Genomic DNA, 72,089 nt, shown 5'->3' on the forward strand with positions numbered 1-72,089 from the left:
TGGCACACCAGAAGAACACATACCACAATCAGATTCATGTCTAACGGCCACCTGCCGTGAAGACACTCATTCTCTCCTGAGCCTATGCAACATGGATCCTCTTGCTCTATACTTGCCTTGACTATCACATGAATCCTGTCTCATATATTGGGACTGCAGATCCCATAACCCAAACCTCTGTACCACATCATATTGAGGATCCTCCCCGTAGAATACCCAGTTCTCCCCACTTAGGGTTCGAACCATCGTCCCTTGACATACCAAACAAACCATACTACAGACTGACTCACAAGATGTACCATTCCTGACTCATGGAATGTACCACGCAGCACTCGATGATATTCCAGATAATGACCATATAACTCCAAGTATCCCGTATCTCAGATGAAAGCCTTAAAATCCCCCCAATATGACTTTCTCTAGTCACCCAAAATCTCATACCGACACGTCACCGAACATCTCGACCGTCCCGAATTAGTTATGACTCTCAACCTGAGAGTAATGAAATATCACACACACACCTCATCTCTGTTTCCTCAACCACCATGCCATCGTGTGAATTATCATAGAAGCAAAAGACCTCACTGTCACAATCGATATACAACGTAAACAACGAGGGTCGTCGCCCCGATATACTCCTCTTGATTACCTGGAACTGTTGCAAAAATGTGCCTTACTATACTCATCTAAGGCATATCCTTGTCCTCATCCATCTCAGTCCCCTCTGGTGACTCTCTCACGATATATGCATACCTCACAATAGACATACCATACATATTCTGGTGAAGATATCTCAACTAAATGCTACCCCACATGGTTTACCTCCAAATTTTGAAACCGAAAACTTGTTATCTCCTTCACTCCACACTGGAAACAGAAATAGTGTAATTCTCGTCACAGAAAGTGACGTCTCAACTATCGGCCGATCACTCAACCCTGACCGCAATCCTCCACAGCATAACATCTCCACTTTTCCTCAAGTCCTGCGACTCCAACTGGCAGCTCACCAGTCAAACTCCTCGGGATCTAAACTCAATTTTCCTTACAAGGTACACTCTATCGAAGCTCAACCGACTTGGCCCTCTGGCCCCACAGTTTACCATATCCATTCTCAGTCTGAACATCCATCTTCGGATAATTTGTAAAGATGGAAACACACTCTGCTACGAATCATGGTACTCGAACCATGTTATCTCCTCTCATCCAGCTATTTAGAACCTATGGAATTCTCCCTGTTTCGAGTATAAGTCCTCTGCTTTCAGTAGTACATGCCCATACTACCTGCCACATCTACACATACTTTCCACATAGATTTTCCCAAACTTCCTAAGTAGCTACTCAACTTCCTCGATCACCAATCCCATTACACATGATCACTCTCTAGCGAATACTCACCTCTAAACAACATACTCATCGCACTAGAATTTCTCCCTAGGCTCTCCTAGGTTCTCACACTCTTCTGTCTTCTGCTGTTGAAGAACTCCTCATGATGTCGGCCATCTACCTCCTGAATATCATCATTTTCACTTAGCAGCTGAATCCAATCATCAAGAGTTCGACAAATCACAAAGCAAGCAGCATTCAAGCATCGAATAACCTCTACCAGCACATAAAGCCACTCTAGCATACAACTCCACTCGCTCTATCCATAACTCAAAAGGCATCACCGAACTCAGGCAACCCTACCTCTCATGGTATCTAACCACTATCTCAATAGGTTCCTCAAACGCATATCTAGGTATCTTTCCTAGATTACTCCTCTACTTCAAGCTCTCTATGAAAGATTCCTACTAGGCACTCCTACCCACCACATACATAGAGCAATAGCAGATAATATCAATCAATAGCATCCCCTAGGCTAAGGCATCATGAATCAGGGAACTTTAGCCCTAATTTCTGAAATACCTAGCATATCCTCTAGCATGCAGCTATAATATCTCATAATGTAAACAAGTAATGGTACTTTGGGAAATCACCGCTCGGGCTCTGGCTGATTGTACACACTGCTCTGTCTCGTTTTCTCTTTAAACTCTTACTCATTTTAGAAAAATAATTTCTTTTTAGAAAATTTTCACAAATCCTCATTTTAAGTCTAAACATACCCAAAAGTACATTCGAATCCCTCAAACCAAGGCTCTGATACCAACTTGTAACACTACAAATTTTCAAATAAAATTTTCATTTTTAAAATCACATAAACTCAATATCATATTTCCCAAAAACCACAAAATGTATAAGTTGTCAAAACACAAGTCAACAATGTTTGATAAAATCCCAAAATCCTCAAAACATGATCTCTAACTGGTGTGTACAATCAAGCTGACGCCTTCCCACGATCCTGAAAATACCTGAAACACATATCACACAACACGGTAAGCACAAAACTTAGTAAGTTCCCCAAAATACCACACACATCTCATTAGCCTCTCATGGCTAAATCTCAATAAAGACCCTCCGGTCAATGTGTCTCAGTGGAGACCCTCCGGCCCCATAACTCGGGTTGGACCTTGCGGTCCTAAATCAATAAATCTCAGAATAATACACAACATAAATCACAAAGACATAATGCATGATATCACAATACTCAATAATAGCATACAAGACCCTCCAGTCACATAAAGTTACCACTTATGGTAAGTATAGTGAGAAGACTCACCTCGCAGAGTAAAGCAACATATCCCACACTCGAACTGCTAGTCTAGACTCCTGTGACATCCCCAAAATCTCGGCCAGAAAAGACCGATTTTCATTTATGCTTTTAAATATTTTCAGAGTAAATCCTTTTGATTTGAAAGAGTTGCGGAATTTGTTCCCAAAAACAAAACATGATAAAACATTGTTTACCGAAGCATTTCATAAAGGAAATGTATTTTCATTATAATCAAAACTCGGGGTGTCATGTTCCGATACAGACCAATAAGCATAAACGAATACATTACAAGTCATATAACAAATATGAACATATGCAGACTTGTAAACAAAACAACTTGATGGTTCATCCATCTCATGCCCTTCCGCCACTACCTGTAATACAATTTAAAACTGAGTGGGTCAGGCTTGGGAGCCTGGTGAGCATATAGGGTTTTCAACCCACAATAAATATCATATTTAATTTTCACCAACCAACAATAACCCAATTACCCATTCCCGTTATTCTCACTTTAATGTCCCTAAAACAACTAACATAAGGGACCTAGTCTAAGAATATTTCATCGGGGCGACAACACATGCTTCGGGGGTACCTCAGCAATATAAGTCAAATAAGGCAACCATGAGGGGGATGGAGTACAGCGAATGAACACCCAAGTTCATTAACACCTACAGGTGGCGAACCTGCTAATGTTTCCACAAGACTGTCTAGAATAGCCAGTGGTCGTCATCTAAACTCCGCTAGATGACTCAATCAAACAACAACGAGGCCTCTCATCTGTTTATTACACACCAACTGTCTACCCATGTTCTACCCAACATATTAGTAGATAAAAATATACATTTGTATACATAGTTTAAAGAAAACCTGTATAGCATGCTTTAATCAACACATATATCACATAACAGATGAGGCACACACACACATAACACGTATCTCATAAAGAAATAAGCAGATCTATAAGGTAGAAGAGAGTGAATACTCATTCACACATAACACAACCAAATATATACACATAGCACGTATTTTTATATAAAATACTTCGTATTATTGTATTAGAAGAAATAACTACACACTCACACTTATAAACAACAATATAATTAATACACTCGAACCAAACTCGTATTATTATTGTGTTTAAGAAAGTTAGTATACACTCACTTGATCAGAAGATGATCGGACAGCACTACGGCTTATAGGAGTAGTAATCCACAGCAGATCTGGAAGATCTTCACAAAAATCGACTTTTCGCGGGCAGAGCTTCGACTCGGAAACCGCACTTCTCGGGATCTTCGGGATCTCGGGACTTGCCTCGGGGCTAGAGTATAATACCGGGGCTTCGGGATAGCTTCGGCACGAAAAACGATGCAAAAGACTAGAGAAAGAGAAGAAAATGAACAAAAACCAAGGCTGTCTTCGGATCCTTTTATAGAGGCTGGAGCCTCGGAGTACGCGGGGCGTACAGGCGTACGCAGCGCGTACGCGTCCGAAATCGTCATTGCATGCGTCATCCGAAGTGTCGACACTATGCTGAGTACGCGGTAGCGTAACCTCGTACGCGGGGCGTACTCCGGATCACACCGGTGACTCGGCTTCGGATAATGCTTCCGATTTTGAATTAAAAATAAATATAAAATGATTAATAAACTTCGGAAATTCATAACTTCTTCATACGAACTCCGTTTTCGACGTTCTTTATATCCACGCGAAGGTGAGACCATGCTCTACGACTTTCGTTTAGACTCCGTCGGCAAATTTTGACTTTATTTTTATTAATTATTTTTAATAGGCCGGGACAGAAACTTTCGTTATAAATTCATAACTTCTTCGTTTGACGTCCGTTCTCGCCTAACTTTTTATCGTTTCAATACCAACAATGAGATCTTCGATTCTCATTTAGATTGCTTCGGCTAACAACTGCTCGATCTCAAATCGAGTAAAACAGGCTGTATATCGCTAAGCCGGAACTTCGATAAATCATAACTTCCTCATACGAAGTCAGATTTGGGCGTTCTATATATATTCGGAAACCTCGTTTCAATTACTACAACATTAACCAAAGATATTAAGTTTATTTTACACTTAAATTTTGACGCTTATTTTTATTCTTAATTAATCAAACCACATAATTAAGCAATTAAGCACAAAACACACAATACTCAAATAATACAATCTTATTATTTCAAAACGGGTTACAGAGGTTAACCTAGACTATTACATTGCTACAAATGGCAAGCCCGGAAACACAGGCGTTACAATTCTCTCCACCTTAGAATGATTCCGTCCCCGGAATCACACATCAACAAACAAATGCGGATAGCGACTCAACATGTCACTCTCCGTCTCCCAGGTGAGATTCGGCCCATTCGTGTGTTTCCATCGGACAAGCACTAACCCAACCATTTTGCGTCGCAACTTCTTAGTCTTTCGGTCAACAATTGCCTCTGGTTCTTCAATCAACCTTTTGTTCTCATCAATTCTCAATTCAGAAATTGGAATTATGTCGGGAACTTCTCCCGTGAACTTCCTCAAATAGCACACATGAAAGGTGTTGTGAATTCCATTCAGCTCTTCGGGTAATTCGAGCTTGTAAGCTTGATTCCCAATCCTCTGAAGGACTTTAAACGGTCCAATAAACCTTGGACTCAACTTTCCCCTCTTACCAAATCTTATAAGTCCCTTCCACGGCGAGACTTTAAGCAAAACCGAATCCCCAACCTCAAAAGTTATCGGTCTCCGCTTCTTGTCAGCATAGCTCTTTTGACGATCCTGAGCCGCTAACATTCTTTCCCTAATTATTTTCAACTTTTCAGCAGTTTGATGAACCAACTCCGGTCCCATAAACTGCTTTTCCCCAGCCTCAAGCCAACAAGACGGCGTACGACACTTCTGTCCATACAAAGCTTGATAAGGTGCCATCTTAATGCTCGAGTGAAAACTATTATTATAGGAAAATTCTACCAACGGTAAATGTTCATCCCAATTACCTAGGAATTCCAAGGTACATGCTCTCAGCATATCTTCAAGTGTTTGTATTGTTCTTTCACTCTGACCATCAGTCTGCGGATGGTAAGCTGTGCTTAAACATAACTTGGTACCCATTTCCTCTTGTAGACTTTTCCAAAACCTTGAGGTGAAACGGCTATCACGATCCGATACAATCGTTAACGGAACACCGTGAAGCCTCACAATTTCCTTCACGTAAGAATTCGCAAGCTTTTCCATAGACCATTTCTCCCTGGCCGCTATGAAATGCGCACTCTTAGTGAATCGATCAACGACCACCCAAATCATGTCGTGACCATTCTTTGTTCTGGGCAGTTTAGTGACAAAATCCATAGCAATGTCTTCCCACTTACCCATAGGCACAGGCAAAGGTTCTAAACTCCCGTAAGGTTTCTGATGTTGTGTCTTGACTCTCGCACAAGTCACACACTCGGCCACATACTTTGCAACATCAAGCTTCATCGTCGGCCACCAGTAATAGGGTTTCAGGTCCCTATACATTTTAGTGCTACCCGGATGAATCGAGTACATGGTCTTGTGAGCTTCTTCCATCAGAAGATCCCTAATTCCTCCTGACTTAGGTACCCAAATACGATCTTGGAATACCTTCAGTCCATGACCGTTAGTACCAAACACCAACGTTTTACCCAAACGTTCCTCCTTTCGGTCATTTTTCTCAGAAGCTTCCTCTTGAGCTTTCCTTATACTTTCCACAATAGTCGAGACAACTTCAATTCTCAACGCTCTTGGCCTTTTCCTTTCAAGATTGACCTTCCGACTGAGGGCATCAGCAACAACATTAGCTTTACCGGGGTGGTAAAGTATCTCGCAGTCGTAGTCTTTAAGTAATTCTAGCCAGCGTCGTTGCCTCATATTCAATTCTTTCTGATTAAAGAGGTATTGGAGACTCTTATGATCAGTGAAAAGTTTGCACTTCGTGCCATAGAGGTAATGCCTCCATATTTTCAGAGCGAAAACTACCGCTGCCAACTCCAAATCATGAGTCGGGTAATTCTTTTCATGCTCTTTCAACTGTCGAGACGCATATGCTATCACCTTTTCTCTTTGGGTCAAAACACAACCCAATCCAACACCAGACGCGTCGCTATAAACAGCGAAGTCTTCAACTCCATCGGGTAGAGAAAGTATCGGTGCCTCGCATAGCTTCTTCTTTAACTTCTCGAATGCTTCTTTATGCTTCTCACTCCAAGCATAAGTTGCTCCTTTGTGGGTCAAAGCTGTTAATGGAGTAGCAATCGAAGAAAAACCTTGGATAAACCTTCGGTAATATCCGGCTAATCCCAAAAAGCTTCGAATCTCCGTGGGACTTTTCGGTTGTTCCCACTTCGTCACAGCTTCGATCTTCGCTGGATCAACCATTATCCCTTCTTGGTTGACCACGTGACCCAAGAATTGGACCTCACGAATCCAAAAATCACATTTGGAGAACTTCGCATAAAGCTTCTCCTTCTTCAAAACTTCTAACACTTCTCGCAAGTGCCTGCCATGCTCCTCCTGGCTTTTCGAGTAGATCAGAATGTCGTCTATGAACACTATCACGGATTTATCAAGGAAAGGATTACAAACCCTATTCATCAAATCCATGAACGCTGCTGGAGCATTGGTTAGTCCAAACGACATAACCAAGAACTCGTAGTGTCCATATCTAGTTCTGAATGCAGTCTTCTCGATATCTTGCTCTCTTACTTTCAGCTGATGATATCCTGACCTAAGATCGATCTTCGAGAAATAGCTCGAACCTTGCAATTGATCAAACAGGTCATCAATCCTCGGCAACGGATATCTATTCTTTATTGTTGCCTTGTTCAGCTCTCTGTAATCGATGCACATTCTCATACTTCCATCTTTCTTCTTTACAAATAACACCGGAGCTCCCCAGGGCGATGAACTAGGTCTAATGAAACCTTTGTCCAACAACTCCTGAAGTTGCATCATTAGCTCCTTCATCTCCGTCGGTGCTAATCGATAAGGTGCTTTTGCTATTGGCGTGGTTCCTGGTAACAAGTCTATTCTGAACTCCACTTGTCTATCAGGTGGTAATCCAGGAAGATCCTCGGGGAACACTTCCGGAAAATCACACACCACTGGAATGCTCTGCATCACCTTCTTTTCCTTCTTAGCATCAATCACAAATGCTAAATATGATGTACATCCCTTGGTCAAACACTTTCTGGCTTTCATTAGAGAAATGATTCCAGAATTCACTCTGCGTTTGTCCCCATACACCATAAACGAATCTTTTCCAGGCGGGTTTACTTTAACTATCTTCTTCTTGCACAAAATTTCGGCATCATTGGCGCTAAGCCAATCCATTCCCAAGACGATGTCGAAACCATTAAGTTCGATAGGCAATAACGCCTCGTGAAACTTATTCCCATTCAGATCAATCAAGACGTTTTTCATACGATGGCTAACAGGTACAAACTTGCCACTAGCTACTTCGACTAATAAAGCATCATATAGTCTATCAATAGGCAAAGCTAGCTTTCTACCAAACTCATGCGAAATAAAGGAGTAGTTGGCTCCAGAATCAAACAATATATGAGCAGGTAATTCGTTTACGAGAAAGGTACCTGAAGCGACATCAGCTTCATCTTTCGCAGCCTCAAGTGTCATCTGGAAGGCTCTTGCCTTCGGCTTTGGTGGAATGTTGGGCCTAGCTGCCTCCCTCTTCTTCGGACAGTCTTTCAAAATATGCCCCTCTTCATTACACCCAAAACACATCATTTTGTTGTTTGGACATTCATTGGCAAAATGTCCAACCTTTCCACACTTGTAGCAGGTCACATCCTCGCTACATTTCCCAAAGTGCTTTTTCCTACACTTATCACACCACTTCGCTTCGCCTCCTTTTCCTCCAAACTTTTTCGAATCAGATTTCGAAAATTTACTCTTCTTACTGGAACCAGATGTTCCTTCAAACTTCCTTTTCTCACCAACCTCAACCTTGACGGTGGTTCTCCCTTTGATCATGTTCTCCACAGACTTGGCAGCCCAGATAGCTGCCTCTAGAGTAAGTGCCTGACGTACTGGCACCTCGTACTCCCATGGAAGTCCCTTCGCATACCGATCCACCTTTGTCAGCTCGTCTGGAACGATACGCAAGGCAAACTCCATCTTATCGGTGAAGTTATTGGTGTACTCATCCACTGACATGCTACCCTTCGTTAATGTCAAAAACTTGTTCTCCAACTCCAACAGATTTTGAGCCGAGCAGAACTTGCGCTTAAACTGCACCAAGAACTCTGCCCATGACAATTGCAGTGGCTCATTAGGGCTTAAGGTCTTCCCTAGAGTGTTCCACCAACGAACGGCTCCACCTCGGAATTGTCGCACGGCATAGATAGTTTGCAACTTACCTCTGCAGCCACACGTCATGAAGGCTAGCTCCATTTCGGAGATCCAATCCATAACCCCAATCGGATCCTCCTTTCCATTGAAGGTCGATGGTTTACAAGTCAAAAAGTCCTTGTACTTACATCCCATTCCATCATTCCTTCCTTCATGGTTATCTTGCCTAACTATCGCTGGGTTAGCTTGACCAATAGACCCACTGAAGTTTCCTCCTTCTGAGTGCCCTTCATTCAGTTCAGGCTCTTCCACACGAATCGACAGTTCTTCACGATTTTGTTGAAGCAACCGTCTAGTTTCATCCATCTGACGATCCAACATCGTCTGAATCATCAATTGCACACCAGCCATGGTTATTGGCTCTGGTGCTGCTGCTACGACATGTATTGGCTCAATCACTGGTGGTTGATTCCTGTTTTCGTCAGCATTTCCAACTCCACTTCTTGTTCTCACCATTTTGATCTACACCGAATAAGGTGAAATTAGATCCTCAATCATGATAGATATTCAAATCATCCTTATCACTCCGAAACGTTTACATGCTAGTTCTAATATCGTAGACGTACGCTTAGAATCCTACACACATAAGGTTTCTAGATCCGGTCGGCAACAGACCATAGATCCGAACAAATAATATCATATATGGCAACATATAACATTTAGCACATAAAGCATTTTAGGCAACTTTCCTAAAATAAACTAGTGCTCGTGTCTAAAACACAACAGACACACCTCTCAAAACTTCACTTAGCATTCTAAGTTTAAGTCTAGAAATCCAACAAATTCCTAGTTCGCTTAAACTAATGCTCTGATACCAACTGTGACATCCCCAAAATCTCGGCCAGAAAAGACCGATTTTCATTTATGCTTTTAAATATTTTCAGAGTAAATCCTTTTGATTTGAAAGAGTTGCGGAATTTGTTCCCAAAAACAAAACATGATAAAACATTGTTTACCGAAGCATTTCATAAAGGAAATGTATTTTCATTATAATCAAAACTCGGGGTGTCATGTTCTGATACAGACCAATAAGCATAAACGAATACATTACAAGTCATATAACAAATATGAACATATGCAGACTTGTAAACAAAACAACTTGATGGTTCATCCATCTCATGCCCTTCCGCCACTACCTGTAATACAATTTAAAACTGAGTGGGTCAGGCTTGGGAGCCTGGTGAGCATATAGGGTTTTCAACCCACAATAAATATCATATTTAATTTTCACCAACCAACAATAACCCAATTACTCATTCCCGTTATTCTCACTTTAATGTCCCTAAAACAACTAACATAAGGGACCTAGTCTAAGAATATTTCATCGGGGCGACAACACATGCTTCGGGGGTACCTCAGCAATATAAGTCAAATAAGGCAACCATGAGGGGGATGGAGTACAGCGAATGAACACCCAAGTTCATTAACACCTACAGGTGGCGAACCTGCTAATGTTTCCACAAGACTGTCTAGAATAGCCAGTGGTCGTCATCTAAACTCCGCTAGATGACTCAATCAAACAACAACGAGGCCTCTCATCTGTTTATTACACACCAACTGTCTACCCATGTTCTACCCAACATATTAGTAGATAAAAATATACATTTGTATACATAGTTTAAAGAAAACCTGTATAGCATGCTTTAATCAACACATATATCACATAACAGATGAGGCACACACACACATAACACGTATCTCATAAAGAAATAAGCAGATCTATAAGGTAGAAGAGAGTGAATACTCATTCACACATAACACAACCAAATATATACACATAGCACGTATTTTTATATAAAATACTTCGTATTATTGTATTAGAAGAAATAACTACACATTCACACTTATAAACAACAATATAATTAATACACTCGAACCAAACTCGTATTATTATTGTGTTTAAGAAAGTTAGTATACACTCACTTGATCAGAAGATGATCGGACAGCACTACGGCTTATAGGAGTAGTAATCCACAGCAGATCTGGAAGATCTTCACAAAAATCGACTTTTCGCGGGCAGAGCTTCGACTCGGAAACCGCACTTCTCGGGATCTTCGGGATCTCGAGACTTGCCTCGGGGCTAGAGTATAATACCGGGGCTTCGGGATAGCTTCGGCACGAAAAACGATGCAAAAGACTAGAGAGAAGAGAAGAAAATGAACAAAAACCAAGGCTGTCTTCGGATCCTTTTATAGAGGTTGGAGCCTCGGAGTACGCGGGGCGTACAGGCGTACGCAGCGCGTACGCGTCCGAAATCGTCATTGCATGCGTCATCCGAAGTGTCGACACTATGCTGAGTACGCGGTAGCGTAACCTCGTACGCGGGGCGTACTCCGGATCACACCGGTGACTCGGCTTCGGATAATGCTTCCGATTTTGAATTAAAAATAAATATAAAATGATTAATAAACTTCGGAAATTCATAACTTCTTCATACGAACTCCGTTTTCGACGTTCTTTATATCCACGCGAAGGTGAGACCATGCTCTACGACTTTCGTTTAGACTCCGTCGGCAAATTTTGACTTTATTTTTATTAATTATTTTTAATAGGCCGGGACAGAAACTTTCGTTATAAATTCATAACTTCTTCGTTTGACGTCCGTTCTCGCCTAACTTTTTATCGTTTCAATACCAACAATGAGATCTTCGATTCTCATTTAGATTGCTTCGGCTAACAACTGCTCGATCTCAAATCGAGTAAAACAGGCTGTATATCGCTAAGCCGGAACTTCGATAAATCATAACTTCCTCATACGAAGTCAGATTTGGGCGTTCTATATATATTCGGAAACCTCGTTTCAATTACTACAACATTAACCAAAGATATTAAGTTTATTTTACACTTAAATTTTGACGCTTATTTTTATTCTTAATTAATCAAACCACATAATTAAGCAATTAAGCACAAAACACACAATACTCAAATAATACAATCTTATTATTTCAAAACGGGTTACAGAGGTTAACCTAGACTATTACATTGCTACAAATGGCAAGCCCGGAAACACAGGCGTTACAACTCCGCCTACACATATCACAATCATCTCTACTCAACAATTATATAAAACATTAAGCTAACTCCTCTACTAAATCTCTGAAAAGGGTGAAAGACCATTTACCCCTCCATGATCTCCGAAGTCCACAACTTGACCCAACCCTAAAAGTCAACAGAAAGTCAACACTTAAGTCAACAGTCCATGTTGACTCAACTCGTCGAGTGCAGCTCATGAACTCGTCGAGTCCTCAACACTTAGAAATCACAAAAACCTGAGTCAACTCGCCTAGTTGCTAGTCAACTCGTCGAGTCCATACATAGTCCAAAAGACCGGGGGAAAACCCTAACCACTCGTCAAGTTGACTCATCAACTCGTCGAGTTCACTTTGAACCCAGAAACAGGAAAACACAACTCAACTCGTCGAGTTCCTCAACCCTTTCTCATTAAACTCATTCCAGCCGATTCCAATGCTCCAAACTCCAGATCCAACCTCCTAGGATGGAGTTACCACGTAAAGTTGCTAACTTTACGATCATACAAGGCCTCACAAGGCTAAATCACCCAAAACTAAGCTCAAGAAGGGGTTCAGGACATGAAGACGGGTCAAAGCTTCATAAAGCTTGATGATTTATGTACACGGGACCTAGAGAAGTCCAAATCTGAAACTCATACCCCCGGGCAAGCTTAACTCGAGAATGGCCCTCAATTTGCACCAAAAACCCATGAACTCACATAAGAAGAGATCTAAGGAATGGAAAGCCAAGGTAAGGACTTTTTACCTCCAGATGGATGTTACAACTGCATGAACGTTGTATCTAAAGACTCCTTCTTGTTCCATGTTCTTCGCTCTTCATATTCCTTCAAAGGAATGCACCAAAATACTCACTATTGGCTCCAAACACTCTCAAAATGGAAGGTACCGATTAGGGTTTATCTCAAGGTGGTAAAATTATAAGGGAGGCAGGGTGAAGGAGTTAAAGTGATTTAAATAGGGTGCAAGCCCGAACAATTAGGGTTTCATCAAACAGACTCAACTCGTCGAGTCCAGTCCTCCAACTCGACGAGTAGAATTTATATTCCGCGCATGCTGATAAACTCCTACACGACGAGTTGGGACCAACCAACTCGTCGAGTAGGCCCTTCTACTTGCACTAAATTCTTAAGTTCTACATCCAAGAATCAGAGTGTTACAATTTTGTTGTAACCTAATAAACCGATCCGTCTCATCCTCAGATTTGGCTGGTCCATCAAATATCTCAAACTCTTGTGGTCCGTGTAGATAATACACTGAACCCCATACAAATAATGAGGCCAAATTTTGAAGGCGAAAACCACTACCCCAATTCTAAACCGCGTGTAAGATATTTCATGAACACACGTAACACATTTAATTAAATAGGTTAGGTTTTGTAAAAATCATGAACCCATTTTGTGACATCCCCATTTTCACGGCCAGAAAAGACCGATTTTGTTTATGCTTTATAAAAATCAGAGTACTTCTTTTCATAAAAATGTTGCGGAATTTGTTCCCAGAAAAACACGATAAATACGTTATTAAAACATTTTCGAAGAAACGTATTTATTTCATTTTAAAACATTTGGGATGTCATTGTTAATACAGAAACATAAGCATAAACATAACTTACAATTATTTACACTAGTGATCTACATCTCTTTTAAATCTCTCAGTGTAATGTCACTTCACTTCGTCACCTGTGATATACATAAACTGAGTGGGTCAGGTTGGGAAACCTGGTGAGTACATAGGGTTTTCAACCCACAATAATATAATTATTATGTTCAACCAAACAATCAACCCAATTACTCATCCCCATTATCTTCTTTACTCTTTAAGGATTTAACCTAAGAGTCATCTATCCTGCATTCGTTTATTCCGAAGTCCCTTACTTCCAGGGTTATGGGACTGGCACTAAATCCATAGCTGCCAATGTTCGTTCATAAAGCACTAATTCCATAGCTGCTATAGTCTATTCATCGGGTACTAAATCCATAGCTACCAGTCTTTATCTAATAGGTACTACGTCCATAGCTACCAATGTTCAACAGGTACTAAGTCCATAGCTACCAATTCCCAACAGGTACTAAATCCATAGCTACCAACGTCTAAAAGGTACTAAGTCCATAGCTACCGGTGTTTGTCCCATAGGCACTAAGTTTATAGCTGCCAATGTATACTCACGTCATCTTCTATCTCTCATCATTCATCTACCCATCTCATACCCAACATTTTCGTATATATAAAATACGTATACAGTTTAAGTCCTTTAAAACATGTATAAAACGTTCAACCAACATAGACAACAAGTATTCAGATAATGTGCACACATAGCACGTAGTTTATATAAAATACTTCATATCTATGTGTAAGATGAAAGGGACTATGCACTCATTTGAAAGGTGGTGAGTCGGCACTCGGACAACACTTCGTTACTCTTAAAACAATTATCCCTTGACGAAACCTAGTATCATTACCACTAGAGTTTAGTCTAACGCTTGACGAGACTAATTTAATAGTCTAGCTATTATTACTATTATATAAGCGTTAAATAACACTCAATATAACTCATAATAATAGCCTAAATAATTATTTTAAGGTCCTAACAATGTTACTATAATTAAATAAAATCTATATTAAATATACTATAGGCGTAGCTCACTTACAGCGGGTTTTTATTAAAAACCGGGCTTCGCTGGAGCAGCGTTTCCGAGCCGAAAGCTTTTCTTCTCGGAGCCGTCGGGCGCTCCGGGGCTTTCTTCTCGTGATAGGGAGGTTCCCTAGACTTGGGAGGGGTTTAGGGAGGTTAGAGAGAAGTTAGAGAGAGAAAGAAAGGCTTATGGTGTGAAGAAAATATGAGAAGTTCACCCTTGTATTTATAGGAAGTGTATAGTAAAGTAGTCTCCAAGCTTCGTCCGTAACTTTTGCATACGAGCTCCGTTTTTGTCTGTCTTTTTACTGTTGAGTTCCTATTAATGAGATCTTCAACTTTCATTTAGACCTCGTTGGCTAATTCTCATTCTATCTCGGATTTACAAAACTGTATCAAATTCGCCGCGCTCGAAAAGTAGGGACTAAGCTTCGTCCATAACTTTTGCATACGAGCTCCATTTTTGTCTGTCTTTTTACTGTTGAGTTCCTATTAATGAGATCTTCAACTCTCATTTAGACCTCGTTGGCTAATTCTCATTCTATCTCGGATTTACAAAACTGTATCGAATTCGCCGCGCTCGAAAAGTAGGGACTAAGCTTCGTCCATAACTTTCGCATACGAGTTCCGTTTTTGTCTGTCTTTTTACCGTTGAGTTCCTATTAATGAGATCTTCAACTTTCATTTAGACCTCGTTGGCTAATTCTCATTCTATCTCGGATTTACAAAACTGTATCGAATTCGCCGCGCTCGAAAAGTAGGGACTAAGCTTCGTCCATAACTTTTGCATACGAGCTCTATTATCGACGTTCTTTATATCCACGCGTTGGTATTTATGAGTACTACAACTTTCATTTAGATCCCGTCGGCTAAAAATCGACCGATCTAAAATTCAGATTTCGGGCTGTGCACTGCTATGCTAAATCTTAGAAAAATCATAACTTCCTCATACGAAGTCAGATTTGGGTGTTCTTTTTATCGATGTTCTTAGTTTAACATATTCTACGACTTTCGTTTAGATCGCTAAGGCTAAATCTCGCTCTATCGTAAATTCACTATTTACGCTTCCCGGTATCGTGTCGGTTCCGTCGCGAAACTTCAACGGGTCATAACTTCTTCGTTATAACTCGGATTTCGGCGTTCTTTATATGTACGAAAACCTTGTAACATACTCTACAACTTGGTTAAAATTATTTATTCTAAATAATCTTTTGTCGAAAAATCGTTTTCGACCCCTAATGCCTCTAATTTGACTAGCCCGGATTTGCGGGCGTTACACATTTTCAACCCATTTAACTTTAATATAGTACATAATTAATTTAATAATTATTTAAATATTATCATGTATTAATCTGTGTACTAATTTATAAATTATAATGATTTATTATTATTTATGTTTAAAAGAATGCAATCTTAATTCCTATCTTTTTTCTTGGCACCAACAACACTAGCCACACTCTTAAATCACTTCGAATTAAATATTATTAATGTTATTTGGATAATTTTTTGTATTTGTGAATTGTGATTATACTTTTGTCATACTTTGAGTTTTTAGTTTAATTTTGAAATTAATTTAAATGGTGTAATTTATAGTTAATTTATTTACCTTTTTTTTAATGAGTTAACCCATGTTTAACCTATTTATTTAGTCAGTTGGTTTGAATACTACATAAACATGTTAACATGGTGACAGCCTATTTATGTGAATGGTTGTGTTGGTTTGAAATATTAACTCATTATAATAAACATGTTGGGTTGAAATCTTTAACCCAATTAATAAATATGTTTAACTTGAACTGAGCTCAGGTCGACCCATTGCTAGCTCTAAGTCCATTTTAAACCGTATAACCAATTTTTTTTTTTAATTTGAAACTATATAAATAATTTTTTCATTTAAACCCCATATTTTTTTTTGTATAAATACAAGATTTGATGTTCATGAAAACTTAATTTGGATTTCATGCAAAATCTAAATTCAAAAGTATAGAATACCTTGTTTTGTTTGATATTCTTTAAGAAAAGATTTTTGCATAATAATGTTTAAGTGGAGAAGAAGTATATTGCATGAACCAAAAAACATGAGTATATACAATGAACGGTCTCTTGGTAATTAAAGCGACAATCAGACCCTCGTGTTCCCCATATTAAATTAGTTTATCTGATTGTGCATTCCACACCTCCAAACTCATTTAAAGTTGCATATTTAATATAAAACACGATTATAATATAACTAATAAATATTTATATATAACATTATGATTTTGAATGTAAAAAACTTTGTATTTATATAAAATAGTGGTTTTTAAATGAAAAAAAAAATATTAAACATGTTTCAAATGCAAAAAAAAAAAAAATTATTTATACGATTTCAAATAAAATATAATCAATATTGAACAAAATTAGAAAAAATGATGTTCGACTTGAAACAAAAAAATTATCTGTCAAAATGTAAAAAAAATGAAAACTTAATATCAAAATTGAAAAAAATAACAAAAAGTTATTATTTATTGTAATTTTTTTTAATTTTGACACGTCAGAATGTTATATGAGCATATCACAACATCATACCACGTAAGCAGACAACTGATCAAGTGATTAGAATTGTAATAAATTGAAAAACAAAATATCAAATTTGAGGCAAAAAAAAATAAGTTTTACATTAGAATTTTGATGTAAATTTAATGACTTTTATGGTATTATCCTAATTATAATAAAAAACACAACATACATTATTACACTGTATGATAAATCGTTAAGCTATTTATATGGATTAAAAGATTTACAAATATAAACAAACTACTTTGCATATGTTTGTAAGTAATTAAATGTTCATTAGATTCATACACCATATATGAAAAAAAAAAATTAACAATTGTCAGTCACCCAATACGGAGTTTGCAAGAAAATAATAATAATAATAATAATAATAATAATTGTCTTATTGGTAAGTGCTGGTGTGCTGGTCGTACTTTGTGAGGTTTTGTCCATAATAGCTGTACTCTATTATTCAAAATTTCTAATGTATGTTCCCCTTTAATAGGTGCATATAGGTTCCAGTTTTAGGACATAATTTATTTTGTAATCAATGAAGACAATTAAACTCTTTGGTACATTTTCTTTTAGTCGTCGAATCTTTTCCATCAATATTATGTTAAAATTTTAGTTTAAATAAGACAGGAAACGATTGTACACACTTTAAAAACTATTCAGTTAATTATGATCTATTCTAAAAAGCCACTTTCAAATCCCTTTCTCTTGTTATGATTTCAAGCGGTTCCTCTTCATATGGTACATGAGCTTCTTCGAGCTCAATTTCTTATTTTAGCCAAGATTCATCTTATTTATCCTTTGTTTCTTTCAATCACGACCCTGATAGATCTTTTAAAGCATATTGGAAGAACTATATGTGTTGCAAAAGTAGTTTTTGATATAACTATATTGATCCAAATTGCAACTATTATTCTCAAAATGTCCCGTCTATTATTAGAGTAGTCTAAACTCCAAAAATCAGTAGCTTTTTCAACGAGCCACGTACCTCTTGCAAACGAAAAGGAGAATGCAATAAATTTATCAAAAATGGTTTTGCTTTTTATTTCTTTTTATTGTAAATATATGCACAGCTATAATGACATGGTGGAGGGTGGTGGAGACGGGAGAGTGAAACCAAAGAAAACAAAATGATGGAGATTGAAATCAATGGTACATGCTTGATGCTTAAACCCATAAATGGCATTTACAAATGCACCATCCATAATTAAAGCTCACTTTCCTACACTGGTCAAGACAAGGTCGGCCTCTTCACTTACACTTCAAGTTTTCAAGTGATCTCAAAAGTATATTTGAACATGCATGTGTACCTTTATTCACACATTAATAAAATAATGATATCGTACTTTGTATATAAACGATTATATGATAGAATAGAATATTAATGTACAATATGATATGCATAAATTTTTGTGTAATTTGTTTTATGGATTAGGAATTAGAAAGAAGTGTATATTTTGTAAAACTTTAAGATTAAAAACATAAACTATAGTATTTCTTAACGAGTAAATTACATTAATAATCCCTACAGTTTGGATTAATTTGTACTCCCTAATTCTTTTTTCACTCAGAAGATCCTTATGTTTTGGATTTTATTCGTTTTTAGTCCCTAGCTAGCTTAAAATGACTATATTGCTCCTAATAGTATTTTTTATCTAATTATTATTATTTTTGTTAGTTTTATGAAAAAAATATATGGGTTCCACCCCTTTAATCCCAACCCGCTTTCCTTTCTCTCCTTTCAAACCTCACATATCTCTTCATCTCCTTATTCTCTTCAATGGTCTGTGAACCTCCATTATCACCACACCTCCTGCCATCGCTACTATAGCCTGGAAAATGGACATAAGTCATCCCTTCCCTCATTACCCTCACTATCTCACACAATCACCCTATGTCTAATATCGTCATCCCTCAACCTTTGTTCTAAACTCTAACCATCCGCTTTCTCTCTCATATACCATCGATAACACCCCCCCCCCCCACTTTCTCTCTCTGACCAAACTCTGACCATCCCCTTTTCTCTCTCATATACCATCGATAAAAACCCGCTTTCCTTTCTCTCATTTCAAACCTCACATATCTCTTTCCCTCCTTATTCTCTCCAATGGTCCGTGAACCTCTATTATCACCACACCTCCTGCCATCGCTACTACAGCCTGAAAAATGGACATAAGTCATCCCTTCCCTCGTTACCCTCACTATCTCACACAATCGCCCTATGTCTAATATCGTCATCCCTCAACCTTTGTTCCAAATGACCATCTCCTTCTCTCTCATATACCATCGATAACAACCTCCCCCCCCCCCCCCCTCTGCTTTCCCTCTCTGACCATCCCCTTTCTTTCTCATATACCATCGATAATAACCTGCTTTTCTTTCTCTCCTTTCAAACCTTACATATCTCTTTCTCTCCTTATTCTCTTCAATGGTCCGTGAACCTCCATTATCACCACACTTCCTACTATCGCTACTACAGCCTGAAAAAGGAACACAAACCATCCCTTCCCTCATTACCCCCACTATCTCACACAATCACCCTATGTCTAATATCGTCATCCCTCAACCTTTGTTCCAAACTCTGACCATCCCCTTTCTCTCTCATATACCATCGATAACAACCCCCCCCAGAAAAAAATAACTCAATCTAAAAAATCAAACTCCACAATCACTGATTCGAGGAATCGTCATTTGAAATCATAAATTGAAGGTAACAATCATCCTTTCTTCCAAACTTCGATCGATTTTCCCTCACTGCTAGCCTCAGGTTTTTTCCTTGAAAATTTTTATAGTCATTGATTCACCATCTCTTCGCACCAGGGGAGATTGGGATAGGAGTTACAGGTCTAAGTGATCGTGACTGAGCTGCATGTCTCAAGAGATCAGGGCTGAGTTGTAGGGCTATGTAATCAGGTTAAGATTTCATGGAAATTTCAGGTCTTGAGAATGAATTTGATTTTAGATTTTTTTTTATATGTATCAAGAAGAAAAAGGGATTTTTTCTAGTTTTGTTGAGGATGGCTTCAAGCTCATCAAATTGGATTTGAGACTCATTAGATTTGATTTCTAGTTTCCATGTTCATAAACGAAAATGAACTATGTATGATTTATAATTTGATTGTATTTTGATTGAATTGTACTTGGTTTGATTGTATTTGTTGGTGGTTTGCTCGTATATGAAGTTTTTGGACGAAAATGAACGGTAATAGAAGAAGCGGGTGATCGTGTGGTTTGGGTGGAGAAGTAAAGGGTAGTGGGACCATTAGATATTATTAAGTTATATAATTAATTATATAAGAAATAAATAAAGAATAAAAGAATTTAGTGAGGGCAAAATAGTTTTTCATGTCTACTAAGACCGAAGGCACAAAAAAAACATACTATAGGGAAGTGGATAAAAAAAAACCCTAATGTGAGTGATGTGTACTTTCTATTTCTAACATGAGTCACTATTAATAGATATATTGTGAAGTTAAGGTGGTGTTGATATGGGGGAATTTTTCTAGTAAAGACTTTGTAACCCCCTCCTTATAGCCTAAACATAACTTGGGTCGGATCCTCCATTAATAATAATAATCATAATATAATTCTTAACTTTTGATAACCCAAATAACTTTTTGTAATTCACTTTTCAATTAATTGACTTTATTTGTAGTTATATGTTTATAACAACATGTACACGATTTTGTGTGGATTTTGTTTTAGTATTTTATATATAGATGGTGTTGCACATGTCTTCCCTTCTTTGAATAATAACCCCCATATGCACCCAACCCAACCACTCTTTCAAATCTCTTTCTCTCTCATGGAAAATCCCACAATTCTCTCAAGCAACAGCAATGGCGAAAGAAGCAGCGCTTCTAATTCACCTGAATTCGAGTTCTGGATGGTGAGAAACCCATCCTCCCAACAAACCACCCTCCATTCCGCCGACGAATTGTTCTCCGGCGGCATCCTCCTTCCCCTCCAGCGTCTCAACTCCCAAAACAACGACGACCCACCTGACAAAGAAGATATCGCGGTAGAACCCACAAACAAACCTTCAATTAGCCCTAATCCAGATAATATTCTCGGATCCGACCTCAAAACAAATATTTCTGCATCTAAACGATGGAAAGATATTTTCAAAAAAAACCCAGAAAGTAAAGAGGAGAAGAAGAAGAAAGAACGCAACAGTGGTTCCAGCGTCGTTGGTGGTGGTGGAACAAGTACGGCGGAGTTGAATATAAATTTATGGCCGTTTTCGAGAAGTAGATCGGCCGGGAACAGTGGGAGTAGACCGCGAACGCTGGTCGTAAACCGGAAAGTTAGTAGCGCCCCTTGTTCAAGGAGCAACTCCACCGGCGATAAGTATCGGAAGTGGCCGAGCAGTCCCGGCAGGGGTGGGGTTCACTTGGGCCGGAATAGCCCAGTTTGTCAAGTCAAACGGTTGGGACAGAGCCGGAGCCTCCACGACACCCTTGTTCGTTCAACTGCCGAAAAAGTCTCCCGTCCGATCAAAAAGTCAGCCTCCGGTGGAGTTACCACCGGCGCCGGAGAAAGTCGTAAGGTGTTGAACCTTAATGTTCCGACATGTATTGGTTACCGGCAACGAATGGGTTGTCGGAGCGATGTGATTATAGATAACGACAGTGGACGGAACGCCGACGTAACGTCGGGAAGTGCCGGCGGTGAAGGTGGAGCTAGCAGTTTGTTTAATTTGAGGAGTCTATTTACAAAAAAAGTGTTTTGAGATTTGAATTTGACTTTTTATTTTTTATATTTTATTTACTTTTTGATATTTTGTTATTGTTTTTTTTTCTTTTCCTAGTATCAATATGTGTAAAATATTAATTAAAAGTTGAAAGTAGCTTTTTCTAACCTGTAAAAATCTGTCTCTTTCCACTTTTTGGATAATATGTTGAAAAAAATTCAACTTTAACTAAATTAACTCCTAATGGAATTCGTAAAACTTACAAAAGTATTAAAAGTGATAGCCAATCTTTAATCGACCAGTCCAATACTTGTTCTATTTACAGCAAAAAATACTTGATTCTAGTTATAGAAAAAAATAAAGTTTGCCTACCGGTTAAAAGTTGAAACCATATTTACCATGCTACTATCCAATAATCACCTTAAAAACCTACAATATATGGTCATTCATATAGCTGGCGACTAATTTTTTTTGACAAATCGGTCAACTTTTTTTTTTTTTTTTTTAAGTGCAATAAATCCAATTTCACTTTCTTGTTAATGCATGATTGTTGCTTCTTGATTTCACCTAATTTACATAATTACACCCAGTGACTAAAATATGCAGATAATTTCTTTTAAGACCATATTGACAAACCAGCTTATCGGTTATCAATAAGTTATTTTATCTCATATTTTACAAAAATAAACTAGCTTATTATAATTTAGAGTTCGGTAAAATCAAAAAAATAGCTTATTATAATTTAGAGTTCGGTAAAATCAAAAAAATAGTTTATCGTAGTCTATAAAATAGCTTATAAGTAAATTTAGGTTATATTTAGTATGTTATAATAACCTGGTAAGCTACTTTATATTTTGAAATTTTTTTTAATTATAATGTTTGAAAAGTTAAAAAGTACTTCATTCGTCCCAAATTATTGTCCACAGACAAAAAACACACAGATTAAGGAAACATTAATTACCATTAATTTTATATAATAAAATGACAGTTTTGTCCCTATTTTGTATTTAATGTTCCATTAAATGTTTAGTTGGTTAAGTAAAAAATAGGGGGTATTTTGGTAAAAATGATATTTATTTTAGAAATGAACTATTATTTTGAGACAAATCAAAAAGAAAAGATGAACTATAATTTTGGGACGGAGAGAATAGTTTATAAGTCAGCTTTTTAAAAATCCACTTAAACTAGCTTTTTAGGGCATTATAATTTTTTTTTTCAAATATATCATTAATTAATTATAAAAAATATATTCTTTTAAAGGTCTTTTTATATCATTTTATATATTTCATCTATTTTATTAGGTAGTTTTTTACCAAATATTATTTTTTATCCGTTAGTTTATAAACTATCAGTTGATTTATAAGCTAACAATTAGCATTTCAGTTGACAACTATTTTTTCAACTATCAGGTAACTTATAAACTAGCAACTACCTTATAAGCAAGCTTACATCTACCTTATAAGTTAACAGCAAGCTTATAAACTAGTAGCTAGCTTTTCAGCTAATACGTCAAACATAACTTTATTGATAACTTAGCTTAAAATAGATTATTGATAAACAAGCTTATACGTTGGTTTGCCAAACAGGACCAAGCTAGCTTATCAAGAAGTTAGCTTATAAGTTACTTTATAAACTAGGATGCATTACTTTTATGGTTTATCAAAACATTAAATTACAATAAGTTGACATATTTTTGCCAAACATAACTTAAGAAGAGTATGTATGGAGAAAAAAAACTAAATTAGTTGTCATAATTAGAACTAAAATATATTGTTTGATTTAATGTAATTTCATATAAACAAAAACAATGATTGCTCGTTATGATTTTCTTTTAGGGATGTCAACGGGGACAAACGGGACGGGGAGTGTATCTCTCACCCCCGCCCTCGAAATCTCCCTGTTCCCCCGCCCCTCCCCTGCCCCCGTAATGTCCAACCTTCGTACCCCAGCCCCCATCCTTGAATCCCCCTTATTGCCCCCCCCACCCTTACCCTCATTCCTCCGCCCCCGATTTATTTTGGGCTGCGTTTTTTGAGCTAAAAGAAGTTGTTGATTGGGCTAAAAAAACTATTTTTTAGATGACAAATATTTATTTTTAGCAAAATTTGACTTGTTAAAAAAAAGTTATGGCATATTAAAAACATTATATTAACAACTTAAAAACATGTTTTTTGTTAAATTTTGGAAGTTTAAAATAATGTTGTTGTTTATTATATTTATATAATTAATATATTTAAATATATGTATAATTTATTAACGGGGACCCCATGGGGTTTCGGAACGGGATTGCCCACCCCCATCCCCGCCCCCGAAATTAAAACGGGGGTTAACCTTGCCCCCGCCCCCGTCCGCGCCCACGATTTTTTTTTAATAAATTCCCTAAATGGGACGGAGCCCCTACGAGAACGGGGTCCCACAGTACTTTTTGACATCACTACTTTCTTTTCCTTTGTTTGTACATTCTATAGCTTTTCGTTGGCACATGTTAGAGATAATCTTAGGGATGCAACCGATCTTCCGTCTATAAAATCCTAATTGTTGACTTCTACTTTCCCCTACCATATTCTAATGGGTTTTTGAGGTCTGTAATTATTGTTGTTAATTTGATACATGATGTGTTAGGAGAAAACACTAGATGCAAATCCTAATTGACTAAACAACTATTACTAATCATCAAATCATCAATTGTACATCCATATTACAACACAAATATAAATACAACACATCATGGTCATAGTTTTTTTTTACATATTTATAATTCTTTTCTAACAGATTAAACTTTTTTTTTTATTTTTTGAAATGGCAAATTAACCTACTTCTAAACATCACATATGTCTCATAATGAGACTTAAACTCATGATCTTTCTATTGAAAAAGTCACTCATTACACCTAGATCAAAAGCCTTTTGATAGATTGAAAATTATAAAACTCAAATTAACGAGTTATAACTTTTTTTTAATGGTTAACCGTTCTAAGACCGGTGAGTGTATTTACCATACTTTGGCATGCCACATTATTTTTTCTCACCTCCTCGTCATCTTCATCTTTTACTATCTCTTGTGTCTATCATTTTTTAATATTTAAATATATATAAATAATATATATATATATATATATATATATATATATATATATATATATATATATATATATATATATATATATATATATATATATATATATATATAGGGAATTAGAATGATTTAAAAGGTAAGAAGAGAAAAAAAAACATTCAGTAACGCCTCGTTCCCGAGTTTAGCAAAAGAAAAGAAGATAAGAGAAAAGAAAGTCACGAGAGAAAAGAAGAGAAAGGAAAGGAAAACAAAATTTTCTTTTGTGTTCCCGAGTTGGAGAGAAGTGGAAGAAAAATGAATCATTTTGTTCTTTCTTTCCAAATCCTCTCAAATCGGAAGGAAAGTTAGGAGGGAAAATGATCCTCCCATTTCCCTCCACTTCCTTCAATTTCCTCATTTAATGAAACTCGGAAACACTAATTTCTTTTATTTTATTCTCATTTCCACTATTTTCTTTTCTTTTATCTCGTTAAGTTGGAATGGGGTGTAAGGGTTTCTAAGGCGAGGGCCGACACCGCACCACCACATATCAACCGCATACCGTCATCTCACCAGACGTCACTGTGTTTGGTGATGGTGCTTCCTATAGTCCAATAAAATCTTTTTAAATAATTAGGTGACCTTTGTAAAGTACTAATTGTTTTCTTCAAATGAGTCCAATCTAATATTGTGGCCCATCAATGGGATGACAAAGCCCACAAAAGCTGGAGACCCTCTAGACTAGAAATGGCAGTTGCTTGCATGACATGCCATGGTTGCTCTTGAGCTTCGTATGATTTACGCCCTCAATACCTGTGATCACTCAAGTAATCGAGGGAGATTGCCAAGTTTTCATGGCGTCAGTTCGTCGTCTTGCACGGACAATTCAGACGTGCCGTACAATCGCATTTCGTAAAACCCTAACCCCTTCAATTCCAGCTCATCGCCACATCTCCTACCGTACGTCTCTCAATTTTCTTGTTTTTGTTTATAAAAATGATCTGTTTATAGTTCAATTTGGTTTCTTGCTGTCAATTTTCTATGGCGGTTTTCAATATTAGTTCAATTTTGTATGGCGGTTCTCAAAATTAGTTCATTTCATACGGCGGGCTGTGCTATCAGTTCACTTTTGTATGGAGGTTATCGACAACGGTTGCTCCTACTGATATAACTCAGTACTCCCTGTGCTTCACAATTGGGATCATTACTGCTGGAATTAATAGTTTTGTTGTTAATTCTTGCTGGAGTTATCAGAATCAACTCTTCTACGACTTCCATAACTAACTGAATCTTATTGCAAGTTTGAAATTGTAACATCCATCGAACATCTGTGAGATAATGACATGCTTCTTACTGGCTCATAATTGCCACCTGCAGGTACTTTCAACCAGAACAGCCACTCTTTCCATGATAGTTCTTGGAGGTCAACAAATGCTCCTGGATTAAATTATCTTCCTGCAATGCTAGCTGGAATATTTGGGCTTGGCCTAGTAGATGTAGCCTATGCAGATGCACCTGAGGTTAGTGTCTAATTCTCATGTTTGATCATATCCTAGTAGAGCAAGTGTGGCTATATGTATTATATATGTTAAAATTCATCATTTAGGACCCTTTCAATCCATTTATCAAGATTTGGTTACGTACAGGGTGAGGCTAAAACACCTTCACCACCTGAATCACCACTACCAACACATGTTGATATGGAAGCAATTGCCAAAAAAGAAAGAACTCGATTAGAAGAGTTGCTTAAAACCAAAGGAATGCAATACGGTTCTTACCCTCGGTTTACTGTTGCTGTGAAGGGCAAAAAGGTCATTCGGTTGCTTTCTTTCTCCAATTCACTCAATTAACATTGATGTTTACTTTACTTGGTTGTTACATTTCCAATTTAATCATATTGCAGGTTACAATCAAGTTCCAAATTCCTCCTACTTGTGAAATTGCACTTTTGATTTCAAACATTGTTGCAAATCTTGGTGTCAAAGTTGAAGAACGAGCTACAGGTTCAGACATGAATTTACGTGCTTGGGATAGGTAAGAAATAACAAAGTACCTTCTACTAAATTATATATACCCACAAATTATAATTTATTTGTTTATTTATTGTGTTGTATTACAGTGGTGTTGCTTGGCAGCTAACACTGAATCGCCCAGTGGATAAGAGCAGTTCTGATGCAAATCCAAATGATGAGGATCTTTGCATTCTGATGTTCCGATCACTCATTAGTTCTGATAAACCGGTTTTTATCCCCAATTCTTTGAAGTTTATATTTCTTTAAGTTTCTATGCTAGGGTTTTACTATATATTGTTTAAAGTAGTGTTTGGTATGCAATAATCGGAAAGGGAATGGAATGGACTGATCTATTCCATTACCTTGCTGATCCATTCCATCATACCAAACAGACACCCCAAGTCTGCATAAACCATGATTACCTTATCAAAACTTTCTCTCTCTAGATATTTCCTAACAATGTCTATATATATATGTAACAAATAGGAAATGGAGTTTATAAAGCAAGGGAGCTTTACACCTGAGGAGCTTGATGCTCTAGTATCTGTGTTGAAATTGGCGGGAACAGGACAAAATAAGAGTATGGATAGAAGAGGAGATAATGCACGTAACTCATCCTTGGATAAATCAGTTACCAGTTTAGAGGGCATGGGTGTCAAGATTTATGGACTTAAGGAGCCTAAATTAGAACACTCAAAATCTGAAGAAATATCATGGGAAAACATTGCTGGATATAGTCAACAGAAAAGGTATGAATACAAATATGTTATTATGTTGGTTCTTTGGTAAATATATCTGTTGACTTCCAAGATTTATAATTATTGATTTATTTATGTGTAGAGATATAGAAGATACAATACTACTAGCTCTTCAGAGTCCCGAGGTTTATGATGAAATTGCTCGTGGGACCCGCTGCAAATTTGAGACAAATAGACCCCGTGCAGTACTCTTTGAAGGCCCACCAGGTTCTTTTTTATACTCCTAAATTATAAAAATTTTCTTGTAATATTTAAAAAAGTATTACAAAATTTGTTCCCTTTTTATATTATTGGTTTAATATCAGGTACTGGGAAGACATCTTGTGCTCGTGTTATAGCCAATGAAGCGGTAATTTATTTCAGTTCTTTTTGTTTTCTTTTAATAAATATTTTGACTAAAACAAAAAATGATCCCTTTTTTTTTTCTGTTAAAAAGGGCGCCCCGTTATTATATGTGCCATTGGAGGTGATCATGTCAAAATATTTTGGTGAAAGTGAGAGATTGTTAGGGAAAGTATTTTCACTCGCCAATGAAATTCCAAATGGTGCAATTATATTCCTTGATGAGGTATTTCTGCAAATAAAATAAATAAATAAACAAAATCTCAAATTCTGTTGCCTTCATTCATTATTTGTTTGTATTTTATTTGATTATAAACAGGTTGATTCCTTTGCTACTGCTCGTGATAGTGAAACTCATGAAGCTACTCGTAGAATCTTGTCAGTCATTTTACGCCAGGAAAGACATGACATAACAAGTTGTACTGTGTACTGTGTAATGAGTACTGACTTTGATTACTTTTGTTTTGCAGATTGATGGGTTTGAGCAGGACAAAAAAGTGGTGGTGATAGCTGCAACCAATAGAAAACAAGATCTTGATCCTGCTTTATTAAGGTTTATTATTATTATATTTTCTTGTATATAAATGAATTAAATCATTTTTTAACTAAAAGTTCATTCTAACATGTGGTCAACTCTTTTTCTCAGTCGGTTTGACTCGATGATTACATTTGGCCTACCAGATCAGCAAACTCGCCAGGAAATAGCAGCTCAATACGCAAAACATTTAGCAAAAACCGAGTTATCTGAATTAGCTGCAGCCACTGAAGAGTATATTAATATTAATATTATTAATTATTTATAATTCAAAATTTCTTAATTATTATTATCATATCATTGTACTTTCGATTAATTTTTTTTATTTACAATTCAGAATGTCTGGACGCGATATTCGAGACGTGTGTCAGCAGGCAGAGAGGCGATGGGCATCAAAGGTATAGCAACATAATTTCATTTATCTGTGTATTATATATATAATTTATAGCATCCTACTTTCATTTCATTATATTACACCATTGTATTTTGAAAAAAAGAAATATGAAGAAATGAAAGTACATTGCTATTTGTTGTTATATAGGTTATACGGGGGCAAGCACAGAAAAATGAAGATGGTGCTTCTCTTCCACCACTCCAAGAGTACATTGAGAGTGCTTCAGAACGACATAAAGTTTTACTTGCAGCTGCAACTGACAAACAAGACCATAACTTTTCACCCAAAAAGAAGCCTCAGTATGATTTCCTTTGAGGTTTTTTTTATATGTTTTTCAAGGTGAAATTGCAAAGTTTTTAATCTTAAGTTGATGGTTATTATATGTAAATATATAATACGCATTTTGAAGTTAAATACCAGATAGGCAAACAGCCATTAGACTTTATATTGAAGCTATTTCTACTATTGTTTTATTGTATGTCTTTCATTGAGAAAAAGACAACTCACCACTATGATCCTATGGTTTGCTACAAACTAACCTTTCTTTTACTTCCACAACAAGCAATTTCACAATGAGAGATCATTTTTTTTTTCTTTTTGTATGGTCACCACCAAAAAAATAATATTAGAAAACTAAATTATTTTGATATGCTGTGAAATTGTTCATTTTCTAAGAATAAAATAACATAAAAGCTGATTTAACCATTATATTTTAGTTTCACCAGTGAAAACAGTTTTGATTTTTTTTTTCTCTGTTGACCTCTTTGACTTGCTATGACATGCTATAACAGATTTTAAAATGGTTACAATAGAAAATTTTGAATTTAGTGGAATACTTAGTGTCAAAGTTTAATGTCAAGATTTCCAGTAAAGCTACTAAACTTTGATAAAAAGTTATGTTGAAATATAGAAAAAAGTTGTAAAACTTGAATTAATTTTATTGACGAGACTGAAATATAGTGATAAAAGAAGCTTTTATTTTAATTTGCTTTTTTTTTTTCAACGGTTGCTATGAAATTGTTCATATTATTGCAAATATCTTAAGTCTTTTTCTTTTGTAGATTTTGTTATTGTGGAATCTTTGAAACCAATTTCGAAGAAGCTTCATAGTGCGAAAATAAAGTGTTAGATTTGGAGAGATTTTCTAAAAAAAAGTAAGGTAAAACCAAGGGAAAATTAAAACATGGTTTAAAGTTAGCAAACAATGTGGTAACGTGACTAGATTTGTGATTATTTTATATGCTTCATTTTTCTCATAAACACTAGTTATAGTTAACCTCAGACGATTTTAGGCAGATGAATAGACGATGTTAAAACAAAAGAATTTAGGGCATACAGTTGGAATTTTTAGTTTGGTTTATTAATTAATAAATAAAAACTTATTTCTTTGATGGGTCACAAAATATAAAATGAAATTAAAATGTTGCATGTACATGTACATGCATGTGATGAGATGCAACAACATTTGGGTTTCACTTTCACATGCCTAAATTGAATTGAAGTAAGCTTAGCAGCATTGCTCCTTCCCTGCATATAACAAAAATTTCTTAATGATTTTATGTGTTGATCAATCAAGAATTTAATAAGAATGAACATTTAAGAAACTCATGGATCGATGCTAAAAGTTATTAAGTTGTTAAACTCATGTATGTGCTTAACAATGACAAATTAGATAACATTAGATGCAAATAATAATAAATTAGTAAATTGTTCTAAAAAACTTTTGAAAAAAAGTTGATTATTGAAATAATAAATTTTTAGTAAATAAAAATAGTAGAATGGTGACCTTGAACAATTAAAAAAGTCTAATTTTTTTTAATAAAATGATGACATGACAAAAGTAAAAGATTTAAAAGGATTTTTTCAATTATTTTACCTATATTTTGGTAAGAATTCAAAATTGGTATTGATTGCATATATTTGGTATAATAATAGTAATAAACAACTAATTTAATCTAAATACACGGTGAAGTTTTTTTTAATGGAGATATTAAAGGGTTTCACCTTTGAACGGAGCCCGGCGAGACACCGTCGTCTTCTTCATCCCGCTTCCTTTTCCGATCACTTGTTCGTGAACATAAAAACGACGTAATCTGCAACTGAGTCTTCAACAACATCTCTGTCAACTCCGTTTCCCTCTCCAATCTCCGATTCTCCGCCTCAATCCTCGCCGCCTCCCTTACCTTCATCATCTCCAATTCCGCCACTTCCCGCCTCATCATACTCTCAGCAAGATCACGTAAACTCGCCGCCACACTCCACCGCGACGATCCGAAGCTTTCGGAACTCCATCCTTCATCGTCGGAGGTGAATTCAACGTCGACGACTGCCTGGTTTACTCGACGGTAGCGATCTACGTCGTCGTTGCTGGAGTTCAGGTTCGAATTTGATTTATCTGCCATAATCGTGAATTCTAAATTTGGAATGATTGATCAATTTTTGGATAAAAATGATGCTAAAAAAGTGGAATGATTGATCGGATTCCACTAACTACAAAATTCGATTACATACTTTACTTTTTCCAGTTTCAATAAATTCCATCTTTAATTAAAGAGGAATAATTTCTTGAACAATGTGTTCATTTAATTTTAATTGATTGGATCTGAGTTCATTAATCTGATTGAACTACATGAAATAAGTGTTATCTCAAATTCGAAGAGAAAGTGGTTTGATTTCGAAAATGTAGGAGGATCCTCCTTGACAAAACACAAAAGTTAATTAGTAGCATTTTTTATTTCTAACGTAATCTTCTCAACCACTATACTTTGTTCGCAAGGATTTCGTGAACTTTATTTATTATTGTAAATTGGAGCTTTATATTATGCTTAACAGATTTCAAACGAGTTTAAGTTATTTGTTGATTAATGTAACATGTGTTTTAACATTTAATTGCATTTAATAAAATTAAGATCAAAATATGTATAGTTATAAGATGTGGGACTTAATAGCAAAAAAGGTTATATTGGTAAAATGTTCCTGTAGCACACTGAAGTTTCGACAAACTTAGTTACAGTGTGCATATTTGGATCTCAATAAAAGAATCTTTTTAGTTTGCATGTTGACATAATTTGATACAACATCAAGTGCACCACTTAATTCCTAGTGTGTTTGTTAGTTTCTTGTATTATATTATCGTTTTTATTTGTCAAGTGTGCATTTTAATCGTTGATTGTTAATATTTAACAACTAGTATAAAGTTATGATCGAAGACGAGAAGATTATCTCATGAGGCATTTACAAAGTCCATTTAATTCACAAAGTGAAATTCTCCAATAAAAAAGATGAACTCTTTATAGTTGTACTTCATAATGTGGTTTTCTTAAAATATTAGGATGTGTTTTTCCTTGTTACAAACAATATGGTGATATTATCGAAATAAGAAGTCGACCATTAAGACTATGATATGCCAATTCTTCTAAACAATGTATCGATATATTAGGCTTAAGATGTTCAAGTAAACCTAATTCAGTTTCAGTGTGTTAGTTGTTGATGTTGTTCAAATACCTTTTAGGCTAAGTAGTTTGGTCACTAGATTTCCACTAGAAATATGTTGTCACATTTGTGTCAAGTCATCTTCGGTACATGTTTATTATCACGCTACTACCTCTTGAAATCGTTACCATTTCATATTATTTATCCTTTTATTTATTTTTATTTTTTTAATATACAAACATATGCATTCAATGGTTAGGTTTTTGACGGTCTGAAAAATGATGAATTCTATTGGACGTAATCAAGCGTAGCAAGCTCCACTCCACTCACACCTGCTCGCCCCTGGCAGACATGTTCGCCACATCTGCATTCCACGTGTGCGAATCCTCCCATACCCCAAAGTCTTAGGGTGGGTGTGATGCCTTATTTTAATACATATTTAACATGTCACGTCAATGTTACGTCATTTCCACTCACAATCATTTCACAAAAAAAAAAAAAAAAAAAAAAAAAAAACTAATAAGAAATAGTCTTACCACAATACCTCTCACTCCTCTTATTTTGTTATTTTTAAAAAAGACAAAACTTCAAAAATAGTCCCTGTGGTTTCCGAAAATTTGAAGTTTGGTTCCTAATTTACAAAAACCTCACGGATCGTCATGTGGTTTCAAAACTTTTAACATTTGGTCCTTCCGCCTAACTCCGTCAGCTTTCTACCGTTAAGTGATGGGTATTTTCGTCATTTCAACACCTAGGGAACATTTATGAGGTTTTCTATTTTTTTTTGAAAAAAAAAAGAAAAAAAATAAATTTAAAGGGGTCCCACCCATCTCTCTCTCTCTCTCTCTCTCTCTCTCACTTACGATTCCACACGGTAGCACCACCTTTCAGGCTTTCACCATAAAACCACCACTGCCATCACCTCCTTCCCCACTGGAAACCACAACCCAACCACCCATCTTCCATCCTGTTTGATCACTCAAACCCACCCTCAAATACCACCACTTACGGCCTTCCATTCATGTTTTTCTACTGCCCTTCCCCTTTTCCTTACTACCGAGAAACACCACCACCCCCAAGGCTGGTGTTGTTGTTGTTGTAACCACTGAGAACCACCGTGTGCTGTCGGATAGAAGAGAGACGAGGCAGCCGGAGCCGCCGCTACCACCACCGTCACCCTCCTTCCATCACCGACCCACTTCATTACCGTCATCGTTGTTGAAAGCCCGACCACCACCATTTTGCTGCCACTGTGAGTAAATCGGTCACCACCACTTTTGTTTTTTTAGTCGATTGTTTCCCTTGTTTGTAAGTCAGCTGATATCGAAGGTACAAATGAGATTCTCTGAAGCACTCTTTTCCTTACCCCATTCCTGGCTTCCTTTCTTCATTTGAACTGGGCTTTTCTTGATTCCAATTCCATCTACTGAAACACCCAATTCATCCAATACTTTTTTGTTTTAAGATCTAGCCTTCTCCATTTTAACAATCTCACCAGTAGTCTTAGTTGGGTTGTTTTTCTCTATGGGTTTTCAATTTCTTGATTCTTGTCATCACCATTAAAGACTTTGAAGCTACCTTTCATTATGTTATCCCAAACAGAACCCATCACCACCCCATTTTTTGATGAACTCGTTGACACCCTTTTTCTATCCGAATCCATACTTTCTCCCTCTATCAAACTGAAATATTTTTTTGTTGTTGGAGGCTTTGAGATGAAGAAATGTCAGTTGGTTTGGTGAACGTTGCTCTAATATGACGATGAAGCATTGGGATCCCTTTTTATGAGAGAGAGAGAGAGAGATGGGTGGGACCCCTTTAAATTTAATTTCTTTTTTCTTTTTTTTTTCAAAAAAAAAATAGAAAACCTCATAAATGGTCCTTGGGTATTGAAATGACGAAAATACCCCTCACTTAACGGTAGATAGCTGACGGAGTTAGGCGGAATGACCAAATGTTAAAAGTTTTGAAACCACATGGACGATCCGTGAGGTTTTTGTAAATTAAGTACCAAACTTCAGATTTTCAGAAACCACAGGGACTATTTTTGAAGTTTTGTCTTTAAAAAATGCAAATATATATATAAGAGTAAACTACACGAATGATCCTTATGGTTTGGGGTAATTTGCGCACTTGGTCCCTAACTTATTTTTTTAACTCGGAAGGTCCTTACTTTTTGTTTTTGTTACGAGATTGGTCCCTACTGCTTGTTTTTGTTACGCGTTTGGTCCCTGTCTTAGCTAAAAAAAACTATTATTTAAATAAGAAAAAATGGTAGGGTAGGTAAGGTAAGGTGAGAGGGGTGTGGTTGGGGTTGTGTTTATTTAAATAAATTAAAAAATCAAGGGCAAAATAGTCTTTTTAGATAAGCCAGGGACAAAGCGCATAACAAAAACAAACAGTAGGTACCTTCCGAGTTAAAAAAATAAGTTAGGGACCAAACATGAAAACTACCCTAAACCATAGGGACCATTCGTGTAATTTACTCTGTATGTAAATAATATATGAATATTATATTCTATTTATAGGAAATTATATATATATATATATATATATATATATATATATATATATATATATATATATATATACAGACACACACACATCCAATTGATTATGTCATTCTAACTTGATATTAAGCTTTTATTTTTAATAAACCTATATAGTACATGTATCTCACACCACCTAGTTTTTAAATTAAAAAAATATTACAATACCAGGCTGGGGACCCTCTCACTCATGGAAAGGAAACACACCAACGATATACTCAAGAGTTAACGAGAAAAAATAAGTAAAGAAAACAAAAACACATAATTCTGAACTTGTGATGTCGAATCATTTTCCAACAACAAGAATTTTAGAACTTTTTATGTGGAGGTTGTTTGGATTTAGAAGGGTTGTGGTGGAGAACCGGATTCCTAATGGATTGCATAGGTTTGCTTTTCAAACACATAGTTCTACCATATGATTGGGCTACAAAAAATCCAGTTTAGAATAATAGTGAATTACACGAATGGTCCCTATGGTTTGGGGTAATCTGCATACTTGGTCCTTAACTTATTTTTTGAACCCGGAAAGTCCTTACTGTTTGTTTTTGTTACGCACTTGGTCTCTGTTGTTTGTTTTTGTTACGTGCTTGGTTCATGTCTGACCTAAAAATACTATTATTTAAATATGGAAAAATTGTGGGGTAGGTAAGGTAAGGTGAGAAAGGTGGGGTTGAAGGTGTGCTTATTTAAATAAATTAAAAAATCAAAGGCAAAATAATATTTTTAGGTAAGACAACGACCAAGTGCGTAACAAAAACAAATAATATGAACCTTCCGAGTTAAAAAAATAAGTTAGGGACTAAGGTCCCGTTTGATAGTTTTTGTTTGGGAAAGTGTTGTCTGGTAAAGTACTGTCTGGGAAAGTTTTCTGACTGGGAAAGAAACCATGCTGTTTGATTGTACACCTGATTGACTGTGCTGAATGATGAAAAAAAGTAATAATTCAATAAAAAATAAATTAAAAAAAAGTTATTTAAACAAAATTAATATTCCAATAAAGAAAGAAAGAGGCGGGTTTTGGTGTATAATTGTCTTTCCAGCCCATTCAGCTAGAAAGATATGATTTTGGGGCTTTCTAGGAAAGACATATCTTACCGGGAAAAACCCCTTCTTTTGTGCAAATCAAACAATCTTTCCGGTCCATTCAGCCAGAAAGATCTGTTTGGACCTGGAAAGATGCGTATCAAATAGGGCCTAAACGTCCGAATAGACACTCATAAATATAAGCATAGAAACATACACCAAATTGTCAAAGAACTTTGAGATCGTTTAGCGAAGAAGGAGAGCTGAATAAGGTGTATTTACACCCCATTAGAAGAGTTGTATTTATACTTGACGATTAAGGTTTCCGTCTTCTAAATTAGTTAAGTAAATCACAAAATTAATGGCATGTCAATGGTTTACAAAACTGTCGAGATTTGTCAATTTTTTACCATAATCACTCACTAGAATTTGGATTTTCCACTATAATACTTAACAGAGGCCATCGCTAGGGCTCTCTGCCCCTTGGAACCTGCTAGGGGGTCTACCCCTAGGACCCTGCAAGAGGGCACAACCCCCCTGACCACCGCCATTTGTCGTGCCAGATAGGTTTTACTAATCCTAACAAAAAACAAATTCAAGGCAGTGGAAACATACATAATTTGTAAGATCTAAACCATACAATGATCACTAGTTTAATAATATGAACAACAAAGATAGTCAGGAAATACTAATCTTTAACAAAACCGATTTGCTTGAAGATTTTGTGAATGTCGATTTCTTGAAGCTTAAGAAATATATAGCACCTAAAGTAGAATGCCTTTGAAGTGTCGCACCCAAATGGCTAAATGCTAGAACTTGAAACTAATGATCCTAAGAGTAGTCCACTAGATCTCAAGAAGAGAGAAGAGAAAAAAAAATGTTAGTCACATTAAGGAAGAAGAGTATGAAATTCTAGGTAAAGTATTAATGATGGTTATGTGTTTGAGTTACACGTGCACACGTATGAGTTTTGAGTTGTAGGTTTGTGATTATTTTTTAGTTGAGGTACGTGTATGTGAGTGCGAAGTGTTTGTTTATAAGCTTCAATGTGCTTGTTTGACTTATAGGGGAAGACGATGATGTACAAGAAATGAGTTTTAAAGGTTTTACAGTGTGTGTGTGTGGAGAGAGAGAGAGAGAGGGAGAGAGAGAAAGAGAAAGAGAGAGAGGGAGAGATGGAGAGAGAAGGTGAGAGAGAGAGAAAGAAAGTACCATTAGGCTATATTGAGTGGGTGTCAAGTTTTTACGCAGGTGAGATGACCACATCAACCATTTATCAATTCCAATTGGATCTTACAAGCATTAAGAAATGGTAAAGAAGAAGTGAGAAAAGGAAAGTACAAAGAGATAGATAAAGAGGTAGGAAGAAAGAGACTTTGGAGGGGTAATCAAGATAGGGATGGTGTTTGTTAGATTCTTATGTGTGAGTTAAGGGTGCCATGACACCTCATGCTTCAAAAAAATGGGCACTCTATTTAGCCTTAGGGGTAGGGTGGTATGTTGTATTGTGTGCATGTGTGTGTTTTATTTTATTTAAAAAATATTAAAATAAAATATAAAATACATAAAAGAAATTAAAAGTGTAAAATTATTTAGATACTAAAATTAAAAATTATTGATTTTGAAATTTGGAAAGTCATTTTTTTTAATTTTGGGTGTGTTTGGCAAAACTAGCTGTTAGCGGGTAGCTTGTAACGTTTTGTTAAATGCACCATGAAGTAACTTTTAGATTTGGGGCGTTTTGTTTAACCTAAACGCTATAAGTTTGTACTGCCAAACAACACTTTCTGTTCAAAACGAAGTGTTTTGTCAAACGCTAAAAGTTAAAAACTCTCAAACGTTTATAAACGCTTCATACCGAACACACCCCTTTTGTACGGTTTGTAACGAACCACAAACATTTTATAGTTTTGTCAGTCTTAAATATTACTAAAAGAGAAACCTTATGACATCATCTTAAATAATCTGGACCATTGATTGTATTTCAATCTTATTTTTTCCACCCTTAGATCAAATTGCTGACATCATCTTCCCCATATGGAATGTATTTAATTCCAATAAATACTTTCCAATCATCAATCAATAACTTACATTCGTTGAAATGGAATGTATTTAATTCCAATAAAAGTTTTCCATATTTTACATCTTGAATTTTCAGTTATGAAGATTTTAATATGGTCAATTTTAAAAACATATTACTAACAAATAATTTCAATCAAGGCTTAATATCAACCATTAATATAAATCCGTTTATATTAGTAAACTATTAATATAAAATCTTTTTTTATTAGGAAATTATTAATACCGAAAAATCATATTCAAATTATCACATACATATACGATTAATTATTGAATCCGCGACTCACATTTATTTTCAATCGTTTCGTTCTTTAAAATCTTCTCCTACAACATCGTTAATATTGCTTATAACTTCCATCATTATTCTCTGCTATAAACATTCGCTCTTGTGCGTTAGAAGGTCAGTACCTTCTTTCGCTTTTTATAGTTTTTTAAATTATTTTTTGTTCCTATATCAAATGTATGTATTTATATATTTCGATTTTCTTTGTCACAAATTAAATGAAATTAGTTAACTACTTTTCTGAAACTTTTCAAATAGACATGAAAAGATATTAGGTACCTTTAACAAAACAAAAATTAATTATCTTGGAAACTGACATTAATTACGAAAATGTTACTTTTATATATTAGAGATGATTATGATTTTTTTTTTTAATTTTTATGTCATAAGAATCCGGTTAATTTTGACATGATTTTAAAATATCATTGAAATTATTATGTTTTTGTATATCATATCAACCTACTTTTTTTTTATCTTTGTATAGTTACAATAAAATTTATTAATTTATACAACAAATATAGATATTTCAAATTTTGTAATATTATTATACCTTACAAAATACAACTCCCTCCAAAATAAATTTTCGCCAGTAATTTCATCCATAATTTCAACAAATTTAAATTTGTATTTTCTTTATATAAATTTTTTTTAATGATCCTGATTTTTTTTTCTCCAAAAGTATATCAAACATTTACGTCTTAGATAATGCTGCCCTATTATAATTATTATTTTCCAAAAGTATATCCGTTTAATGAGGAATTTGATATAATAAAGGAAGTGAATGTTAATTAAAATGAGATATATATTTCATAATTATTACATGAGTTTATTAAAAAAAATAATATCAAGGTGTAAACATTAAGCATTTTTAAAGTGAAATTTCAGAATACATACAAACGATGATATTGTACAATGAAATATAAAATTGAATAGACTGAAAAAAAAAACACTATTAAAGCAGTCAATCTTGAAAATAACATAGTTATGAAAAATTATAAATTAAGATAAAAATTATAAGATATTAGGAGATTTGTAAAAAGTACATTTAGTAAAAGCGTTACGGTTATTAGAAAAAATAAGACCGTTAAGATTAGTGAAAATACAATATATAAACTAAATTATCGCAATAGTAATGAAATGTCATTATTTGATATTTCATATAATTGAAAGATATATCAAATTAAATTGATGATATACTAAAATTATTCAAAGTTGCGCCAAAAAGTAATGCAAAGTTCTTGCGAACACCAAATAAATAAGAACAAACATAAAAACTAGTATTTATATTTATAATCAATCAATTTAAAATAAACCAATCATGATTTAGAAAACAATCTACATTGATGATATACTAAAATTAAATCTATATAACATTTAACATTTTATAAATTATATTACATCACTTTATTTAAATAAATGAAATAGTTGTCAATATTTAATGCAATAGAAAAAACGGTATATTGGTTGTCAATATATGTTTAAATTAGGTAACATTATTATGCAAGGAACGTCTAATTAAAATGCTTATAAATATATAAATATCATAACTATATGAGACGAGGAAAGTTGTTCAACTAATAAAACAAAAAATGATGTCTACAAAGAGATCTTTTAATGATTATATATATTTATCGTTTTTAATATATTTTCTACACATTTTAATAATACCAATAACCATATATTTTTTTATAATCATTATACAATATCTATAAACGATTATATGTTTTTTTATGCGTTTCTCGTGTTTAACGCGGGCTATAATCTAGTTTTATTATATACAAAAAAAAAATATTTCACAATGACAACTGTGAATAAAACTTATTTTAACTCATCTTTAAAAACTTAAAACGTGAAATCGTTTCAACTTTCAATTATCCCCACAGTATTTTTATTTTGTCACCTACAATAAAGTTCGTTACTTTTCAATATAAAATTCCAATTTCCAAACCCCCTCTCTGATCGAGCTACCACCGAATCCAGAGGAACCATCAAGAAACGATGACCTCGCGCGATAAGAAGCCGGCTAAACCCTCAACCAGTCGACCCGGTGGTATTCGGACCCTCTCCGATTTGAATCGCCCCACTGCTAATGATTCTGACAGCGACTCCGATGGCCCTCAGGAGTACTATACCGGTGGCGAAAAGAGGTTTTTCTCAATTTCTCTATTACTCATAAACCCTAGTTTTTTCTTTTTCATTATTTGTTGTTACTGTCTAATCCTATCAGAAAGTTGGAATTGTTTTTTTTTTTTTTTTTAAACATAATTTATTGTTAATCTCATGTTTTCTTACCTAGAAATTGTGGAAGTTATAGCAAGATTGTACCTTTTTTGGGGTCTTTTTAGAATAAGCGAATATAGGTCAAATTGTAATTGTGGAGGCTTTCTTTATATGAATTATAGTCTAGTTAAAAGAATTCTGTTAAGATTTAAGTATGCAAATCGATATAAGGGGAAGGGGATTCTTGAACCGAAGAGCTTGAAACTTGAATGGTGGTGGCCCTTTTTTTGAAACTAAAGAAGATCCTATATATGGGATGATTATGTTTTGAAAATGAAGTCCGATTGACAAATGACAAGAGTACGTGTTTGAATTAAACATGTGGGTACACTTTAGGGGTATTCGGATTTGCATTTTGAAAGTGATTGTTTGTACTCGAAGTCTGTTAGACTTACATAAATCAATTAAGTTATCTCAATATCTGATAATTTTCATCCTAAATAATAGAAAAATCATAATTATAATAGCTTTGATGAAACCCAAAAACTGATTACTATGACTTCAAGTCACAATAATCAGTTTGAACACACATCCAAACACCCTCTAACCATGACTTAATTATGGAGTGCCTTAGGTTTCGATTATCCTTTTAATGATCTACGTGCACTTGAGTTATGATGAAGCTTTCTTTGTTTGAATAGAACATGAATAGTTTGTTGGAATCATGTGTGAAATGTTATAACTTTTGTTGTTATTAGTATATGTTTCAAGAGATTGTTGTCATAAAAGTTACTTTCTTTCTTGCAATTATGATAATTAGAAAAAAAACATCAATTTTGATATAAACTGATACACACTTGCACAAGTTAGGGATATGATCATATGATCATATAAGTATCATGGAAATACATGTTGTGATGTCAATATGTCATAGGGGTTGTTTCGTTTTTACTTAATGGGTTATGAGCTTAATAGGTTAAGCACTTAATCTGGACAGCTATACATGGTTTTTTCTTTTTTACTTAATCAGGACAGAATAACATTATGGGTTAAGCCAAAAAAACCAGGCTTAATGTATTCAGACACTAGCCCTATACCTATCTACCCTTTGTTTTTCCTCCCAACTCCTCTCATGTTAAAATTGATGAATATTATGAAAGTTGTTTGTTGGAACGCAAGGGCAAAACGGTCATTTAGTTTCATTATGACATTTTATTCAGTCTAGAAAGAAACAAACAAGACAATTAGGTGGTGTTGAAGGGCTTAATTAGGAAAAAAAAAAAAAAAAAAAAGAAACAGCCACTATGGGCGACTTTCAATCCATTTTACATGTTCCATTTTTAGCCAATTCTTTTTTCTATTTTACCAATTTGATGTGTTAAAGATTGTGAGATTAATGTTGTTTTTACAGTGGTATGCTTGTCCAAGATCCTAATAAGAGAAATGATGTGGATGAAATATTCAACCAAGCAAGACAATTAGGTGGTGTTGAAGGGCCCATGGAAAATCTTCGCCCCTCAAGTTCAAGAAGTTTTACGGGCACCGGGCGGTTACTGACCGGTGAGCCTGTCCCAGCTGCCCCTGAGCAACCACAAAATGTTGTACACAACATTGTCTTTTGGAGAAACGGTTTTACTGTAAATGATGGACCTTTGAGAAGGTTGGATGACCCTGAAAATGCACCTTTCCTTGAAGTAAGTAACAACTTTCCATTTTCATTGTCATCTGTCAACTGTCAACTGTCTGATGTTAATTGTCTGTACAGAGCATCAGGAAATCCGAGTGTCCAAGAGAGCTTGAGCCTGCAGATAGAAGATCCTCGGTTCATGTCAATTTGATAAGAAGGGATGAGAATCGTCCAGTGAGTATCTTCATTATTGATTACCTGTTTCTCAAAAAGTCCATTAATTATTATTATTATTTTTTTTTAATGTTGTAGGAACCAGTGGTGGCAACCCAAGTTGCATTTCAAGGAGTAGGAAGAACCCTAGGCGGCAGTAACAACAACAACAACAACACAGATGAAACAAACACTTCCAATACTGCCACCGACACGCCGCCAGTCACCTCCTCCTCCCCTTCTGGCGGCCTGGTTCTGGACACCACCCTACCATCAACCTCAATCCAGCTCCGGTTAGCTGATGGGACCCGCATGATTGCCCACTTTAACCATCATCATACTGTTGCAGATATTCGAGCCTTCATCAATGCATCCAGGCCAGATGGTTCAAGGACTTATCAGCTTCAGACAGTTGGGTTCCCACCTAAGCAACTCACTGATCCGACTCAGACCATTGACCAGGCTGGCCTTGCTAACTCGGTTGTCATCCAGAAAATCTAAACACTGGAAAGAGGGTAATATATGGTCATTTAAAGTAAGGGGTTTTTGACTTTTCGTATTGGGAATCGGATACTTCTGAAGTTATTAAGAACACTCTTTGTCAAGAAAAGCATAATGCATGTATAAATTTGAGATTATAACTTCAAAACTTTGTGGATAATTTATGTTGGTTGTTTATTTATGCACCCTGATTCGACTTTGTACTTTTGGATTTTCTTGAAAAGTTTTAAAGATGAGGACTTGATTAGTATAGGTTATCTTTCTAATTTTTTAAATAGGTATATACTTTATTACTTTTAACACCCTAGGTTTTATAGAATTTCACTAACCAAAACTCCTATAGTAGGGGATAGTTATGTAAATATGTTGGTTCCTAGGGTTTTCAAGATTTTATAATGCGTTTGGAATTGTATTATCTAAAAGAGATGGATAGTGTGTCAAGATTCAAGCTTTAAATACAATTGTTACATCCGGAAAAGTACATGTATATGCAAAGTTTGTCATGATTTGAGTTTTTGATGTAGTTTTCACGTATATTTTAAAGCTCGATGAACAATGTTGGATTGTATTGTTTGAGAGGAATTATTGACATTTAAAGCTCGATGAACATTGTTGGATTGTAGAAAACTTTTTCATCATTTCATTTGGAACTAAGTAGATCACTAGACACGGAAGTTGTAGCTTTTATTTGTGTAGATGTTTTTAATAAAAATAGTTGTAAGCTTGTGAAATATCTAAAATTACATAGAACATAACAACTAAAAGATAAAAGCTCATAAAAACTACTTGAAGTAACATTCGGATTATAAGTTTTTTGTTATAAAACAAAAAGTTTTAAACTCTTACTACAAAAAAGTATTTTCATTAATTCAAGCTCTTATAAAAGAATTAAAAGTTAAAAAGTTTTCAAAAACTTGTCAAACATGTTTATTGTTCGATGGAAACTTGTCTCAATCAAACACGAATTGTGCAAGCCTTATGTGCAAATCTTGTGTACTTCTTACACTTCAACATGTGTTGATGACATCTAGATATGTCATATCTTTGCAATTTTTTTGATATATCCGAGGTTTTAGGATTCCGGTTTTCATGATAGATATCATAAGTCTAAGATTAGGGTTTAAAAGATAGATATGGCATCAAATGAAATGAAATCTAACAAGACTTAGAGATATATATTGTCTGCCAATTGCTATTAACTTTGGCCATATATTGCGTAGTTTTAGCGAGACATCGACCACAAAAAGATAAGCATCTCACTTGTGGCAAACTTCTATCAAAGTAAGTCCATCCGTAGTGGGATGATTTACGACAATTTCCATTGTAAAATTTGTTGTCGGCCAAAACAAGCTATTGGAATATATTATCTTAAAAGTATGTTTTAGGGTCACTTTTGCTTGCATAAGCAAGAACTAAGAAGACCTAAACGGAAATATTTTTGTATTTGTTAGTTATTAACATATACATCAAAGATGGTAAAACAGATTATTGGGTAGGTGGATAAAAGCGTTAATTTTGTACAAGATTTCCATTTAAAACTCACACAAAATAGCTTAGTAGTTAAAGTCTTTCAGTTTTATTTACGTTGATTCTTTTGTGGTTAGTCTTTGTTCATGAAAGACTTTAGACCTATAAGTTTTATTGGACTTCAATATAAGATTATTGTCAAATTTTTGGCAAATAGACCGACTAAAGTGGTAGGGTAAACTTTTGGGTAAATGGTACAAAAAATATTTTTTTTACACAAAAATTCGATTTTGATACCGTGTTTTTTTTTGTATCAATTTTGACACTGTGTTTTCTAATTTGTTACAATTATGACCATTTGACCAGTTAACTAGGTTACATGCTGACGTGACATGATGATGTGTCAGTTTTGATGACGTTGCATACTGACGTGTCAAAATTGATTTTTTTTCCACAAAAAACACTAAGTTTTCACTTTTTTTTTTTCGATTTTGACACTAAGTTTAATTTTTTATTTCAATTTTGACACTATGTTTTTTTTGTTCCAATCGAACATCATTTATCAAATTTTGTTCAATTTTGTTTATTTTCCATTTGAAACGGTATAAATATATTTTTATTACATTTTAAACCGTATAAACATATTTTTTTCGTTTAAAAACCACATTTTTATTTAAATACAATGTGTTTTTTTTTTCTTACATTCAAAACATTAGTTATATCATGAGAATCAAACTAACCATAAGCTTCTAATAAGATGTAAAAATTTGATGGGTTGCAAACTTGATATCCGAGTTTTGATCGACTACATGCCTCCAAACCTCCAAACACATTTTAAAGTTGCATATTTAATATAAAATACAATTTTTATATAACTAATACATATTTATACATAAAAATATGGTTTGAGTGTAAAAAAAAATAATAATAAAAATATGTATTTATACAAAACTATGGTTTTTAAATGAAAAAAAAACATATTTATACGGTTTAAATGTATTAAAAAAATATTTATATGGTTTCAAATAGAAAATTATCAACACTGAACAAAATTGGAATAAAAATGATGTTCAATTTGGAACAAAAAACATAATGTCAAAGTTGAAAGAAAAAATTAAACCTAGTGTCAAAATCAAAAAAAATAAAAACTTAGTGTTTTTTGTGAGAAAAAAAATTCAATTTTGACACGTCGGCATATCACGTCATCATGCCATGTCATCATGTAACCTGGTTAACCGGTCAAGTGGTCAGAGTTGTAACAAATTAGAAAACACAGTGTCAAAATTGACAAAAAAAAACACGGTGTCAAAATAGAATTTCTGTGTAAAAAAAGTGTTTTTTGTGTCATTTACCCTAAACTTTTATCAAAAGCTGTCAAACCCTTGATGAATCTTTAATTGTTAATGAAATTGTTGATTGCTGCAAGAAACAAATGTAAATGTTGATGTGTTGAAGGTTGATTTTGAAAAGGCGGAAGACACTTTGAGCTGAGATTTCTTGTAACATTTTATGATTTTCACGGTTGAGCCAGATAGTATGATTATATTTCATATGTTGCTGAAATTGGATTAATCATATATGTCATGTTATACATAAAGGCCATATATGTTGTATGCCTGGAACATGACAAAAAAATACCAGTATAATCTGAGAATAAGTCAGAGGATGATTAATAGGAACATTCTAAAATAATTACGAAGAACTAAAGAAATATTCCTGATCTGCGGAGTATTTTAAAGAAAGATATGTGTAAACTACACATATATTAACTTCCAAATAGATTGAGATGATCATTAATCACAATCAGACGTGTACTCATTATGAATGAACAAAAGATTGCATGGAAAGAAGTTCCAAGTAGATTTTGATTACAGTTACACTATAGAGTCATAATGCATTGTTGTTCAGGAAACCACAAATGAAGATGCTTAAATGATTAGTTTATTTATGATTATGAGTAATCCTATTACACTAATATTGATATCTAAGTCATATTTAAGTACTTAAAACATTCCCAAGAGTTTTCTCTATATATGTGTTATATATGAAATGGAAAATGTTAGCATTTGCAAAGTTTTTACAAATCAAATTTGACGAATCTACTTAACTAAGTTCCTTCATTAGCTAAAGCATGAGAGTCACGCTTGAACTATATGAACTTGTTGTTATAAGTGATTAGATTTGATTGAAATGCGATATTTGGATATTGGAACAATATAAATAGCATATATTGTAATATCTTGATATATTGGATATGATATTTTCATTAAATACTTGTGTTCTATATTAACATGTTTAATGATTGAAAAACATACTTATTCTAAATGTCCATAGTCATTCATAATCGTCGGAGCATCTACGAAATAAGACTGTTATAATTAGATTGGTTGATTTTCATGGAGATGAAAATAGCAAAGGGTTGCAAGTTCATGGATACTTGATTGGAGAATAAGTATTGGACAAGACCCACGTCAAGATCACTTCATGGATCGTAGTCATGAGTGATGTTTGATAAAGGTAGTATCTTCATATTCTTCGACCTGAGATACCTATTTGGGACATAAGTGTAGGAATTGTTGTATGATATGGTTTAATGTTGTTCCTGTTAAAAGGCATTTATAAGGACTACTGTTGGATATAACATGAATTGAATGAGATGTGTATGTAGTCAAGATAGGATTTGTTCCTCTTTTTCATTGTAAATTAGATATCTAAGGCCTTACTAAAAGTTAAACAACGTATGATATTGACTATGATCCATATCTCATGTTCAACATGATTTCTGAGACAAAGGGATAACTGATACATCACCTTATAACCAACTGAGGCTTGGAGCTCTTGGAAATCAGTAGTTACTAGATGGAACCTCTTCGTGTGTTTTGGGGGGCATTGGTCTGGTGCTAGACATCAAACAATGTCTATGTCAATCTACAATGAATCGTGTGCAAATGGGAGATTTTTGTATATATATGCTTAAGAATCTTTTTAGAATGATGTTTGCTAATAACATATGATTCTATATGGTCACACCTTTCGCAAGTTGTCACTTCTTGAATATTTTTTAGTAATTTGTTTATTAATAAATAGATGCAAATCTTATATTTAATTAGGGAAAATTATATTTTATGAAAATAATGTGTCTAAAGGTTATAACCAGTTATTATATCATATTGTATAATGTATTATGTCATGTACAAGCTTTTGGGCATACTGAATATAACTAGAAATGGACATTAACGTGCACATAAGTTATACAAAGTATATTGTTAAACATTCATTGGCCCCTCTGTGACTAACTTCGGCTGAACCCATCCTCTAGGGATGGGTTGTTGCTTGTTTTGCCTCATACTCCATGTATTATGCCTTTAGTTGTCAATCACTTCTCATTTAATGAAATTATGGGCATTAGATCTCCTTTGTGAGTATATAAGGGATGCATGGGGCTTGCATTTGAGGTTAGACTTTATCTTTTTTCTCCATAAAGTCATGGGCTTTTTCTTATGCTTCTCTTGCTCTCTTTTGAAGTCTAATTGCAAGTAAGTGGTGCTTGGAAATGCTTCTTTTTTAGTACTTAATTGTGATAAGTTCTTAAAGGATAAGAAGTATTTCATACAAGATGAGAACTAGCATTCTTGGTGACATTGTATAGTTGGTGGATACATTATAGAGAAGTTCTATTTTGAGCTTTTGCTATATTCATCAACTCCCTAATTGCCAAGTGGGATCAAAGTATTCAAAGGTTGTCTTCTAAACATCATATGTGTTGTTTTTAATATATATATATATATATATATATATATATATATATATATATATATATATATCATGTAATTGGATGCTTGGTGGTTTTGTTAAAAAATGATCTTAAAATAATAGTTATTTTAAATTGCTTCCGTTTGCCTCTTAAATTTGTTTTATAAAAAAAAGATTGTTTTTATCTTCTCAAATCCATCAACACTATGTTTTCCAAATAGGAGATAAACAAAAAACTTAGTAAACTAAAACCAACTTATATACAAATCTTGATCTTTGAACAAAGTTAACGATGAATTTGACAGTATTTAAATGCGAAAATTGGGTCTTTAAATTGATCATAATAGAAAAATATGCTATTTTGCTTTAACTTTCTTACAACGAGTTATTTTAGACATATAATCAACAAGTGAACAATTTCCAAGTATAGGAAAAATCATACGTTATATATATATTTATATTTTTTGACCGGACAATGTAGTTCTAATAGAAAATTCATGATCTAATGTAACACCCAATTCCAGGTAAGCATTGTTTTCGAGCAATTAGTTAAATTTTAAGGATTTAAGCCTTGGTCACGACACGAGCACTTGTGTGTCACGACGTGACCGTGCCCGAGGAAACACACATCCCATTTAATTGTACGATGTGATCACATATGCGTCACGACGTGATGCCATTGCATGCCAAAACCCTAATTTTGGGGATTTCCCCTTATTTAAAGAAAGCGAGGGCTAGGGTTTGCTCACCCTCAGTGTTTATCACCACCCTTCACTCTCCAAAAACCCTAATCTTCCGTTATTGATCTTTGAGCTCCATTTTTGGTGATTTGAAGTCTTGAAGAAGAAGAGAATGCACTTGGTGCATCATTTCAGATTGCTAGCTACTCCCTCATCATCTTAAGTTGCATTAGGACTCTTGTAAGTCCTTAAGTTCTCGCCTTTTTATTTCAAGCTTATTATATCTAGTGTTTGGTTCACTTTTCTCATAATTTTTAGAGGTTTGAGTGTTGCGATCTCATAAAGTTGGCAACTTTATGAGCTCTTAAGACTCCTTTGATGCCCTTTATCCCAGATCTGGTATATTAGCGAGTTTTGGGTTTCATGCATGGTATTCTAAGATGGAGAAATCCTTCTAGAAGGTTTGGTTTCATGGCTTAAAGGATTAAGAGCTTAAGGCATTAGTCTGTCCTGAGCATTCCTCACGACGTGACACTTTGCTCATCACGATGTGATGAGGGTTTGATCCATGATTATTTTTTCTTCATATGCTACGACATGACCAATGGGTGGTCACCATGTGGCGACTGCCTGAATAACCTTGAGTGTTGACTTTGACTTGATTGTTGACTTTTTAACCAAGTTTAACTTTAGGTCAAACTTAAGGTTTTGGGATGTAGTTTGAGGTTTGCTCCCTTTTTGCTGTATAGGTGACCTATAGAGCTGGTTATCAGATCTGTGATTAGTACTGTTATCTTCTAGACTATAAGGTGAGTTTTCTCACTATACTTTGTACTGCAGTATATGGCCTTGTGTTTCGAATATTGGCATATTGTAGTGATATGTTAGATTTGTATGATTACATGTACTTGTGGTTATTGATGTAGTGGATTAGGAAACGCTAATGTAAACCTGCAGCCTGAGCCACAAGTGATTGAGCGTGCACCAGAGGTAGCTACTGCACCCAAGCCAATCACGATGGCAGGAGTCCAAGAAATATATCGGGCTATGATGGCCGAATAAAAGGAGGATATGAGACAAATGTTGCTTAATAGGGATGAACCTACTGTACCCATTATACAACCTGAACAGAACATAAAACTATCAGAGGAAGGAAACTATAGTCAGACTGTCAATCAAGTTGAGCCACGTATGGTTAGAAGAAACCAACCCAATGGAAGAAATGATGGACGTGGATGCAAGTACAAGGATTTCATGGCATCCAAGCCACGAAGTCTTTCTGGAAGCCCAACACTGGTGGAAGTCATGGATTGGATCTCCGAGATGGAGATGATGTTTGAAAGTTGTGACTACAACAAAAAACATAAGACCATTCTCGTGGTTACATAGTTGAAGACTGGAGTATTAAGTTGGTGGAAGTTATTGGCTGATACCATGCCTAAGGAAGAAGCTAGAAAGATGTCTTGGGAAGACTTTTTGGTGCAATTGAAATGCAGTACTACTCTGAGTAGGATCTTCTGGAGATCAACATTGAGTTTCAGAATCTGAAGAAGGTAAGGATGAACGCCAACGAGTATGCTGCAAGTTTTATGGAGAAAATGAAGCTTATTCCTTATTTAGTACCAAATCAACTCTCCACAGTCGACAAATTAGTACTAATGGATTACCAGCAGACTTCAGTCCAATGGTCAAACAAGCAAACAGCTTGAAAGCCGCCATTTAGGCATGTAAGAATGTAGAGACCCAGATAAGAGAAAAGGGTCTAGAAAAATATAAGGCGGGAGAAAAGGGGAATATTGAGGTATCCTCAAGATCCGATAAGAAAGGAAGATTCTCGAAGTCTAACATGGATGACCAAAAGTATGAAGCCAAATGGCGTGAAAAGTACAAGAATAACCATTATAGGAGATGCGACGGAGAAGTGACGTGTTATAAGTGTGGGAAGATCGGTCACTATTCCAACGATTGTACACTTAATGATAAGGTACGCTACGGATGCGGAGACCAGGGGCATATTTCAAAAGATTTCCCAAAGAAAAATGAAGCAGCAAGGCCAAATGCACCGCCGAAGCCAAAGGCAAGAGCATTCCAGATGACCCTAGATGAAGCAGGTGACGATGCGAGGGACCAGGAGTAAGGATCTATATATCCGACAATCAAGATGTAAAGTAGCCTTGTAGATAGTATCATGTGGTGTAGCCTATTATAAGAGGCCTATGTAGGGTGAACTTGAACATCTATGTAATCATTTCAAGAAATAATATAAACCTTGGTTATGTTATCCGATGTGTTAAGTTGTCATTTGTTTTTTCTTGTGTGGTGACTTGGAGAACTGCGAGACAATACTTGGGACAAGTATGAGTAGGTGTGAAAGGTAGTAGAGGCCTATACTACCCAAAGCACAAGACTCACACTTGGATCAAGGAAAGTCACAAGGTTACTAAGGTGCTAGTAATTGACTCCCTTTTGTTCATATATGTCGTTACCATTGTTTCGGGAATAACTGGAAAGATGATTGCTATTCTGAACTTAATGGTCATATCAAATCGAGTCCGGATAAGATATGTATGGTACATGGTTCAGAGAACCAAGTTCGATGTAGCCTCCGACTTAAACCAAAAAATTGAAGTGTGAGATCATCGAAGCGATCAATAGAAGTATCGTGGTCAACGTTAAAGTAATAAGCTTGTAGCTAGAAGTGCTACATGCTAGAATGTGATTATATCACATTACAACATGAAGGAAGGTATATTCCATTATGGATTATGACTTTAAAAAGACCTGAGTCTAAGCATTGCATCATTCAATGGGAGGTCATTAGAACACGAACCATTAGTTTGTTATGGTAATTGAAGTAAAGAACTTATATTAATATAAGTTTGTTTAAGAAAGTAAAAGAGTTTCCAATAAGGATCGAGTTTGTAACTCGAAGGTTACGATTGAAAGTCCAACATAGTATGAAGAATGGGTGCAAGATAGATCACTGTCAGTAGTCAAGAGGTCTAAGAGTTAGATGCTCATTTGAAAGAACATAAGAGTTACGGTTATTACCTAGGATGAAAATATAACATTTGGAGTCATTATACAAGCCCCTTTTTATTGATGATTCAGGGACGTAATCATCCTAAGGGGGAGATAATTGTAACATCCGCAGATTCAGGTTAGTCAATTTAGAGATAATAAGTGTTAAAAATGACTTTTTAATACAAGATAACTTAGAATAAATAATCTTAACCAAAGTTATAATATATGTCGCAAGGATTCCGTACATATAATATGAACGCTGAAATCTGGCTTATAACGAAGAAGTTATGATCCGTCGAAGTTTCGCGATTGAACCGGCACGACTCCATGTATCGTAAAAAGTAAATTTTTGACAAAATACTTTTTAGACTTAGGGATCTAAATGAAATTCATATTAGATGTTAAAAGAGAGCGTTCATATAGAGAACATCTAAATCTGACTTCGTTAGAGGAAGTTATGATTTTTTTTAAGATTTAGCGTACTAGTGTACAACTCGAAAATTGAATTTTAGATCGATCGATTATTAGCCGACACAATCTAAACGAGAATTGAAGATCTTGTTAATAGGAGCTCAAAGATATAAAGAGAGTCGAAAACGGACGGAGGACGACAAAGTTATGAATTTTTAACGGACTTTAACTATCTAAGTCTGTTAAAATATAAATTTAAATATAAAATCAAAATTTGCTGACGCAGTCTAAACAAAAGTTGTAGATCCCGTCGATACCTATGCGTGGATATAAATAACGTCAAAAATGGAGCTTATATACAAAAAGAACGGATTTTAGAACGTAATTGATTTTCGTATTAACCAGCGAGTGACACGTGGCAAGATCTAGGCTCACAACTTTTTCCCACGGCTTGCCACTAGAATGCGACACGTGCAACATTACGCACAACGTAATTTTTTAGTACGCCTAGCATAACCCAAAAAAAGTTATTACGCCCATTGTAATTCTTGAGTACGTCCAGCATACTTGGGAGCTGACAACTATAAGTAAGGCTCATTTCTCACTCTTTTCTTCACACCTCTTCAACCAATTCTCACCCAAACCTCCCAAGGCACTAAGAAGTATTCTCTAGCCCATCCTAGGAGTTTGTAGCAAAGCCCCGGTGCGCCAGAAGGCCCCGAGAAGAAGAGCTTTCGGCTCAAAAGTTCTGTCCGTGCAAAGCCCGGTTTCTCGCTAAACCACTTGTAAGTTGAGTTATGCTAATCACTTTAAGTATAACTTATGTTTAAGTTCATTATCGTTATTATGAACCTATACATAAGATTTATTAGTGATTCCAAGTCGTTATAATGATGGATCTACTTATGGGGATGATGTCTAGGCTGGATTTAGTGAGGTGTTTAAAGTAGAATTTCCAAACAGTATACTTCGTATACCAAACAAACCCTACCTCTGATATGATCCTACATGGTTCTTCCTTACTTGATAGATCTTTAAGTAGACTTTGATTTAACGAGGAATCTAGACTAATAATTATTCGCAATAAATATTAGAGTAAACCTTAGCGATGTAAGGTCCTAGATGGAAGGATCTTCACCAATGATCAATCAAGCATAAGAAAACAAAGAAGAAATGGAGTAGAAGATGAATGAAACTGACTAACTGAGCTTGCATACGATTAAACACTTGAAACCGTCTGATACAACTCAGGGACCGAAAACTAGCAAAGTACAACTGTTATCCTAGCCTGAAAACCTGACATCTATATATACTAACAAGGACCGAAAACAGTTTTCGGTTAGCAGACCGAAAACTGGTTTTTGGTCACACCTTAACCAAAAACGTCCTAGACCGAAAACATCAAACATACATAAAACAACTCCAAAATACATTGACAAATTCCCTAACTCATCCATACGTTGATGCCTAGCCCAAACCATATATATATATATATATATATATATATATATATATATATATATATATATATATATATATATATATATATATATATTGGCCCTTCAATCTCCTCCTTGGTTTGGGGCTAGCATGATTCAGTCTTTATCAACCACCAACATGTCTGACTTTCCCATAGCTCCATTCCACATCTCCTGTTCGATAATATCAGCAACCATGGCAGTGTATTCCTTAGCAGTAGACTCAAAAATGTCTTCAGCCACCACGATATGACGAATAGAAAGCTGATGAATATCCCACTTTCCAAACTGTAGTAGATCCCTCTTGTCATATAGACGAATACATCCATTTTTAAGTTTGATGACAGCAGAAGCTGTAGTTTCATCAAAAACCCAGTATTGCATGGATTGTAGAGATCCATCTGGATGGTCCTGAAGGATAGGAATATGCTTTACTTTATTAGTAGCAGGCCACATCACAGACCGAAGAGGCTGATTGGTTTTGGGATCAATGACACTTGGGTATACCTTGATGATAGACTCTGCAGTCTTCATTGAGGGAAAGCCTTTTTCCACTTGACCTTCCAAAAATAACCTGAACTGTGTCACCTTGGGTTCTATTGTTGGATTTGAAAAAGGAGCCTTAGACAATTCCGTAAGATCAAACCTGGTCCAAGAGTGGAAGTCGTGAGCATCTTTATACAATTCGGTATATATAAACGTCTCTGAAGCGATTTTCTCCAAGATCCGTAAAGGTAATGTTTGGTTGATCCACGGGAGCATTCTGATCCAAGCTCCCCTTTAACAAAAATTGACCCTTCTCAGCAAACTTAGCTAGTTTAGCACGTTTTAACGCTACGACATTTGGAGCCTGCGTTGGTTCTTTGTCAAAACGTTTGACAATTATGGTTGTTCTTGTAGGAGGTGGTGTTGGATTAATGTCTAAGTCCATAACTATATTTGGTATGTACTTGACCCGACCCGGCATGGTCCATTTGGGTTGCACTTCACCGACACAATTTATATGGATAATCTTTTGAGAATAGTATGTTTATGATTAATATTAATATATTATAAGTTCTAATATATTAATATGGAATCATATTATTTAATTAGTATTGATCAAGAATTAATTTAGAATTAATTAAGTGATCAAAATGAACTAATTAAATATGGACTCTTGTATATATGAAATGGGCCAAGTTCATTTAGGTTGGGCTAAGCTTTCATGGATAGTCCATGGAGTGTTTAACCCATGGATCCTAGGAAATGAAAGGTCATGGGTATTAAGGTTTAACCCTAATCCTCCATACTATATAAAGATGTCTTTGGTTGGTGAAATTGGCACTAGTGTGGATACACTAAAGAAGGGCTAGCCAATTTCACTAGAGAGAACCAAGTAATCATATTCTCTAAAGTATTCCAAGGTGTCTTGGTGATTTGTGATTCCACTTGAGGCTTCCACACTATTGGGGCTAAGCTCTTAAAGCTTGAAGACATCAAGCTACATCAAGAGGTATGTATTCTATCTTGTTACATTCATAGTTTTTGTATGCTAGATTAGGATAATACCTTGGATGTTCTTATTTGCATGTATAATAGAGAAAACATAGATCCAAGGTATTTAGGGTTGCATGTACACTTAGGAGTGTTAGAATGCTCAAAACCCAACAGGTGGAACTACGGGAGCGTCTTGATTGGGAAGATAGACTCTTGGATCATTGACAGATGATTTGAATTTGTCACCAAATTCTTCTTCTAGCTTCTTCTTCAAATCATAATAGCAACATTTGACAATTATGGTTGTTCTTGTAGGAGGTGGAACTACGGGAGCGTCTTGATTGGGAAGATAGACTCTTGGCTCATTGACAGATGATTTGGATTTGTCACCAAATTCTTCTTCCAGCTTCTTCTTCAAATCATAATAGCTGGCGGTCAACAAACCAAATTGCGTCTGAAGATCGGAGATCTGCTTTGTTTTCTGAGATTTATCTTCAAGAAGATCAACAACTTGAATGTTGAGCTTGGAGTTCTCAGTTTGAAGGTCTGCAACCTTGATATCAAGCTCGATATTTTTCTGGTTCAGCACACTAATCTCCTTTCTCAGCTCAGGCACTGAGGCGTCATCATCTGCAGATATACCTTCCTCAGATGATATTACTTTTCCGCGTGAGGAGTGAGTTGGACTTAATTGTTGGGCCAAATGCAGAGCTAGTCTCTCAAAGACAGTATCATGATAAGGCCTTGGAGGAGACGATCTCAAGCCAACAGACGAACCACCAGCTTCATAGATAGAGTTGAGATTCTCTTGAATGTGCACAGATGAGGATGGAGAAAATGTTGTAGATGGAGGAGTCTTTGTGGTTTGAGTTGGGTCAGGAAAAACTAGTCTCACCGTTGGATCAATTCTGGGTCTTTTCATCAGGGACTGGGAGGTCATGACAAACTGGGTATCACTTGTAATTGGCTTGGATGTAGGAACCACATTATCAAGTGGAGGAATCCCTGATGATGTGTTCATATGAATTGAAGAATCAGCCGCTTGAATGGTAAGAGGAGGCTCAACTTCTCTATCGTCAGCTTTCTCCCTTATCTCCGGTGTTGAATTGGCACCATCATCGATATCTTTGAGGAAGTCATAGAGGTCTTCATTTAGAAAAGGGTGATCAAGTCCAATAAATTGCATCGATATATCATCTTCGTCGTAACCGGACAAATCAAGATTCTTATACTCATCTTCTTCTCCTCCTTCAGTCTCAGTAACTTCTTTTGTAGTTCCCTCACTGAAGTCACTCTGAACCACCACGTTTGTGAGATCATGATCTTCAGCAAAAATGGTGGACGGAGTAACATTTTCAATCTCATGGTCTGAAACGGTGATAACATCATCATTCACATTTGCATGTTCTGACGATGCTTGATCAGTTGACATTTGTTTAGACGACCCATAGGATTCTGAAGAGTCTGATAGCTCAGTAAACTTTCCAAATTTCACGAGAGGGTACCTCCCATGAAACATGATTTTCCCTTTACGGTTCTACTTGATTAGGCTCACAGTGTTTGGTCCGAAGGCTTTCATGTCAAGTATTTCTCCTGTCTCGACCAGATCGGGAAATAGGATGTTGATGAAGATTTGAATAAATCTTGGATAGAGCAGGAATTGATCCTTCGACTTCTTGTTAGCATTAGAAAGCATCTCTTCCAAAATAAACCTTGAGAAGTTGAAGTCAATCCCGACAGCCAATGCAACGATCGCCTGAGTGTTTCTCGAGGATATTTCATCTTAACCACCCTTTCTCCCATATATGCAATTGACAAATACGTGGGCTAGAAACCTCCAGTAAGGAGGTAACAACTTCTTTAGGGTTAGTGGAAAGACTCCTTCGTATCCCATCTTCTCGAGATACTCATCAACAATTCTTAGATCAATATCAGTCGGGTAAGCAGCTTGATCATCAATCTTCAAGATATCTCTAATGAATTTCTCAGAGATAACAACTTTGCGTCCCCTGATAGAAGCTTCAATCTTCACTAATCCATTGTCTCCAGTCTTGACACTTGCAGATCTCCAGAATTCGTTGATCAGGTTCAAATAAATGATGGGGTTCCATGTAAGTGCAGTTGAGATGCAGCACTCCCCTAGCCTGTACATCATTGATTTGAACTCGTTGTGTGCTACTGGAGGATCATCAAGAAGAATGGACACGTGACTTTCTGCAACTTTGAGACTTGTCATTTTATCTGCACAAAACAAGCTAGGTGTGAAAACATTTGATTATAATAAATTAAAATTATTTTCTCAATTAAATCCATTAATATTGATCATTTTAAATTAAATTTTATTAGATAAAATATGGGTTTTCGGTCAAGACAGTCAGACCGAAAACTCATGGACCGAACACTAGTGTAGACCGAAAGCCAATTAACACCTAAAAAGGCTTAAATAAGACGGTTTGACTAAATCATGGATTTGACCGAGAGCCGTCTAAGTCGGCTTGACCGAGAACGACTCGGCTTGACCGAAAGCCGGTTAGCCGATGGACCGAAACGGATCGACCGAAAGCTCACCAACAGTTCTTGTTTTCACGATTTGGCCACGATTTCACGGTCGATTCTTGGTAAAAATTACATGGGCATCGTCGGAATATTCATACCTTCAAGAAAAACAAGTTGATTTGAAGAAACAACACAAAATATTTTCGAGTGTTTAGAGGATTTTTGGAGGTTTTCGGTCAGAGAGAATGAAATGAGGGAAGAACTGAATTTGGTGTCCCCTTTTCCTTATATACCTGGCCCAAACCCGGTTCTTCACCCATGGGCTGATCCCGATTTCAATTAGCATTAAGCCCAATACTCAATAATTTCAAAAATAAATCATTTTGAGGATTAACTTCAATATAAAATAAAATAAAATAATTTTTTTTCTAAATTTTACCAATCCTAAAAATTTAAAGACTAAAAATAAAAATAAAATAAAATAAAAAAAACATTTTCTAAAATTTATCAATCTTAAAAAATGAAAATAAAATAAAATAAAAATACTAAAATTTTAATTCAAACTAAATTTAATCCTCTATCTTGAAATTGATTAACCTTTTGTGATATGGGATCAAAGTTGTTAGACAATCATTTTCCATTTATCAGTACCTCTCCTTTCATGAATAGATCTGGTCGATCGCCAGTATTGTGGTCCACTTAAGCATGAAAAATTGTGAAAAATTTTAGGAATGCTATCAGTTACAGGACATATTGATCCTAAGTTACTAGATTAAAATTCCTAAGGACCATTTATCTGATGACGACCAAGGATATTGTTGTCCACATAAATTGAGCAGCAAGATCTACAGACAATCTAGAATTGTTCAATTTTAGATGTACTAGAACACGTTTCCCGCTTCTTGACATACCCCAATAATCAATAACTTCCGAGATACTCCTTACTTTAGGTGAGCAGAAAATTATTCATAGAGAGGATAGATTTAGAATTCATATGTCGTATACTCAGGTCGAATCTTTCAATCACACAGAGAGTGAAACATATGAGTGACTAGAATTTTAGAGGGATTTAGAAGTAGAAGGTTACATATGCTGTGTACCAGGTCGGATTGTTAATCACACAAAGGAGACAGCATATGGCTAACAGATAGGAAGAATTGTATAGATAGAAGATGCAGAGAAATAGAGTTGCATATGTTGCAGTCCAGGTCGGATCTTTCGATCACACAGAGGAGGCAACATATGACTAACAGTAGGAGAGAAAGAAAATAATTTCCTACATACCTACTTTATCAGAATTCCCCAGACGCCCCATAAATACCGGAATTAAGGACAAAATCCGTACATCGAGGAAGAGTTAAACCACAGTTCTAGATACGGGCTCTTTAATGTGACTAGTGGATTCTCATGTATATCTCCCTGCTCAACCTACCCAAGCGTCATATTTTCAGGCTAAACAGAACTATCTAGGTCAAGATTTATCAAGTCTTTAGATTCCTTAAGTTCATCTGTACCTAGTCAAGTCCTTTTAAATCTTTCGTGCCTACCAGCGCATCGAACACAGAGCCTCGGCAATTCAGCTTTGGTACCTTACACAGATTCAGATTTCCTGTTATCACAAGTTTTATATCACTTCCCATCACATCACTTTTTAGAAATATTTTTGATTTTTCTGTTTTTCTAGTGTTTTTGGATTTTCTGATTTTCTATTGTTTTTGGATTTTTAATTTTCAAATTTTTGTTTGGTTTTCGTTTATTTCTCCACCTAAATTTGTGAATGGGAGAGAATGAAATTAAAATACGCAAATTTAAACTAACCTAAACAAATATTAATCCTCAAAGCGAATCATTTTCAAAAAATTTACCAACACATCGAATCGAGCTTTGTTAAACGGATTAGTGAACAGATCTGCCACATTATTATGAGTGTGAACTTGTTCTAGCCGAATGAGCGAGCGCTCATAACAGTCTCATATAAAATGAACTTTGATGTCGATGTGCTTGGTTTTTGAGTGCTGGACCGGGATTTTAGCAATTTGGATCGCAGCCTCATTATCACAGAATATAGGGGTTTCTTGAAAATTCAAACCGTAATCCAACAGCTGATGTTGGATCCATATGACTTGAGAGCAACAACCAGACGCAGCTACGTATTCTGCTTCTGCTGTTGAGGTCGAGACAATATTCTGCTTCTTGCATTGCCAAGACACCAGCCTATCTCCAAGAAATTGACATCCGCCTGAAGTCAATTTCCTGTCAAGCTCGCAACCTCCATAATTGCTGTCTGCAAAAGCATAAAGATCAAATTCAGAATTTTTTGGATACCAAAGACCCAGTTTTGAGCTGCCTTTGAGGTACCGAAAAATCCTTTTAACAATAATAAGATGAGACAGTTTAGGATTAGCCTGGTAGCACGCACATTGACAGACCACAAACATAATGTATGGGCGACTTGCAATCAAAATGCATCAGCGATCCAATCATTGATATGTAGTACGTTTGATCTACGGATTCACCTTCAAGATCAGGAGCCAGCAGTGGTCTCTTGTCACACCCCCAAACCAAGGATGGCGGAAACGTCCAGGGGTGGAGGACTTCATGTACAGTATCACAACAACGTGTATAATAGTGCTCAAAGTAAATACAACCATCATAAATATAATTGAAAAAGTTACATCAAGTATATGTTTACATGTTTCAAAATCAATTACAATATGATGACAAAATAAATTGTTGACGGTTTAGCGTCCCATCCTCAAAGCGCTGAAGTTTTCCTGTTTCACTGATTTCCTGAGAATCCAAGTAGTTTTGAAAAAGTGTCAACGATTAAGTTGGTGAGTTCATAAAAGTTTTGTTTGGAGTAGAAACCGTTTATCTCTTTTAAAAATCGATAGAGTTTGATCTCCAGAAAATCCAATATTTTCTTAATTAAGTGTAAACAAAATAATCCTATACGATGCGATGATGTATTCTAGATTTACCCGTAGATTTCCCCTATAATTGTCCAGCATATATAAGTTATATAAGATTTAGGTTAGATAAAACGTCGAATGTAATGGGTCCGCCCTAGGTCCACAACCAAACAAGGAACAGGAGATGAGGCGGGCACCACCAATTCCAAGCCAATCCGGACTAAATTCTTGTATGTCTCAAGCATATACGCTCAACGATTATAGTTGAAGTCTAACAATACGAAATCTATTGTGAGTATAACCTATACATATCATAGTTCACCGGGGAGTAATAGGGGTTAGGGAACCTGAACTAATGCATATGAATAGCTTATCAAAAGTGATGGTGATGGTGAGTGTAACCTATACATATCATAGTTCACCGGGGAGTGATAGAGATTAGTGAACCTGAACTATGCATATGAATAACTTATCAAAAGTGATGGTGATGGTGAGTGTAACCTATACATATCATATTTCACCGGGGAGTGATAGAGATTAGTGAACCTGAACTATGCATATGAATAGCTTATCAAGGTGATGGTGAATTCCTTTCTTGTAATTAAGTTCCTACGATAGATGAAACATAAACTGTACCTATTACAGTTTATTACTTTGTTTGTAATATGTATTTACCATAACTATACTGATTATAACCAAAGCGTTTGTTTGTGGGGGTATAATGGCTTAACTATACTTACTATAGATTATCTTATTCGTCCATAACGGCAATAACTCTTTTGTATGTGTAAAACCTTAAATAAAGTGTTTGTTATATAAGTAACCCTAAACTATACCTATTATAGTTTATCGATTGATTTCGTGGGAAATGAGCATAGGTCTTACTTGTCATAATTTACCAATGCTTATATTTATAATGGATATAGCCTCGTAATGTCATTTATATATTTTCCATGCTTGTGGAGGTGTAACTCCATTTGTTTTCTGATGTATGTCTATGTAAGAATACAAAATTTGTTATATATTGCAACTACACATAATCACATAACGATGTATACCTTGCTCAACATGTTACAAGGTGAAATGAAATTTATTGTGTTTTTCTGTTAATAACATTTTCTGTAACTGATATTGGAAAAATTGTAGAAAAATCATAAAATGTCCAAATCAGGTTCTGTAACTTCTGAGAGTTTGGAAAATGAGTCTAGTTTGTTCATAATTTTTGTTATAATTTTTAATGACCTCTAACTTGGGTGAAAAAGTCCATAATCACAGACTGGTCCAGATTGATGTTTGAAATGATAGGCAGTTTTGTAAAAATCACCATAAATTGTAGAAAAATCGTATGGAGATGTGCAAGTAGTCATTTTAAAGCTAAGAAGTGGAACTACATGCACCTAAAACAGTTTTGAACACAAAAATATTTAAGATGTCCAAAACAGTCCGTGAATGGAGTGAAACTTTTCTGATGAAAGCTGTTAGAAAAATGTAGTTATGTTCTAAGTATTTTAACTTGTATTCTCCCGCTAAAAACTTGAGAAAACATGAAAATGTAGGGGTATGAACTCACCTTAAGTGTTTTCAGTAGATAAGTGTTGAAGAAGAGAAGTGTTCAACCCAAGAACACTTGAAGAATCGCTTGAAGATTCGAAGCAAATGTGGAGGAATGACTCAAGATCAGCCCTTGAATCTCGAATTTCTAGAGAGAGAAAGTGAGAGAGAAAAGAGTTTGATCTTCTTGTGAAATGAGAGCAAATGAGAGAAAATGAGGAGAGAGGATGATTATCCAGCTCTCAAAAGCATGAGGATGGCTTGTGAGGGAGGTAAAAGGTACAAGGTATGGTGGAAAGGAGGGTGGGTGGTCATGGAGTAGGTATGGGGGTTGCTTGTGTCATAAAATAAGGTAAAGTCAACACTCTTCTTTTTGTACTTTACTAACTCCTTTTTAATAAGATTTTATCCTTAAAATGTGATTAAATCATTAATTTAGGGGTCTTATAATTAAAAATAAAGTTTTGGGTGAAAATCCTATGTTAAAATAATTAAAAATGGGTTTAAAACGCAAAAATACGCAAAAATCGGGGTGAAAAATAAAGTTTTGGGTGAAAATCCGAAGTTCGGTCCCTAGGCCGAAGTTCGGTCGGATGGTGCAGGTTTCGGAGGCGAGGGGCGCGAGCCGGAGGGAAAGAGCGAAGCGAGGCTGGTCCGAGGCTCGGTCCGAAGTGAAGGCGAGAAGCGAAAGCGGGTGGTTCGGTCCGAAGGGAAGCCAGAACCGAAGGTACTGTAGTGAACAGTAATGAACAGTAACTTCGGTTCGGACCTTCCTTCCAAGTTGGGTTCGGTTCGGATCTTCCTTCCAAGCTGGGTTCGGTTCGGATGAACAGTGGCTTCGGTTCGGACCCTCATGAACAGTGACTTCGGTTCGGACCCTAATGAATAGTACCTTCGGTTCGGTTCGGAGGGTTCGTTTTCCTTAAGTCCGTTTTTCGCGTAGACTTCCGTTTTTGGGCTATTTTTCGCCAAATTCGAGGGTCGGAATGCCCCGAGTGATTATAGAGAGTCGGGAAGAGATTTCGAGAGAGATTTGAGAGAGATTTCACATACTCAGAGAGATTTGGGAGAGATTTCACATACTTAGAGAGATTTGGGAGAGATTTGACATACTTAGAGAGATTTCACATACAAAGAGATATGTGAGAGAGATTTCACATACTTAGAGAGATTTGGGAGAGATTTGACATACTTGGAGAGATTTCACATACAAAGAGATATGTGAGAGAGATTTCACATACTTAGAGAGATTTGGGAGAGATTTGACATACTTGGAGAGATTTCACATACGAAGAGATATGTGAGAGAGATTTCACATACTTAGAGAGATTTGGGAGAGATTTGACATACTTGGAGAGATTTCACATACAAAGAGATATGTGAGAGAGATTTCACATACTTAGAGAGATTTGGGAGAGATTTGACATACTTGGAGAGATTTCACATACAAAGAGATATGTGAGAGAGATTTCACATACTTAGAGAGATTTGGGAGAGATTTGACATACTTGGAGAGATTTCACATACAAAGAGATATATGAGAGAGATTTCACATACTTAGAGAGATTTGGGAGAGATTTGACATACTTGGAGAGATTTCACATACGAAGAGATATGTAGGAGAGGTTTCGCATACTTAGAGATATGTGGGAGAGGTTTCACATACTTAGAGATATGTGGGAGAGGTTTCACATACTTAGAGATATGTGGGAGAGGTTTCACATACTTAGAGATATGTGGGAGAGATTTCATTGGTGACCTTTTTGAGTGTCCAGCTACGCACTGCAAGGTCCGTAAACCCCGTTAAGCCTTGTTTAGGGATCTTGCATACTCCCGATGAGTATGTAACATTGTTTTATCGGTTTGGCTCTCTACGTACCACGGTTTCAGGTTAAGGAGATTTAGGTGAACGCACTTTTCGATTTATGATCTCTCATTAGAATAGAGAGTTGTTTAGAAGTTACGTAACGTAAACTCTAGTACTCACGGCAAATCGAGTTGACCGGTTCGACTTGTTGACTTTTAGTTGACTTTGACTTGACCGAAAATTGACGGTTGTCACATCTCTCCACCATGCGCGTCAAAGCAGGTTTAGCGTCTCTGAACCCGAACTTCTCGAGCATATCGTCCACATATTTGGCTTGATGAATTAGGATTCAGGCTGAACATTGTTTGACCTGAAGCCCCAAAAACATGGTTATTCCCCCCAATGAACTCATCTCGAACCGCTTTTTCATGACGTCCTTGAACTCCTTGCATAGCTTAGGACTCGTCGACCCGAAAATGATATCGTCCACGTATATTTGAACAAGAATCTGGTCTGCATCGACATGCTTGATGAATAGGGTCTGATCGATAGTGCCACGAGAATAGCCATGGTCGAGTAAGTGCTGTGTGAGGGTAGCATACCAGGCTCTAGGAGCTTGATGCAGCCCATACAAAGCCTTGTCTAACTTGTCAACATGGTTAGGAAGTTTTGAGTTAACAAACCTAGGAGGTTGGTCAACATAAATCTCCTCCTTCGCCTTGCCGTACAAGAAATCCGTTTTGACGTCCATTTGATATATAGTGAAGTTCATGTAGAAAGCATAAGCAAGGAAGATACAAATAGCCTCCAAGCGTGCCACCGAAGCATAGACTTCTGTATAATCAAGACCCTCAATTTGTCTGAACCCACGGACCACCAATCTCGCCTTATTACGGACAATGACACTCGAATCATCTTACTTGTTCTGAAACACCCATCTAGTGTCGAGAGATTTCTTGCCTTTAGCCAGCTCCACCAACTTCCAAACCCCGATCCTTTCGAATTGATTGAGCTCGTCATGCATGGCATCAACCCTACTGGGCTCATTTAAAGCCATTTCGACGTTCTTGGGATCTATTTGAGAAATGAAGCAAGAATAGAGGCATGTGTTGACGTCTCCACTCTGGCTTCTTGTTTGAACTCTGTCGCCCAGCTGGCTAATGATGTTTTCTATCGGATGATCGCGTTGTATGCGAGAGGGGATTTCGTGACTGATGTCATTGAATGAGACAGGAAGATTATGAATATTAATAGCTCCGTCATGTGCTGAAGAATCCACGGTAGATGTACCAGTTTTGTTGGGTGAATTTGCTACAAACTCATCTGCGATCTGTTCGGGAAAGAGAAGTTCCATTAGATTTTGAGTGACATCGGAAGCATCTTGGTTCATGAACTCTCTTTCAACTGGCGTTAGTGGAGTAGCGTCAGCATCTGGAACAGATTGTTGTGTTGAGGATTCAGGAGAAGCAATTGGAACAGTAGACACCACCAGAGGATCAAAAGAAACCAATGGTGGTCTGTAGACAACCTCTTCATCTTCGTCTTCAATGATAGTCTTCGAGCCAGAGGTAGACCCAGCTTGGTTATCAGACGACACACTAAAGGATTTGAATAGAGATGTGTAGTCAAATAGCCAATCAGGACTCATCCTAGCGTCTGTCTCATTCTCTTTAAGCCAGCGAACATCGAAAGACTCCACGATTTGCTTCGTCTTCTTGTTCTATACCCGGTCAGCAGTACGAGCAGCGTATCTGACGAAATAGCAATCATCAGCTTTGGCATTGAACTTTGGGTTGGATTCCAAGTGGAGAAGGGTGCAAGGGCAACCAAATACTCGGAAATGGATGATAGATGGATTGTGTCCATAGGGAATCTCATACGGAGTTTTCATCTGGGATTTGTTGATTAGGACACGACTTTGAACGTAACAAGCTGTGTTGATCGCCTCCACCCAAAAGAAAACTGGAAGTTTAGAATCACAAAGCATCGTCCTTACGGTGTCTTGTAATGTCCGATTCCTCCGCTCAGCAACACCGTTCTGTTGTGGCGTCCAGACAGAGCTAAATTGACGCACGATCCCTTTCTCAGCGCAAAAATGATCAAGAAAAACGTTCTTGAACTCTGTTCCATTGTCTGTACAAAGCGCTTTCACTTGGTTGTTGGTTTGGTTCTCGATCATCACAATGAACTTCTTGATAAGATCAACGATCCCATCTTTGTTGGACAGAAAGAAGACCCACGTGAAACGAGAGAAATCGTCTATCACAACGAAACAATACGAATTTCAGTTGATGTTGAGGACGTTGACCGAACCAAACAAGTCCATATGTAACAATTGGAGCACCTGACTGATGGAGTTGACCTGCTTTGGCAGATGTGGTTTTCGATGGTGTTTACCTTGAGCACAGGAAACACATTTTTCAAAGGTAATAAAATCTCTGACAGGCAGACCGCGGACCATTTCGTTCTTAGCAAGGCGATTCAGATTCTTTGCATTTGCATGTACAAGTCGACGATGCCACAACATTGCGTTTTGTTATGAGACTTTGGAAAAGAGACAAGTGACTTCATCGGGTACATTGCTGTTCATGTCGATAATATAGGCATTCCCATCCCGGTTTGATTTTACGAGAATCCACTCCTCCGGGATGACAATGCCCGACTTTAAGATTAGACATTCTTTATCGGTGAAGTGTGTTGAGTAACCCTTGTCACAGATTTAAGAGGCGCTCAGTAGACTTTGCTTCAACTCAGGAGCATAATTGACATTCTCAAAACTGAGCACTCCATTTGACACCGTTCCCTTCTGCGTTATCTTTTCGCCTTCTCTGCCCACGAAGGAGATATATCCCCCATTAAATGTCTGAATGTTGCGTAGTTGGGATATATCTCTAGTCATGTGCCAGGAGCAACCACTGTCGACATACCAGGGTCTGACGACATTCCTCCGCAACCGTCCCTACATGATAAGCGGAATCATTTATATTTGTTTTCCAGTCATCATCTCGAGAGTGGGTTCTGGAGGATTTTCTAATTAAAGATCGTCCTATAGACTCATTTTCTCCCCTTTTTGACATGGGATGCACAAACATCCGGTTTAAACAATTTCTGGCAATATGACCAGCAGTACCACAGTTGAAGCAAATTTGTTTATTATCATTGGATTGAGTACTGCTCTTGTCAGTTTTCTGGTTTGTATTATCTTTTCTAGCATTTTCACATTTGCAAGAACAAGAACTAGATTGTGTAGAAAACGTGGAAGATGTAGAAGCATTCAAATCAGATTTAGCAACTTTATCAGAAACAACACCATTATTTTCAAAATTATCAGTGTGAAACAACACACCACCAGAAACAAAAACTTTAGTATTTGAATTTAACACAGATTCATCACAAAATTAAACACCAAATTTGGACACAGAATTATTCGACTTAGACTTTTCAGCTTCTTACTCCCCATGAACTACTGACTTATCTGCACTTGTGGTAGAAATGTTAGTATCCAAGATTTTATCATTAGACCGTGTTGTTTGTTCAGAAGCTGATTTCCCATAAACAATGAAAGGTTCTCTATCAATTTCTTCTTGAGACAAGGGAATAGCAGTGTAATTATGATTGAAGGGAGGGGGACACTCTAAAATCCTAATCCTACTTTTATCTTATTACCACAAGTAATATCCTTCCCTTGCATTTGTCCTTCTATCATTTTTGCAACTACTTCACTCGACCCATCGAATTTGTTAAAAAAAAATTCAGTATTTTCAAGACGATTTTTCATTGTGTCAAGTTCAGCGGTTACAACAACAAATTTTCTTTTGAGATGATCATAGTTCTCGCATTTGTTGCTGTAATCCTTTTGCAGTTTCTTAAAGTCATTTGTTTTGTTTTCTAATTGTGTCTTTAAAGGCTCGATTTTTCCTAAGTGTGTAACCCTCATATTTAAGGTCCTCGTTCTCTCTCTTGATTAATTCAATTTGGTCTCGCAAAAATTTAACAGTTTTAATACAACACTGAGAGCAACCAATTTCACTAACCTCGGGTTTGGCAGACTTTGGAGTGGTTTGCACCATGAATGCAAACTGAAGATTCATCATCTCTTCTTCAGGATACTTCTTTGTTTCTTCTTCCACACCATTCTTGATCTGGGCGTGATGTGCATTTTCAGGTCCTGAAATATTTAGATCCTGAACTTGTTCTTCCCAATTAAAGGATTGAGCCACCATCGCCAAGTTAGGAGTTTGATTGCTTGAAGAAGATCCCTTTTTGACATAGGTCACCAGCACCATGGTTTGTTCAGAATTCTCTCTCCGATCTAGCTTTGGACATTCCCTTGCAAAATGCCCAGGCTCATGGTAGTTGTAACATCGCAGTTTTCCTTTGTTGAATCCCACTTTCTTGTCGGAATTCACACTCCGATTGTTCTTTCCTGTTTTTTTGGAGAACTGCTTTGCCCTGAAAACCTCCATGGCCATCTGCCATGTAATATCCGTCTCTTCCACATCCTCATGATGGATCTGGTCTAGGTCAGCAAATAAGAGTTGTGGAGAGAGTTCTCCGACCATAAAAGTGTTGTAGAAGTTTACCAAACCAGTGGCGAGGGCCAGATTTTCTTCCTTTTCTTTTAAAGATGAAACTTGAGGACTGATTCCATGAGATTGAACTGGTGCAGCTGTGGATGAAACAACACTAGAACCAACTTGTTGAGCTAAAGTTTGAGGTTGAGGAACTTGAATGTGTCGCATTTGAGGTGTAACGTATGAGGTGGGCTGATGAGTCACATAGGGTTGAACTTGAGGAATATGAACTTGAGGAGCTTGAGGAGTAGAAAAGCTTGAGAAAGCAGTGTTGCTGGTGGTTTGGATCCCAAGATTTGTTGTGGAGTATGAATTGACATGGCTAATCTCCCTTTGCTTATCATCGAGATCACAAGCCTTGATGATTGCCATCGTTTCAGCCAAACTCAAACGGTTCAAATCTTTGGTCTTCTTAATCACTGAGACATTCATATCCCAGGATTTTGGCAGAGAGTTCAGCAGATTTTTGTTGATCTCCGATCTTGTAACCATCACGCCAGCAGAGCTCATTTCTGTGGTGAGTGTGATAAACCTTTGCAACTGATTCTCAAGTGTTTCTCCTAAGACATAGTTAAACATATTGAACTTTTGTCACAGCATGTCTTGGCGACTCTGTTTCATGTCTTCGTTGCCTTCATAGACTTCTATCATTGCTTCCCATAAGGCCTTTACTGATGTATATTGACGAAAACCTTGAGCGATTTCCGGAGATAATGCCATGGTAAGTGTAGCGAGAGCCTTTTCCTGCTCCTCAACTCTCTCGAAATCATCATCGGTGTATTTCTCAACTTGCTTATCAATTATGGTTCCATCTTCCAATGTAGTTGTAATGCGGATTGGACCTCTAAGAATATTTCGCCATATCTTGAAATCCTTCATTTTGATGTACTTCTCGATCTGATATTTTCATTTTGGAAATACTTCCGCAGATAACAGTCGTGGAATTCAAGAAGTGGTTCCCATAATCGCATCCAATTCATGGTGAGCTGACATACTTTAATATTCCATTTTTTTGGATTTTTTTGTTGTTTTTGAAATTTTTTTAATAAAAAGTTAACTTGAAAAACAAATAAAAAGATCAAGTAAATAGGGTTTTTCGGTTGATTGGTGATAATTGAAAATAAGGTTTTCGGTTTCTGAAGTAAAAGGAGGTTTTCGGTTTCTGAATGATAAGGGTTTTCGGTTTATGAAGGATCAAGGGTTTTCGGTTTCTGAAGATTCAAAGGTTTTCGGTTGAAGAACAGTTTTCGGTTTCTGAAGATTCAAAGGTTTTCGGTTGAAGAATGGTTTTCGGTTTCTGAAGATTCAAAGGTTTTCGGTTGAAGAATGGTTTTCGGTTTTTGAAGATTCGAAGGTTTTCGGTTGAAGAACAGTTTTTGGTTTCTGAAGATTCAAAGGTTTTCGGTTGAAGAACAGTTTTCAGTTTCTGAAGTTTGAACTGAAAACTAACAGTTTTCAATGAAAAACTTAAATTTTCGATTCGATTTTGATTTCCACACACTTGAAACCTCAAACACAGCTTCCAAACAGCTTAGATCTGAGCAGAAATCAATTGAAGATATGTTTTCGGCTGAAGAAGATCAAACCGAAAACAATAAGATTTCAACTGAAAAGTTGAAATCCAAGCAGATATCTATTCCACACGATGCAAATTGTGATCTGATCTTCAAAACTCGAGCAAAAACAAGCTTCAAGAGACCGAGAACGTGAAGAACATGACTGTGAAGCAGAAAACTGAATAAACACACTTGATTGACACCGGTTTGAGGCTCTGATACCAATTTTAAGGTCCTAGATGGAAGGATCTTCACCAATGATCAATCAAGCATAAAAAAACAAAGAAGAAATGGAGTAGAAGATGAATGAAACTGAGCTTGCATACGATTAAACACTTGAAACCGTCTGATACAACTCAGGTATCGAAAACTAGCAAAGTACAACTGTTATCCTAGCCTGACAACCTAACATCTATATATAGTAACAAGGACCGAAAACAGTTTTCGGTTAGCAGACCGAAAACTGGTTTTCGGTCACACCTTAACCAAAAACTTCCTAGACCGAAAACATCAAACATACACAAAACAACTCCAAAATACATTGAAAAATGCCCTATCTCATCCATACATTGATGCCTAGCCCAAACCATATATATTGGCCCTTCAAGCGATAATAATACTAGGTTACGTCAAAGGAAAAGACAATTGCTAGAAGTGAAGCGTTGTCTGAATTTTGAGTCGTCACGTTAACAAGTGAGTGTATAGTTACTTTCATCTTACACATAGATATGAATTATTTAATATTAATACATGTTGTATGTGCTTATTATCTGTGTTCCTGATATCTATGCTAGATGAACGATTTATACATGTTTTACGTGATTTAAACTATATATGTATTTTTATACCTATAAATATATTGGGTAAAGATGGGTAGATGAATGATGAGAGATGAAAGATGATATAGATTATGAGAGGTGAAAGATGACGAGAAGCCTTGACTTTAAAGGTGATCCAATCATCTAGCAAAGTATAGATAACGACCACAGACTATTCTATACAATCCAGTGGAACGCTAGCAGGCTCGCAACCTATAGGTGTTTGTGAACGACGTGTTCACCAGATGTACTCTAAAAACCCTAGAAGCTATGGACTTAGTGCCTTTACAAAGTCACATAGGCAACTATGGACTTAATGCCTTACAAATGAACATTGACAGTTGTGCCTAATAGATAACATAGGCAACTATGGACTTAGTGATCGTTGGATAAACCCTTGTAACGATGGACTTCGTGCCAATTCCTTAGGATAATCCTTAGGAATAAATAAATGATTAATATATGAATGCTAGGGTAGATCCTTAAGAATAAAGAAGATAATGGGGATGAGAAATTGGATTAATTGTTTGATAATTAAACATAATAATTATATTATTGTGGGTTGAAAACCCTATGTACTCACCAGGTTTCCCAACTAGACCCACTCAGTTTATTGTATCACAGGTGGCTATATGAAAGATACATTCTACTGTGAGATTCAAGGAGTATTAGACCATTAGTTTAATTACTATAAGCCTTGTAACATTTCGTTATGCTTATGTTTATGTATTGACGATGACATCTCAATGTTTTAAATAAACATACATTTCTTCGGAAATGTTTTAATGACATCTTTATCATGTTTTTTGGAAAAGAATTCTGCAATTTTTTTCTTCAAAAATGATACTTTGGTTTTTAAATAAGCATCAACAAATCAGTCTGTTCCGGTTGTGAAAATGGGGATGTCACAAAACAAAAAAGTTGTACACAAAAGACAATTTTATACTCAATTCTCAAAGTCAATTACAAATACAAGAAAACCAACTCTTATTCTTACTCTCTGTATATAACGCCCGTAGATTAGAGCTAGTCAATTTAGAGACGATAAGCATCAAAAATGACTTTTTGATGGAATATTATTTAGAAGGATTAATCTTAACCAAGTTTTAGTATATGTCTCAAGGTTTCC

At 36.0% G+C, this 72,089-nt stretch overlaps 4 protein-coding genes across 5 annotated transcripts; 3 read left to right on the plus strand and 1 right to left on the minus strand.

Annotated features, from left to right (window-relative positions):
• Positions 1-21,044: 21,044 nt before the first annotated feature.
• LOC111891041 (uncharacterized) lies at positions 21,045-21,971 on the plus strand. The gene has a single exon (XM_023887129.1). The coding sequence runs from the start codon at positions 21,045-21,047 to the stop codon at positions 21,969-21,971; it is 927 nt and encodes a 308-aa protein (XP_023742897.1).
• Positions 21,972-25,685: 3,714 nt separating this feature from the next.
• Positions 25,686-29,472, plus strand: LOC111890951 (calmodulin-interacting protein 111). 2 transcript variants are annotated; one of them, XM_052765166.1, is made up of 14 exons: positions 25,693-25,946; positions 26,364-26,506; positions 26,633-26,797; positions 26,890-27,020; positions 27,106-27,226; positions 27,485-27,747; positions 27,839-27,963; positions 28,062-28,105; positions 28,193-28,324; positions 28,418-28,492; positions 28,566-28,651; positions 28,745-28,867; positions 28,971-29,031; positions 29,175-29,472. In XM_052765166.1, exons 1-14 carry the CDS (start codon positions 25,841-25,843, stop codon positions 29,340-29,342), a joined length of 1,743 nt encoding a protein of 580 aa, XP_052621126.1. In that variant the 5' UTR covers positions 25,693-25,840; the 3' UTR covers positions 29,343-29,472. The 2 variants fall into 2 exon arrangements, with proteins under 2 accessions (XP_052621127.1, XP_052621126.1); XM_052765167.1 differs by lacking the exons at positions 28,971-29,031; positions 29,175-29,472 and having other exon boundaries at positions 25,686-25,946; positions 28,418-28,476; positions 28,569-28,651.
• Positions 29,473-30,360: 888 nt separating this feature from the next.
• LOC111891012 (uncharacterized protein At4g22160) lies at positions 30,361-31,683 on the minus strand. Its single transcript, XM_023887099.3, has 2 exons — positions 31,032-31,683; positions 30,361-30,554 (listed from the first exon to the last, which is right to left on the minus strand). The coding sequence occupies exons 1-2, from the start codon at positions 31,427-31,429 to the stop codon at positions 30,506-30,508; spliced, it is 447 nt and encodes a 148-aa protein (XP_023742867.1). The 5' UTR covers positions 31,430-31,683; the 3' UTR covers positions 30,361-30,505.
• Positions 31,684-40,328: 8,645 nt separating this feature from the next.
• LOC111890939 (plant UBX domain-containing protein 4) lies at positions 40,329-43,157 on the plus strand. Its single transcript, XM_023887013.3, has 4 exons — positions 40,329-40,540; positions 42,025-42,307; positions 42,379-42,474; positions 42,553-43,157. Exons 1-4 carry the CDS (start codon positions 40,392-40,394, stop codon positions 42,952-42,954), a joined length of 930 nt encoding a protein of 309 aa, XP_023742781.1. The 5' UTR covers positions 40,329-40,391; the 3' UTR covers positions 42,955-43,157.
• Positions 43,158-72,089: the final 28,932 nt, after the last annotated feature.

This window comes from Lactuca sativa, chromosome 7, assembly GCF_002870075.4.
Source record: "Lactuca sativa cultivar Salinas chromosome 7, Lsat_Salinas_v11, whole genome shotgun sequence".
NCBI classification, from domain to species: domain Eukaryota; kingdom Viridiplantae; phylum Streptophyta; class Magnoliopsida; order Asterales; family Asteraceae; genus Lactuca; species Lactuca sativa.

Bases quoted from the DNA above. Each gene is read 5' to 3' on its own strand.
- LOC111891012 (XM_023887099.3), bottom strand. From the start codon at position 31,429: ATGGCAGATAAATCAAATTCGAACCTGAACTCCAGCAACGACGACGTA. The intron at 30,555-31,031 runs GTGAAACCCTTT...TGTTATATGCAG, and splicing joins TCGCCGGGCTCCGTTCAAAG to GGAAGGAGCAATGCTGCTAA.
- LOC111890951 (XM_052765166.1), top strand. From the start codon at position 25,841: ATGGCGTCAGTTCGTCGTCTTGCACGGACAATTCAGACGTGCCGTACA. The intron at 26,507-26,632 runs GTTAGTGTCTAA...GGTTACGTACAG, and splicing joins CCTATGCAGATGCACCTGAG to GGTGAGGCTAAAACACCTTC. The intron at 28,868-28,970 runs GTATATTAATAT...TTTACAATTCAG, and splicing joins TTAGCTGCAGCCACTGAAGA to AATGTCTGGACGCGATATTC.
- LOC111890939 (XM_023887013.3), top strand. From the start codon at position 40,392: ATGACCTCGCGCGATAAGAAGCCGGCTAAACCCTCAACCAGTCGACCC. The intron at 42,308-42,378 runs GTAAGTAACAAC...TTGTCTGTACAG, and splicing joins AAAATGCACCTTTCCTTGAA to AGCATCAGGAAATCCGAGTG. The intron at 42,475-42,552 runs GTGAGTATCTTC...TTAATGTTGTAG, and splicing joins GAAGGGATGAGAATCGTCCA to GAACCAGTGGTGGCAACCCA.
- LOC111891041 (XM_023887129.1), top strand. From the start codon at position 21,045: ATGGAAAATCCCACAATTCTCTCAAGCAACAGCAATGGCGAAAGAAGC.